This window comes from Balaenoptera ricei, chromosome 5 (assembly GCF_028023285.1).
Source record: "Balaenoptera ricei isolate mBalRic1 chromosome 5, mBalRic1.hap2, whole genome shotgun sequence".
Classification (NCBI taxonomy): Eukaryota; Metazoa; Chordata; class Mammalia; order Artiodactyla; family Balaenopteridae; genus Balaenoptera; species Balaenoptera ricei.
The window spans coordinates 4228997-4301085 of record NC_082643.1 but is presented as its reverse complement, the minus strand read 5'-3'; the positions used below and the strand labels follow the sequence as shown (position 1 = coordinate 4301085).

Genomic DNA, 72089 nt, shown 5'->3' with positions numbered 1-72089 from the left:
TGTGTCAGTGATTTCTACAGTGCATGGTACACAGTTGGCACTCATAATATCTGTGGTAGTAATCATAATATGTGAATAATAAAGGGGAATACTGGAAAAAAATGTGATGTAAAGTTCTACACACTTAATGAGTTTGCAGTAGTTTTTAAATTAATTACTAGTGTTTACAATTATTTTCACCTTTGATTCTATGTTATTATTTTTCTGTCCCCCACTGACTCACATCTTTGAAATCCATTCTGAACTCTGGAAAATTTTACTGGATATCTTCTTTCTTCCATCTGCTTTTTTTTTTTTTTTTTTAAACATCTTTATTGAAGTAAAATTGTGTTACAATGGTGTGTTAGTTTCTGCTTCATAACAAAGTGAATCAGTTATATATATACATATGTTCCCATATCTCTTCCCTCTTGCATCTCCCTCCCTCCCACACTCCCTATCCCACCCCTCTAGGTGGTCACAAAGCACCAAGCTGATCTCCCTGTGCTATGTGGCTGCTTCCCACTAGCTATCTATTTTACATTTGGTAGTGTATATATGTCCATGACACCCTCTCACCCTGTCACATCTCTCCCCTCCCCCTCCCCATATCCTCAAGTCCATTCTCTAGTAGGTCTGTGTCTTTATTCCCGTCTTGCCACTAGGTTCTTCATGGCCTCTTTTTTTTTTTTCCTTAGATTCCATATACATGTGTTAGCATACTGTATTTGTTTTTCTCTTTCTGACTTACTTCACTCTGTATGACAGACTCTAACTCCATCCACCTCATTACAAATACCTCCATTTCATTTCTTTTTATGGCTGAGTAATATTCCATTGTATATATGTGCCACATCTTCTTTATCCATTCATCTGTCGATGTACATTTAGGTTGCTTCCATGTCCTGGCTATTCTAAATAGAGCTGCAATGAACATTTTGGTACATGACACTTTTTGAACTATGGTTTTCTCAGGCTATATGCCCAGTAGTGGGATTGCTGGGTCGTATGGTAGTTTTATTTGTAGTTTTTTAAGGACCCTCTATACTGTTCACCATAGTGGCTGTATCAATTTACATTCCCACCAATGGTGCAAGAGGGTACCCTTTCCTCCACACCCTCTCCAGCATTTATTGTTTCTAGATTTTTTGATGATGGCCATTCTGACCGGTGTGAGATGATATCTCATTGTAGTTTTGATTTGCATTTCTCTAATGATTAAGGATGTTGAGCATTCTTTCATGTGTCTGTTGGCAATCTGTATATCTTCTTTGGAGAAATGTCTATAAGGTCTTCTGCCCATTTATGGATTGGGTTATTCGTTTTTTTGTTATTGAGTTGCATGAGCTGCTTGTAAATCTTGGAGATTAATCCTTTGTCAGTTGCTTCATTTGCAAATATTTTCTCCCGTTCTGAGGGTTGTCTTTTGGTCTTGTTTATGGTTTCCTTTGCTGTGCAAAAGCTTTTAAGTTTCATGAGGTCCCATTTGTTTATTTGTGTTCTTATTTCCATTTCTCTGGGAGCTGGGTCAAAAAGAATCTTGCTGTGATGTATGTCATAGAGTGTTCTGCCTATGTTTTCCTCTAAGAGTTTGATAGTGTCTGGCCTTACACTTAGGTCTTTAATCCATTTTGAGTTTATTTTTGTGCATGGTGTCAGGGAGTGTTCTAATTTCATACTTTTACATGTATCTGTCCAGTTTTCCCAGCACCACTTATTGAAGAGGCTGTCTTTTCTCCACTGTATATGCTTGCTTCTTTTATCAAACATAAGGTGACAATATGTGCGTGAGTTTATCTCTGGGCTTTCTATCCTGTTCCATTGATCTATATTTCTGTTCTTGTGCTAGTACCAAACTCTCTTGATTACTGTAGCTTTGTAATATAGTCTGAAGTCAGGGAGCCTGCTTCCCCCAGCTCCATTTTTCGTTCTCAAGATTGCTTTGGCTATTCGAGGTCGTTTGTGTTTCCATACAAATTGTGAATTTTTTTGTTCTAGTTCTGTGAAAAATGCCAGTGGTAGTTTGATAGGGATTGCATTGAATCTGTAGATTGCTTTGGGTAGTAGAGTCATTTTCACAATGTTGATTCTTCCAATCCAGGAACATGGTATATCTCTCCATCTATTTGTATCATCTTTAATTTCTTTCATCAGTGTCTTATAATTTTCTGCCTACAGGTCTTTTGTCTCCTTAGGTAGGTTTATTCCTAGATATTTTATTCTTTTTGTTGCAATGGTAAACGGGAGTGTTTTCTTAATTTCACTTTCAGATTTTTCATCATTAGTACATAGGAATGCAAGAGATTTCTGTGCATTAATTTTGTATCCTGCTACTTTACCAAATTCATTGATTACCTCTAGTAGTTTTCTGGTAGCATCTTTAGGATTCTCTATGTATAGTATCATGTCATCTGCAAACAGTGACAGCTTTACTTCTTCTTTTCCGATTTGGATTCCTTTTATTTCTTTTTCTTCTCTGATTGTTGTGGCTAACACTTCCAAGACTATGTTGAATAATAGTGGTGAGAGTGGGCAACCTTGTCTTGTTCCTGACCTTAGTGGAGATGGTTTCAGTTTTTCACCATTGAGGACAATGTTGGCTGTGGGTTTGTCATATATGGCCTTTATTATGTTGAGGAAAGTTCCCTCTATGCCTACTTTCTGCAGGGCTTTTATCATAAATGGGTGTTGAATTTTGTCGAAAGCTTTCTCTGCATCTATTGAGATGATCATATGGTTTTTCTCCTTCAATTTGTTAATATGGTGTATCACGTTCATTGATTTGCATATATTGAAGAATCCTTGCATTCCTGGGATAAACCCCACTTGATCATGGTGTATGATCCTTTTAATGTGCTGTTGGATTCTGTTTGCTAGTATTTTGTTGAGGATTTTTGCATCTATGTTCATCAGTGATATTGGCCTGTAGTTTTCTTTCTTTGTGACATCTTTGTCTGGTTTTGGTATCAGGGTGATGGTGGCCTCGTAGAATGAGTTGGGGAGTGTTCCTCCCTCTGCTATATTTTGGAAGAGTTTGAGAAGCATAGATGTTAGCTCTTCTCTAAATGTTTGATAGAATTCACCTGTGAAGCCATCTGGTCCTGGGCTTTTGTTTGTTGGAAGATTTTTAATCACAGTTTCAATTTCAGTGCTTGTGATTGGTCTGTTCATATTTTCTATTTCTTCCTGGTTCAGTCTCGGCAGGTTGTGCATTTCTAAGAATCTGTCCATTTCTTCCAGGTTGTCCATTTTATTGGCATAAAGTTACTTGTAGTAATCTCTCATGATCGTTTGTATTTCTGCAGTGTCAGTGGTTACTTCTCTTTTTTCATTTCTAATTCTATTGATTTGAGTCTTCTACCTTTTTCTCTTGATGAGTCTGGCTAATGGTGTATCAATTTTGTTTATCTTCTCAAAGAACCAGCTTTTAGTTTCATTGATTTTTGCTATTGTTTCCTTCATTTCTTTTTCATTTATTTCTGATCTGATCTTTATGATTTCTTTCCTTCTGCTACCTTTGGGGTTTTTTTGTTCTTCTTTCTCTAATTGCTTCAGGTGCAAGGTTAGGTTGTTTATTCGAGATGTTTCCTGTTTCTTGAGGTAGGCTTGTATTGCTATAAACTTCCCTCTTAGCACTGCTTTTGCTGCATCCCATAGGTTTTGGGTCGTCGTGTCTCCATTGTCATTTGTTTCTAAGTATTTTTTGATTTCCCCTTTGATTTCTTCAGTGATCACTTCGTTATTAAGTAGTGTATTGTGTAGCCTCCATGTGTTTGTATTTTTTACAGATCTTTTCCTGTAATTGATATCTAGTCTCATAGCGTTGTGGTCGGAAAAGATACTTGATATGATTTCAATCTTGTTAAATTTACCAAGGCTTGATTTGTGACCCAAGATATGATCTATCCTGGAGAATGTTCCATGAGCACTTGAGAAAAATGTGTATTCTGTTGTTTTTGGGTGGAATGTCCTATAAATATCAATTAAGTCCATCTTGTTTAATGTATCATTTAAAGCTTGTGTTTCCTTATTTATTTTCATTTTGGATGATCTGTCCATTGGTGAAAGTGGGGTGTTAAAGTCCCCTACTATGATTGTGTTGCTGTCGATTTCCCCTTTTATGGCTGTTAGTATTTGCCTTATGTATTGAGGTGCTCCTATGTTGGGTGCATAAATATTTACAATTGTTATTCCTTTATTTTAGGCAGCCTCTCTGCTAATGGATATGGCTGTGTTCCTGTCTTGCTAGTTGTTTGTCATAGGGTGTCCAGCACTGTAGCTTGCTGGTCATTGAGTGAAGCTGGGACTTGATGTTGAGATGGAGATCTCTGAGAGATTTTCGCTGTTTGCTATTACGTGGAGCTGGGAGGTCTCGTGTGGACCAGTGTCCTGAAGTTGGCTCTCCCACCTCAGAGGCACAGCCCTGATGCCTGGCTGGGGCACCAAGAGCCTTTCATCCACACGGCTCAGAGTAAAAGGGAGAAAAAAATAGAAAGAGAGAGGATATAATATATTGAAGTAAAATAAAGCTATTATAAAGCAAAGCTATACAGAGAAAATCTCACCCAGAAGAATATACATATAAACTCACAAAAAAAGGAAAAGAGGAAAAATTAATATATCCTGCTCCCAAAGTCCACCTCCTGAATTTGGGATGATTCGTTGTCTATTCAGGTATTCAACAGATGCAGGTACATCACGTTGATTGTGGAGCTTTAATCCACTGCTTCTGAGGCTGCTGGGAGACATTTCCCTTTCTCTTCTTTGTTTGCACAGCTCCCGGGGTTCAGCTTTGGATTTGGACCCGCCTCTGCGTGTAGGTCGCCTGGGGGCGTCTGTTCTTCGCTCACACAGGACGGGGTTAAAGGGCAGCTGCTTCGGGGGCTCTGGCTCACTCAGGCGGGGGGAGGGAGCGGTACAGAGGAGGCGGGGCGAGCCTGCGGCGTCAGAGGCGTCGTGACGTTGCAGCAGCCCGAGGCGCGCCGTTCTCCTGGGGAAGTTGTCCCTGGATCATGGGACCCTGGCCGTGGCGGGCTGCACCGGCTCCCGGGAGGGGCGGTGTGGAGAGTGACCTGTGCTCGCACACAGGCTTCTCGGTGGCGGCAGCAGCAGTCTTAGCGTCTCACGCCCGTCTCTGGGGTCCGCGCTGGTAGCCGCGGCTCGCGCCCGTCTCTGGAGCTCGTTTAGGCGGCGCTCTGCATCCCCTCTCCTCACGCACCAGGAAACAAAGAGGTAAGAAAAAGTCTCTTGCCTCTTCGGCAGCTGCAGACCTTTTCCCGGACTCCCTCCCGTCTCGCTGTGGCGCGCTAACCCCTTCAGGCTGTGTTCACGCCGCCAACCCCAGTCCTCTCCCTGCGATCCGACCGCAGCCCGAGCCTCAGCCCCCAGCCCCGCCCGCCCCGGCGGGGGAGCAGACAAGCCTCTCGGGCTGGTGAGCGCTGCTCGGCACCGATCCTCCGTGCGGGAACCTCTCCACTTTGCCCTCCGCACCCCTGTGGCTGCGCTCTCCTCCGTGGCCCCGAAGCTTCCCCCCTCCGCCACCCGCAGTCTCCGCCCGCGAAGGGGCTCCTAGTGTGTGGACACCTTTCCTCCTTCACGGCTCCCTCCCACTGGTGCAGGCCCCGTCCCTATTCTTTTTTCCTTTGGAGGTTTGAAGTGGTCATGTGCAGACCTGGAGAGAGATACTTTTTACAGTTAAGAATAATTTTCAAAGCTAAGCCTTCTGCTATTGATAGTAAAGTTTATTACTTAATGTTATAAATTTGCAACAAAATATATCTTCCTCCATTTCTAAAAATCAATACTAAGTTAAAAAAAATTCAATTAACCATTAATAATGAAAATTCCTCATGCCCAAAGATTAACTTTTGTTAACCACATGATTTTAAATTACTCTTCTGATACATAAATTAATTTTAAAATATATTGCAGAACAAATATCATACTCCATTTACAATTTAGGGAATGTTCTTTTATATATTAAAGCACACAGGCCCAAAATAATTAGAGAACAATGACTATCTCATAAACTATGAGAAATAGGACAGAAGTCAAAGGCCAGTGTGTGGGAATGATCACATACTTTTCTTTCCCTCCATTTAATTTCAATAAACTAATGTTGATAAAGAACACACTGATGTCGAGCACTGCATTAATTAGATATGTAGTCTTTAATAAATCATCATCATGACTACCAGAAGCTTTCACTGTATTTTAAATATGAGAAATTGGCTTACTTTGCTGTACTACAACAAGTCTATAAATAATATTGTATTCTGGAATATATGGCAACTGAGAGTTTGACTACTCTACAAAAATTTTTGACAACATTCAATATTTATTTAATTTAATTTAATTCCTACAATGTGCCAAACAATGTGATAGTCACTAAGGTTAAAGTGATGAGCAAAACAAACACAAGTGCTTCTTTCATGGAAATTAATGTTTACTAAGGAAAATAGGATTAGTCAAATATCATATTAATTCTCTGAATTCGAAACTACCATTGATTATGTATTTTATTTGTCCCTTCTATATCTGGACTCATGTTTTAGTATCCACATTAAATATAGAGAAATAAAGAAAAGAAAAAAAAAACCCCAAATTTTAGATCATTTGTGAATAAATTAAAATTGATTCAATAATTGTGAATGTGTGCGAAACTGTTGTAGATTACACCCATGCAAATACTTAGACATTATCATTCTTAAGGTACACTGTAGATTCTCCACTCCGTGAAGATCTCTGAATCATTTCACCTACATTTTTTCTGAATCACGCATATGATTTTTGTCCTTTTCTCCGTTTTATATACTATCAATTCCTTATTTCTATTTTCTTTATCCTTCTATAATACAAAAACATGTTCTTCCTATATTTCCATGTGCAAAATCAATAACTGATGAGCTGGACTGCTGACACAATCTAAGCTCATTAAGTATTCCTATGGAGAATTTGCATGTCTAAAAGGAATTCTGATACCAGCTAGTAAGTTCATTAAATTTCCATCCTTATAATTACTAGTTGTAGAAAATGCACTGTTCTATGAGATGTGTAATAGAGAAAACTTACTGCTTATGTAGGAAATATTTTAGTTTTCTGAAGGATGATTAGATTTTAGTCAGATGCTGCACACTTATTTGGACATGTATAACTCTCAGGAAACCTTGATGTTATTGTATAAATAATCATTAGCAGAGAACAAACGTGTTTGTACCACATTTCCTCTGACTTGATGAAACCCCAGCTCTCTGGTCTTTCTGAGGCACTGACCACACCTGGAGTATAAGGTTCACTGGAGACAGAAAATAACACACCAGAAGTACGATTGTGGGATTTCTATCAGCTTCAGGCAATTAAAAATCCTTTCAAACCAATGTCTGGCTAGGGTGATTAACAAACAGTTCACTGGTAGCATCCAGGAAGTGAATTAATCTAGGTGCAAATTTCTCAGAACCTTATTACACGGAGGTTTCTTAGTATCATGGTAATTTTTTCACGGAGTTCCTAAGCCAAAATAAATATCTAATAGTTCCAGGTACTAGGTTGTGATGCTTATGCAAGTTAATAAGTATTTATACCCTAACATCTTAACATTTATTTGGCAAATATTAGAATCCAATTAGACACTGACACTCTTATTCCTTGTTCTACATTAATTTCCATGTGATACTGTCTTTTTTACAGCAATTGATGAAAACAAATTTCTAAAGATATGACACAGACATTGCACCTATGAGCTTAAGTTACAGCAGTGAAAAAAGTAATCTGATGGAATTTATGTTCTAATAAGGCTTACATTTTACTGGGTATGAGATAGATGGGAAAGCAGAAAGTAAACTTTTAAAGTAAATACTATGTTTAAAGGAGACAGCTGCCATTAAGAAAGGTAAAGGAGAGGAGGGCATGAGTAGAGTACAGAGTACAATTTTAAATTGGGCTGCCCATAAAGTCTTCTGAGAATGAGTTATTTTGGAAAATACTTAAAGAAAATGAAAGATTGAATTGCTTCAAGAGTGTCCTAGACAGGGAGAAAAATAAGAGACAGACACTGAAGCAGGTATAAATCTGCCTAATGAATTTTAAAAGGTCAAAAAAGTCAGCATGACTGGCGGTGAGTAAGCAAGCACACATGGAAGAATGTGTTGGGGACAAATTATAAAAGGCATTAGACTTATATCTAAGAGGTGTGAAGACTTTGGCTTCCACTCTGATGGCAAAGCAGCCATCGAAGTGTTTTAAGCAGAGAAGTAAGATCAGGTAACCAGTAGTTAACCTGGACCCCATGGCTGCGCTGTTACTAGAGTTTATATGGGGAAGCAGAAAGACCAGTTAAAATATTATTGAAATCCAGGCTAGAGTTGGTGACATCTTGGATCAGGATAAGAGTAGCACAGGTGGAGAGTTGTTTCATCCCTATTTTATTTTCAACTGGAACTAATATGACTTGTTGATGAAATGGATTTGGATGGTGAGAAAAATAAAAGAGTCAAAGATATCTCCCAAGTATTTCTATATGGGATTTAGGAAGGGACTGAGGAAGAATCAGTTAGGAAAAATATAATGAGTTTGGAATAGAATGTATCGAGGTAGAGAGTCTTAGTAAATATCCAAGTGTCCGCTAACTAAGGCTGTCAAGAAATCTATCTCTCACTTCATAGAGGACATTGCTCCAGCAATTCCTCCTTCTACCATGTCATTCTTATCAGCATAAGATCTTCAGACAATCTCAAATGACTTGTCTGTACTCACTGTCTCCAAATTTTCTCCCCACATTCACTAATAAACCCACACCAATTTCAAGTTTACATAAGTCTTTCTCAAAGAATTTACTTCTACATAGCCAAATCCAAGGGTTATTCTAAGCCTTCATCTTGCCTAACCATCAACAGCTATTGAGTGAGTGCTTTCTCCTCCATCAAATATTCTCTTTACTTGACTTACCTTGATTTTTCGCTGGATTCTCATTCTAATTGTCCCCCCTAGTTTCCATTCAACTCCCTTACTGTAAATGTTAGGGTGACCCAGGACTTATGTCTTAGACTCCTTTCTCTTCTTTATTTTCATATATTCCCTGGTGATGAAGTAGTTAAAGTAACGAATAAAATGTTAGAATCGATAGTGATCGTTTAGGAAAAAGTAAACTGTTCAGGTTGGGATACTACAGAAACAATACTGGAAAGACTAAAATTTTTGATAGAATAATGTAATAGTTAAAATTATGTAGGAATTTTTGTCATTGCTAATTATATACTAGAAATGGCCATGAACATGAGGATTGAAGTGGAGTGGAAGACAAGAACTTTAGAGGAGTGAAACTCACGTAAAGGGGAAAATAGGCTTTATTAGAATCACTAAAATAAATATCAAAATTAACCAGTATTAAAAAATAAAAGTTATATAGAGAGCGATAGTGATGCAGGAGATGAAATCTTATGAAAAATGAAGACAAATATCCTGGTGGTCAGTGGTTGATGTCAATGAAAGAATAAGCAGCAGTATAAATCTATGAAACTAAAATAAAAGTGGGAGCTTTTAGAGATAAGGGAGTGAGAATAAATTTCAAATGGCAATGAAAAGCTAGACAATAGTTTACAAATATATTTAACACTGTGAAATCACTCAGAGAGCTTAATAAATGCTACTGTATAAATCCTATCCCTGGCAATTCTGATGAAATTAGCCTGGGTACATCCTGAGCATTGCTGAAGTCCCCCAGATAATGGGTGTGTGAAATCTAGAGCACTTACCTACCCTTAGCTCCAGTGGTAATAAGAAATAGGGAAGAGAAAATATATACCACCTAAGACGTACAGGGGGAAAAAAATAATAATAACCCCAGGGAAAGAGAGGTTTTATTTGGAGGACATAAAGGTTAAGAGATAGGTTGCCTCATTGGATTATTTTTCTGGTGATTAATCATAAGTTTCTAAAGACTGGAAGGAAGGATTTCAAAATTAGAGAAAAGAAGAAGGGAAGGAAAAGGACTGTGCTAGGGTGTATGGGGATTGGGATGGAGTAAACAAGGAGAGTTTGGTTCTTCTTGAGTGAATGAAGATGCTGCTATAAAACACATCAGATTACTATTGTTGGTCTTCAAGGCTGTGAGTTTTAAATTCTTGTCTTTCACTCCACTTCAATCCTCATGTTCATGGCCATTTCTAATATATAATTAGCAATAAGAAAAATTCCTACATAATTTTAACTATTACATTATTCTATCAAAAATTTTAGTCTTTCCAGTGCTGTTTCTGTAGTATCCCAACCTGAACAGTCTACTTTTTCCTAAACGATCTCTATTGATTCTAATATTTTATTCTTTACCTTAACTACTTCATCTCCAGGGAATATATGAAAATAAAGAAGAGAAAGGAGTCCAAGACATGAGTTCTGGGTCACCCTAACATTCTGGTCTTTTCTTAGCACCTACAGATGGAGACTTAAAAATTGCATATCGCAGTCCTAATCTGAGGTTCTCACTTGGCCTCTCTATAGGGGAGACCATATTCCTCTGAAGGCCAAAGTTCAGGGAGCAGCAGATTGTTTTGAAACCTGAGGGGTAGTTTTATCACTGATGTGTCAAAAATTCAAGAATGCCTGCTACTACACTGTTACTTAACATTCATCTGTGAGGTAGATGATGAAAATAAACAGGAAAGCTTCACATGTAACTTTTTAAAAGCAGTCATCATTTTATTTGTAGATGATAACGTTACTAAAAAAAATTGCAAGACAATACATTGAAGTACAACATAGCTAATGAAAGAGATTTTCTAATGGATGGAAACATGATATACTATACAAATTAATAGCTTTTCTACATTCACAAAATACTTTAGTGATTAAAAACTAACTTAATATTAGAAATTCTAAATTCCAAGCTTCATACCCTCAAGCTCAGAGTATAAAATAGAACTGCATTTGTTATAAGAAAAAAGAAAGAAAAAAACACAACTTCGTAAGGGATTTTAGAGTGAGGAGAGGAAAAAGAATAAAGAAAAGTGATGGGATTAAAACAGAGAAAACTTTATAGGTGATAAAGAGATGGTACAATCAATTGTTAAACTGGATTCTCCCCAAATCCCAAAACAAGAAAGAAAAATCTGGTTAAAAATAATTAGATTCCTCGAAGGTCTGATAAAGGTCTTTAGAGGCTCTTCCTAAAATGAGAACTGTCTTTGGCAAAGGGAAGAATAGTTAAATGCGGGATGAAGTTGGAAAAGAATAGAGAGAGAGCGAGAAGAAGGTATTGTTAGAGGAGATCAAGATGGCGGAGTAAGAGGATGCTGGTCTCACCTCCCCTTACCAACACATCAAAATTACAACTACATGTGGAGCAACCCTTGCTGAAAACAATCTGGAGACTGGCAGAAAGGCTCTTTACACCAAGGCTGTAAAGAAAAATTCACACAGAGTCTGACAGGAACAGAGGAGAAGTGATTTGGTCAAGACTTACACCCTTAGGAGGGGACACAGAAGGAGGGGAATATCATGGGCTTGGGGATCCTCCCTAGTGAGCAAGGGGTTTTAAGCCACACATTAGGCACCCCGGCCCTGATGTCCACCAACAGAAAGATGAGTTCACTTAGCTGGTTTGAAAACCACCAGGACATACCAGAGGGCTGTAAGAAACTGAGATTCTGCTCCTGAAGAGCACACACACGTGCTTACCTACTCCTGGAACAATACAAAGAAACAGATGGAAAACTGCTTGGGGCTCTGTCCAGCTTGCCCAAACTGCCCCATTGTGCACCCCAGCCCACACTGGGCACCTGCTTCACCCCTCTTGCTCTGGGGTTGCTCTCCACTAGGGCAGAGACTGTCATTGTCAAGGAGAGGTTGCACACTTAGAGGGAATGGAATCAGCATGTACCCAACCCAGGTTCAGAGAAGGGCTGAAGAAGCCTTGGCCAGTATGCACGTCCCAGCCCACATTTAGGAGGAGCTAAACCAGCTCCAGGGTAGAGAACAACTTTGCCAGCTGGAGTGAAAACACCTCAGTAGGGAGGCACCAAATCCTTTGACCTTGACCCAGCCTCTAACCAAGACACACAGAAGTGTAACCCCTGCCACTACCCCAATCAAAGTGGAGAACGTCATCACACACAGGGAGAGACCCAATTCCCTCAGGACATCTGATCCAGCCCCTTGGGCCTGAACACCACTCCAGATAGGGTGGAGACTCCCACTGAGCACAGGAGAAGCCAGGTGCACACCTGGCCCTAGCTCTAGACCCCTCCAACTACAACACCACCTCCCACCAAGAACACATAAGCAATCTGGAAAAAAGAATAATGGAAATCACCTAATAAGAACAGCAAAAAGAAAAACAAATTAAAACAAGAAAGCTTTGATAGAGATATGAGGAAGGGAACCATTTCCCTCTTTTCCATCTTTGAACAGCATGGCAGAAATATTTACTTTTCTCACAGGAATATGTGGCCCACTTATAATATTGCTTTACCAGGGAATCAAGTTTCTTGCATAGTGCCACAGAATCATAAAATGCTTCTCTCTAATATGCATTGAATTATAGAAAATTATATCTCATTTTCTAAAAAGTAAAATATTTGCATTTGTTAAAAGACCATATTTTTAGTATTTTGTGATAGTTTTATAATTTTGCCACAATTTTTTATCATGCATGGTATATACACATTTCAAAATAGTTATTTTTTTGTTTTGTTGTCTTTGTCACCCCTCTTTTTCTTCTTTAAAATTGGTTTGTAATACATATTTTTTTAAAAAACCAACTGAGAGATTTGGTATATTCGTATTTTGAATATCTCTTTCTCTTTCTAAAAAATCATTATAATAAGCTACAAGGATATATTGTACAACACGAGAAATATAGCCAATATTTTATAATAACTATACATAAAGTGTAACATTTAAAAGTTGTGAATCACTACATTGTACACCTGAAACTTATGTAACATTGTACATCAACTATACCTCAAAAAATTTTTTTGAAAAAAAATTATTATTTTAGTCATAACGATGGTGAATGACTTTTGGTGTAATTTATATCCTCTTGTAAAAAGAACGTGTGGTTTTGTTTATTTATCATATTTTGTAGTCTTCATTATTATTTGATAAATTGTCATCCCATTAATGAAGTATATGTATTATTTAATGAAGAACAAATACTATTCACACCTTAGGGAGAAAGTTTGTTGTGTTTAATTTTTTTTTTTCCTGTTAGTTTTTGTTATATTTTTTAGAAGCAGTTTATATTAATTTAAATTGAATTACAAAGAGTATTTTGCTGTTATGTTTATTATTATAACCACAAAAGGGACTGCAGGGATTGAGAAAATTTAATTGATGTAAATCAAGGTAGTAAAAGTGTTATAAAGGAAAAATCTATAAAATAAAGTTGAAAAAAATAACAATTTGGAAATGGTATTGTAAAGTACATAAAAGCAAAATATTTAGACATTTAAAATAAATTTTAATAAAAGAGAAACACATAATAATAAAAAATACTCGACAATTAATTTAGAGCATGAATCAAAATTTTATATCAAATTTGTCACAAGTGAAAAAACATCCTATGAAAGCTGATTCAAATATTCTCTTTTGGCAAAGATATTTATGGTTAAAAGTAAACAGACTTTATGTAGTCAATTGTTAGGCTGCATTAAGAAAAAAGTCTGGTGAAAGTGAAACCATGTACAAGCCCCTGTGTCCTTGTCTTTTGAAGTAAAAGGCTGGCTCAAGAGTTAATGATTAGGAATGTGAAGATGTAGAATAAAGAATACCTGTTGGGCAAGGAAAGTGGTAATAATTTAGGCTGTAAATCCACCACATGGCAAAATGACCACATTCACAATTCCCTGAAAGATACAGATAAAGGCCTGACACACAGTCCTAAGTTGTTTTTTACAGGAAGCAGACCCACCAGATGAAAACTGCTAGGCACAGTCACATAGACCCTAGACTGTTTGAAACCAGAATGTTGATGATGCTTGAAACTTCATCTTGATGGCGACCAGTTCAAGAATTTTGCACAAGTTGATTATGCACACTGCAGCCCCCTCCCTCACCCTGCCTTTAGAGCCCCTTCCCTGAAAACCATCAGGGTGTTGGGGTCTTTTGAGCATGAACTGCCCATTCTCCTTGCTTGGTGCCTGCAATAAAGGCTGCACTTTCTTTCACCACAACGCAGTGTCAGTAGATTGACTTTATTGCACATGGGCAAGTGGACCCAAGTTTGGTTCAGTGATGAAAGATCATTAGATTCCTTTCAGGTCTGGTTAAAGATCTTTAAAGCTCTTCCTAAGATGGATATTTTGTTGAATGAATTTCCAAGAAGGTCTAATAAACCTCATTAAATTTCCATCAAAAAAAGAAATTACTTAAGCATCCTTTCAGTAATGCTAATTTACTTCCCAGAGGACCAACTAATCACGTTAGACCACAAAGTTACACCTCACTCTAGGACTGGAACAATTTTTGAAGTCCCCCTTTTAATGCAGATAATTTTTAAAGTTTTATCTCTTTTTAAAAAACTATGTGTTCATTTTCTTCTAATGTCATTAATTGAATTTGGACCAGCGTTAATCTGCTTTTCCATGTCTCATATTTAGATTTAGACTGAATTTTAACAGGCCCACAACCCAGAATATCAGCCATATTTGTTCATAAATTGACATTTCTCTTTAAATTGTTTGCTTTATTAATGCATATTTTCTAGGCAAATTCTCATCATCATGAGAATGACTCAGTTTCAGTGGGAGAATTTTTCTTTAAGCTTAGGTTTTTCCTGTGTGCATATTTCATTTGCCATTTTCATTTATATAGATTCTATATTATAGATATAATAACATTCATTAATTAAAACAAAGTCTCATTATTTTATGTTCCAAATAAATACCAAGTGTCTATATAATTATTAAACAGACCAAAGCCAGAGAACTAAATTTTCCTTATGGAAATAGCTTATAATACTTCACGACTGCCTTTTGGATTTCTTCTATCTTCTCAGTATACATTTTTCTTCTTGCTGTCCTTATCACCTGGTCTACTCTAAGACCATAAATCCAGTACCCACCAGATGTTTTCCCAAAGATTTCACCTGCAGTGTTTAAAGATTTGGAATAACCCTCTTTCTCCAAGATTTCAAATTTTGTGAGTGTTCCTGGCTTTACAGGGAATGAAATTTTTACCACACATAGGACAGGTAATCCCCAAGGCACAGAACAGGTACAAGTTTGAATTTGGGGTAGAACTTTACAGAAGATGTTTCCGTATATAAAATACAAACTTTTTTTTTCTTAACAGATGCCTTAAAATACTTAATTGAATGCAATTTATTTTTTACTGTTATGCTTCTATCATCTTCAGTTTTACACACCCAGTTTCTGTAATTATACCCAGGTATGAAGGACAGATGATTCATATTAACCTACACAAGTAGTTATAGCTACATGAAAACAAAGTAACTATAAAATATCTAGCAACAATTCTGAGTATTTTTGCTAACAAAAAAGTAATCTATATCTATATCTATTTCTAAATCTATATCTATATCTATGTCTATGTCTATATCTATGTCTATATCTATATATGTATACATACATCATATTTTCAAATGAATCACTATAAACTCTGGCAGTGGCATTGTCTGCAAATAATAATTTGATTTTTCACAAGTTTGTAGCAGTTAGAATCAGGAAAATTTAACCCAGTGACCTTTATCATAGGGCAGCAGTGGTTTTTCAAAATTTATCCCATTATAAAAAAATTTAAAAAAACAGTTACAAACCGGCGAAATTGAGGATTATACAGATCAAGAAAGAAAGGGAAAGGACCTTTATCATATTCCTATCAGAAAATAGAATATTTTTAAATGATACTTCTTGAAGTTTCTTCTAAAATATCTGGTCTTTGGCTTCTAATTCTCAGCAGGACATTCGAGCTAGTAGTAGAGAAGAGCAAAAGTTATCAGATTATGACAAGACTGAAGTGCTCAGTGAATTTTTCCAGTGACTAACAGTGTTAAGGTGGGGAAGTATGAAATTGCCTATTGATAGAGTAGTACACAAGATGAGGCCTTACCTATAATATTTCATCAACACCTAGAAAGTTTTATGATAGTGCATGCATAAATAAAGTTTTTCTGGAAAACAGCTATGTTTATTTTTTACACAGTAATCAGAAAATAAGAAGGTCATTCATTGGCCAATGAGAAATTGGACCTTCATTGTTTTGCTGAGGGCTGTGTTACAACTCTACAGGTAAGCAAAAAATAATATAAAGTAATAATAATGTACTCTACTTTGGCCATGAAGTTTATTTGTCAATATGTGTAGAATTAACATAACAACAAAATTAGGTAGTATTGCTAAGCTGGTTTATCAGTTTCCTCTCACAAGTAGTTTTAACTTTAGTGATCAAGTTGCTGGCTCATAAAGTGTTTGTAAAATACCTCTAGTTCTATCTCTCCTAGGTTATAGCTATCCATTTTTTATTGGATGATAAATGATCAATCCTAAGTAATAGAGCTTTCAGTTGAGTACTTTCACAGGACTTTTGTAGTTTATAAGGTGGTTCCTATTATCATTTAAAGTAATTTAAGGATAAATTACAGTACCTTCAGATGTGATTACATTCCACTGACCTCTTTCTATTCCTGAGCATCAAAACTGAATTTATACTAGTTTCTCATTTTATCAGGCACCTTAGTCATTTCCTTTTTTCCTGGATAGTTAAGAAAAACTAAATTTTAAGATTTTTTTTCCGTTTTGAAATCTCATTTTCAGCTTTTTAATGAATTATTTATACCTCACATTCTTTGCATATAAGTTGACAACAAGAACACCAGTGATGGTCCCAGCCCAAGAGTCTACATTCAGGGGTAAACTATTTTTCTCTTCCTGAAAATATGGACTGTAATTTTTAAATTTCCAAAGTTAGTTGTTGAACCAATTCATTTATTCACTCTTTAAAAAATTATTTTATGTCTCATACAATAAAATAGCCTCTGGTGATAGAAAAAAGAATACCATACTGAAATTCCTTTCATAATTGGATTCACTTTGTAATGGAAAAGGCATTGCAAAAGAAAGAAAGGAAGAAAGAAAGAAAGAAAGAAAGAAAGAAAGAAAGAAAGGAAGAAAGAAAGGAAAGAAAAAAATGAAAGAAAGAAGGAAAGAAAGAAAGGAAGGAAGGAAGAGAAAGAAAGAAAGAGAAAGAAAGAAAGAAAGAAAAAGAAAGAAAGAAAGAAAGAGAAAGAAAGAAAGAAAGAAAAAAGAAGGAAGGAAGGGAGGAAGGAAGGGAGAAAGGGAGAAAGAAAGGAAGAAAGAGAAAGGACAGAATAAAAATTACGAGTGTGTGAAGAAAATAAAATAATCATGAGCTAGAGAGGGTGAAGAAACAAGGATAGTGTAACAGAGCTGTCTGGGTTGCCCTTCTGAAGATATTACCATTGTCACTTGAGAATGAGGCAGCCCTATAAAAATCCTTGATTTCCGAATCAGGGAGTATGGCACATACTCAGAGGGAGGGTCCTGACTGGAGCCCCCAGAACATAAGATGTTTAATATGATATGAAAATAATTTTGTGATGAATCACTAAGCTGGCATACATATATGTTATCAATTATAATTATATATTATGTAAACAAATATATATATCAAAAAGCATCCTTCAAAACAGGGGGTAACCCTAGGAGGTACGCCAATATCAAAGTGAACTTTGGCATACACAAGTTCCGTTAAAACTTGGAAAATATACTTTCAGGTTCTTCTGGAATGTAGGGAATGGGTGATAAAGAATAGGACCAAATCGAATAGAAATCTGGTATTAAAACCATTATAAATCTAGATCCTCATGGGGCTACACCTTGATCATAGGGGAAAATGGGAAAGAAGTTCATCGCATAGAATGCAGCTTCAAGGAAACTGATTGTTTCAAACTTGGAACTGGAAGGGCCGGGGAATAAAACAGCAACCTCTCTCACTCATAATTCATAGTCATGAGCTACCTCAAGCTTAGGTTTTGAGGATTTATCCATGTTCTCTGTGTGATTTGAAAAGGACAAAGTAGAATCTAATTGAAAGTGGCCTCAGTCTGATAATAGTTTACAAACATTTTGTGAACAAATAACTTGATTAGTAAACTCTAGAAAACTGTCTGGTGATACAAACCCAATAGAAATGTGTGTATACATTCTTCAAACCACATACACAAGATCGTCACTGCAGCGCTATTCATAATATTTAAAAAATTATATTGATTCAAATATCTGTTAAGAGCTGAATGGATAATTATATTGTGGTAAGTTAATGCAAAATGATATTATGTAGCAGTGAAGATTTAGAAATCAATGTCATAAACAATACAATGGATGAAGCTCATGAACATTATGTTAAACAGAAGAAGCCAGACATTGAAATGTCCTGGCTGTATGATTTCTTTGTATATTATTCCTTATAGGCAAAGATAATGTATTATTTCCAACAGCAGAGCAGTGGTCAGGTTTACACAGAGGTGATTGGGCAGCTGCAGGAGAAGCGCTTGGAATGCTGACAATGTTCTCTTTCATGATCTAAGTGTTCATCACATGAATGTGTTCACTCTTTCAAAATGCAGTATGTTGTAGAGTTATGATTTAGGCATTTGAGTATGTATTTTATACTTCAATAAAATGAAAAATAATAACCTTGTATATTGTCATCCTCCAGTTTTACTCCCTCAATACGAAAAATATTACTGATTATTTTTATTGCCTATATAAGGAACATTTATTCTGGTAATACTTTTAGATCTCACTGTTAGATTAATGATAATATTTTATAAAATTTGGTAAAATGCATTGTGGTCTTCAAGCTGTGTGATTAATTTTATGCACAAGTTTAGTAATGGCACTTTTATGGAAATCTAAGGATAAGTATTTTTTCATGTATTTCTAGAAAGATGTACGTTAGAGAAAGCCACTTTCCCAAGTATATGGACATAATACTCTGATATTCATTGCTAAAAGAGGAAGAACATTTGAAAGTGAATTAGAGAAATATAGATAAGTACCAAGAAAAGAAGTTAAATAAAATTATAAAAATCCAATAAAATATGAGAGTAATTTTGAATGTATTAAAATGCTTTTCTTTTAATTTGAACAAATTTATATTAAAAATTCTATACTTTTTTCTACAGATTTTATCAATAATACTTTAGTACTATATGTGTATTTTTTCAAAACCACTAAAGTTCTTTCAGGAATATAATCTAGTTTCATAATCAAAATAATCTATAAATGTAGTTAATAAATAAGCATATATCCCCATTTTACTTTTGAGGAAATTAAGTCTTCTAAACCTAAAATTACTGAGACAAATGTAAATTTTTTTACTTTCATTTTTGTGCCTCATTGTATAATCTGCTTCAAATATTATTGAATCCATAAGCAATCTTGATAAAATACAATATATTTTTTGGTGTACCCTTCCTATGTTATCATGTTAACTTAATGTATTCTTCATTTTCTTGAATCTCTTTCACTTTTATAAAACTGTCCTGAGTAAAATAAACAGGTTAAGAAAAGTATAGGTATAATTTTTACTTACTTCACTATAGAAGTATTGTTGATTTGGTTTGCTTCTTTTTTCTCTCAATACCAATAATTATATGTATACTGATAGAATATAGTTTTCTTGATATATTACATTAAAGGAATCATTTTACACAATATTTCAGGTCATTAACATTGGCAATAGGAATTAATTTGTGAGAATCTTTGAGTTCATCCTCGAGATGAGAAAGGAAACTGGCATTAGAGACTCAGACTCAAATTTCTCATAAGAATGAAAAGCTTTATATGCAACATTTTCCTCACTTAGTGGAAATTGTCATGTTCAATTTTCCTTTCTGTTATCTTTTTCATGTGAAAGATGAGCAAGAAACATCATTCCACACTATTAAAAAGAATAATTGAACTGGATGGATCCTTGAATTTGATTTGTTAATTGTCCTAGATTGTTTCTTTTTTTTTTTTTTTTTTCTGAAAGCGGTACAGGAGAAAAGCACTGAATGAAAATTGCCTTTCACATTCAATCAAATGTAATGCTACAAACAGGTAACAGTAATTTTCCAGGAATAAAGAACTTCATGTGGATATGTTAAGGATTGAAAAACAATGATTAAGCAAAGACTATCATCATATATAAAGTGAATATTGTGTGTTAATATGTGCTCTCCTGTGAAACAAAAATTCTGTTACTGACCCCATTATAATGTTCTGGTTGTTTTAAATTTTCATATATAACATCAACATATTTTATGTGTGTACCTATATCTCAGGTGTATAGATCATGAAGCAAGTGGTGCTTTCAACTAGGCAATTTTGCTATTAAGGCCAGGTTCAGCCATGTTATAGTTACTCCTGATTTTCCACTTTCAGGCAATTAACATAGATATCAAGTGCCTACTATACATTAGACATTATATATGAACTGATTATTAATAGTAGTTAATATTAACAAAAAATAACTGGTCTTTATAGAACTTCTAGTGATATATGTGTACAATACTTGAATGAACTAGTAGACTACAAACATTTAATGTGACATTTGCTTTTCTTTGGAAATAAAATATATTTTGTTTTGTAGGTGCTGAAGACACATTCTACCATTCTACTTGCAGTGTAGATGACTAAGACTGTCCTTGTTATATAATAAGCTGAATTTGAAGCTTTCCTCAATGTTGAGCTAGGACCTGGATGAGTGTCAATAGTTTTTCCCAAGAGCACTCATTTCTGGTTTAGTTGTACCAGGTGTCTTCCTGCTTTCACAAGAATATCATTAAAAACTGTTCTCAATGTAGGACAAAGTGCCTGGGATACAAGACATAAAACACTGTTTAATAACACTTTTCATTAGGAATTTAAGAATTACCTTACTTCCCTAAATTCAGTATTTATCAATATGTATTCCCAATTTACCTTCTAATCTTCTGCCAAATTTATGACTGGCTTAAAACAACCCACATGAAATTTCACTTCTGTTCATAATGGTATCACAGGGAACGGATTTAACCTTTCACCACAAACAATTAAAATCTCCACCTAATATATGAAATGACATTTTTTAGAATTTGGAAAAGAGGCAGGGCAATATCTAGACTAAAGATTTAGGGACCTGGAACACAAAAAGGGCATGAGTCCTCACTGAGTTTAGGAGATGGAGATCAAGAGTTTAGAGGGGAAGGTTTGGGTACAGTCCAGGACAGAAAAGAATTAAGCAGAAAAGAACTTCAGAAACATGACAATAATCGCTTAAAGCAAAAACCAGAAACCAACAAAAAAGTATTCTTCAGTTTATGCATATTTAAATTGTATGGCAATAGCAGCCCAAACAAGAGAGAATATGTGGAAGTACATTGTCGTAAGAGTTTTATATCTGAGATGAAGTGATATAATACCATTTGTGGTAGATAAGGTAAAGACAAACATTTTATACCCTAGAAAAAACAATAAAAATTAAAATAAAATGTAGTTAATAGTGGAGATGAAACAGAATCATAAGAATTGTTAATTAATAAAAGTAAAGAAGAAAATTTAAAAATGTTTGGGATATGTAAAAACCAAAAAGCAATATGTTAGATTTAAATAAAATTGTCCTGAATGTTACATTAAATATAAATTATTCAAAAAAATCAAATTAAAAGACAGAATTTGCCACACTGGATAAATAAGACAATTATTCACTTTATGCTGTTTAAAGGAAACTCACTTTAAGTATAAAGGCATAAATTGGTTAAAAATTAAACAAAGAAGGTATTTACCACAGAAGGGCCAAACACAAGATGAAATGGCTATAGTGGCATCAGATAATGTGTATTTAGAAAAAATAAATATTAACAGGAATAAAACATATTAATAATGATAAAGGTATTAATTCATAGGAAGAAGGAGAAATCCTAAAAGTGTTGTACTCAATGACAGAGCTCAAAATACATGAAGGAAAACCAACAGTTCTAGAAAAGAAACAGACAGCTTGAAAATTACAGTTGAGTATTTCAATACTCTTCTCTCATATTTTTTAAAATTAATTTTTATTAGAGCATAGTTGATTTAAAATGTTGTGTTAGTTTCTGCTGCACAACAAAGTGAACCAGTTACACATATACATATATCCACTCTTTTTAAATTCTTTTCCTATATAGGTCATTACAGAGTATTGAGTAGAGTTCCCTGTGCTCTACAGCAGGTTCTTATTAGTTATCTATTTTATATATTGTAGTGTGTAAATGTCAATCCCAATCTCCCAATTTATCCCTCCTCCTCCCCCCTGTACTCCTGGTAAACATAAGTTTGTTTTCTACATCTGTGACTCTATTTCTGTTTTGTAAATAAGTTCACTTGTACCATTTTTTTGAGATTCCACATATAAGTGATATCATGTATTTTTCTTTCTCTGACTTACTTCACTCTGTAGACCAATCAATGTCACTGAAAATGTCATTATTTCATTCCTTTTTATGGCTGAGTAATATTCCATTGTATATATGTACCACATCTTCTTTATCCATTCATCTGTCAATGGACATTTAGGTTGCTTCCATGCCCTGGCTATTGTAAATAGTGCTGTAATTAATACTAGGGTACATGTGTCTTTTTGAATTATGGTTTTCTCAGGGTATATCCCCAGTAGTGGGATTGATGGGTCATACAGTAGTTCTATTTTTAGTTTTTTAGGGAATCTCCATACTGTTCTCCACAGTGGCTGTATCAATTTACTTTCCCACCAACAGTGCAAGAGGGCTGTCTTTTCTCCACACCCTCTCCAGCATTTGTTGTTTGCTATTCTGACTGGTGTGAGGTGATACCTTATTGTGGTTCTGATTTACATTTCCCTAATAATTAGTGATGTTGAGCATTTTTTCATCTTGAGAAAGAAAAATGGAGCTAGAGGAATCAGGCTCCCTGACTTCAGACTATATTACAAAGCTAAAGTAATCAAGGCAATATGGTACTGGCACAAAAACAGAAATATAGCTCAATGGAACAGGACAGAAAGTTGAGAGATAAACCCATGCACCTATGGTCACCTAATCTATGACAAAGGAGGTAAGAATTTACAATGGAGAAAAGACGGTCTCTTCAATAAGTGGTGCTGGGAAAACTGGACAACTACATGTAAAAGAACGAAATTAGAACATTCTCCAACATCATAGACGAAGATAAACTCCAAAGGGATTAAAGACCTAAATGTGAAACTTGATATTATAAAATTCTTAGAGGAAAACATGGGCAGAACACTCATTGACATAAATTGCAGCAAAATCTTTTTCATCCACCTCCTAGAGTAATGAAAATAAAAAAAAAATAAACAAATGGGACCAAATTAAACTTAAAAGCTTTTGCACAGCAAAAGAAACCATAAACAAAGCAAAAAGAGAACCCACAGAATGGGAAAAAATATTTGCAAATGAAGTGACCGACAAGGGATTAATCTCCAAAATATACAAACAGCCCATGCAGCTCAATATAAAAACAAACAAATGAACAACCCAATCAAAAAATGGGCAGAATGAGAATTCCCTGGCAGTCCAGTGGTTAGGACTCAGTGCTTTTGCTGTTGTGGGCCCTGGGTTCAATTCTTGGTCGGGGAACTAAGATCCCACAAACTGTGCCACATGGCAAAAACAAACAAACAAACTAACAAACAACAACAACAAAAACCAATAGAGCACCTGAGGAACTTAAGGACAAAACCTTTTTAAAAAATGGGTGGAAGATCTAAATAGACATTTCTCCAAAGAAGACATACAGAGGGCCATAAAGCACTCCTCTCTCATTAATTGATAGAACGAGTAGGTAGAAAATTAGTAAGTGTGCAGAATATTTAAACAACACTATCAATTGAGTTGAACTAATAGATATTTAATGAGCATTCTACAAAAAACAGCAGAATACACATTCCTTATAAAGCACATGGTATATTCAGCCTCATAGACCATACGTTAGGTCATAATACAAGTCTCAAGAACTTAAAAGCATATAGAGGATGCTCTCTGATCACAGTGGAATTAAATTAGAAATCAGTAACATAAATTTACCTGGAAAATTGACCTGGAAAATTTACCTGCACGTGAACCACCCATGGCCCAATGATAAAATAATGTCATGAATCAAATAAAGAATAATCCAGTTCTATGACCCCAAGACCTAGAGATTAAAAGCTCACAAACACACGCACACACACACACAAACACATACACATACACACACGGCAAATTCTTTAGGATAATTTTGGAACCTATTTTATATGGTCATAGCTCTCCTATGCAACCTCAATTCTTGCCATTTGATGCATAATGCATATTATACCAAACCAGGCCACTTACATTTTTTAGCAGTATAGAATCCTATTTTCTTTATGTCATGTCTTCAGTGCCTGTACATATAATTTCCTTCTCTTAACCTAGCCCATTTTATTCATCTCTTATAGTCGACTTCAGCTTCTATTTTTAAAAAGAATCCTCTCTGATTTTTCCAGTACTCACAAAGATATCCAACTCTGTGCTTCCATAATACCCTTAGCTGTTTGTACGTGGAGAGTGGAGGTCCCTGATCTAGACCTGAACAATTTAAAATTTGGATATACAGCTGGTTAATCTGTATGCTCCCAAGTAGGTACTATGCCTGGAATGTAAGCAAACATTCAATACATGTCGAATAAACTCAAGAGTAAGTATCGCAAATGAGCCTGTTTATTGAAATCTGTTGAATTATATCCATTCTAACTACTGCTCATTATAAAAGTTACCACCTCTGACAAACTCTAAGCTGTTCAACAATTTCAAGGAGTAGAGCTCCAAGAATTATAAGGCCACAACCACCCTTAGAGATGGACAGAAAAATTTAAGATCGACATATTTACCCCAGCCATCTTTCTCCCAACGGTTTTAACATCTGTTGGAGATCTTTGTTTAAACAATTTTTTACATTGGGCTTTCTCATTTTATTATTCCTTATGTATTTATAAATTGACATTCTTCATTAAAGGAGAACTTTCTTTTTTCCCCCTTCCTTCCTCTTTTATTGAGTATAAGTATAGACTGACAGATTTTTAGTAAAACTATTATTAAATGTGCTAACTTATTATTATTAATTATTATCGTTATTTTGATGCTCATAATGTCCAAACTTAGGATAGTAGGAGCCCTTTCAAACTGGCTTCTTATCTTCTTGGCATGATCCCATTAATTTTTCAGCACATCATATATAGATTTCTAATGATGCTTCAGTGTTAGATAAAGCACTTCAGTTTCATTTCTCCTTTTCTCTTTCTCTCTCAGTAAAAATTGTGGCTTCCAACATTATCAATGTATTTGTTCATTTGCTCTTTCACACAGTACAGAGGAAATGGTTTCAACATTACAAAATGAATACCATCCCAACAACAAGATTACTAAGTAAAGTCCAAGATTGTTTGGTGGTTTTTGTTGCCCTTAGAATATGTTCCATTAAAAGTATACAATCAAAATACAGTTTTCAAAATTATGTGAATTATTTTTTTCTCCATGTTTTTATATAAATTTGATATGAAGTGGATATAAGGTTGGGACAGCATTTGTCTGTATTCAGGTTCAGGATTTGCTTTGGGGGGGGGACACATTTTGGCCTTTTAAATCATTATTCTATTATTTCCCTGTAATACAATTGTTGTCATGTGTTATTAATATGTATGAGGCAATCAAATGTCCATTTTGAAAACTGAATTACCATTAATCGTGACTATCTTGACATTTTGCTTGAAACTCCATTTGCATTTCTATGATTCCCTAGCTTGATGTCTACTTTTCTTTTATGGTTTTCATAATGCAAGTATTTCAGTTTTTCTTTTCTTCTATTGTATTGATTGCTTATTATACTGGGCTGACTTCCTGAAACTCCATGAAATTCCAATATGCATTTAAATTTGAAATGTAAAAATAATGTCTTTCAAGAAATTTAAGTCCCATCCTTATACTGAATATAATCTTCCTTAATTATGTTTTTCTGTGCATATACACATATATAATATAAATAATACATATATGTATGTGCATATTTATGTGTGTATATATAATACAAATATATATGTACGCATTCATGCATTACTTTCTGCTTAGCTCTGTTTACACTAAATATTTTACTTTTGAAGCCATTTATGATATCTAGGTATGTGTTTATTTTTTTAAATCCTATATTCAAAAGCAAAATAAGTTATTTTACTTATTTTAACAGATACAAACTGCCAAGTTGAGCTTTTTCAAACAGTGTTTATTTGCTTTTTTTTTTTCTGTAACTAACTTAATAACTACCTGAAGTACCATATTCTTAATTCATTGTTGACAATGAAATACCAATATTCTCTTTCAAAGCCTCAAATTGTCTATGGGAAAAAATGATTTTATTTATTTTTTAAATCATAAAATTATGCAAAATGAATGTCTTTCAGATTGATGTCAAAATTCACCCCCCATTTTCCTTCTGTTGCTTTCGTTTTAAAGCTCTGGATTGACTTGGTAAAGCACCGTTTGCAAGACTAAAACATAAAATGTACCTTCTTCAGAGAGTAAAAGGACAAAGGTATGTAGGAATGTGGGTTTGGCTGTAATATTTACTTAAACTTTTGGTTGTTTTAGTTTGTCTTTGTCCACTACCTGTCTCCAAAGAAGATCAGTTTTTATATGTGGAAACATCGTTGCCTGGCAGAAATTTTTATTAACAGAAATAAGGCATTTTTATGGCATTATCATTTGAAGTATTTCTTTAAAGTTTCAAAGAGTATTTTAATGCCAATCTAAGTTTGTAAATGTAACTCCATCTCCAAAATAAGTACATACACATGAAAAATATGTCAAATATTGTCAATTCATGCCATATTTAAAACAAAGATTGTTGAATAGAACCCTAAGTTGCATATAACTCCTTTTTTATATATACGTAATGGTCTTTTGATATGTCATCTTGACTAAGTGATAGTCTTCAGTGATTCAATTAAATCCTAATATCTGTATTGCTTTGAAAGTATTTTATAGATGTGATTACAGTTCAGCTGATTTTAAGTAAAGAACATTCACCTGAGTAATATGAGTGGGTCTGATTCAGTTGAAATGCTGTAAAGGCAGAGCTGAGATTTTCCTGAATAAGAAAAAATGCTGCCTGTGTACAGCAGCTTTAGCTCATGTCTGAGAGCTCCAGCCTGCTTATTCTGATGGGCTGTCCTGTGGATTTCAGGCAGCTCCATAATCACATAAGCTGTGTTATTGCAATAAACCTCTTAAAATATATCTCCTACTGGTTCTTCTTTTCTTCTTGAAATCTGACCAATACAGATTTTAGTAGTGGAAGTGATTCTATGTTTCTTTTTTTCCTTTTCATTAGCAGCTGCTTTGAATCACCCACATTACAATTCAACTTCACTATATTTGGTATTTTGGAATCATCATGCATATAGATATTAAAAATTTAATTCTGAATAGACCAACCTTGTGTCATTCCTCTCTTTGCTTGTGCTTCACATTGCAGTCAGATTAATATTTTTCTTATCTAAGCAGTAAATTTTGTGGTTCTTCATGTGTATAGGGTTTACATGATTTGAAGGCTTTTACAAAAAATAAGCTTGAACATTTATTCCATTTCAAGATCAACTTTTCAGGGAGGAGTCAACTAAGGATAAAAAATTACATTGGAAGAACCCTAGGATCACATTATTTTTCATATGTTGAAGTCTGTTTCAGATATCCCACAAGCATTCTGAAGCTGAGTGAATCTCTAGTAGGACTCACATGGGTATAACGGTAGTTATACTCACGGTCAGTGTTTATGACAGCAAAGGATTCAGAGTAAAAGGAAAAAGATATATATTGGCAATGTCCAGAGAGGTTAGGTGCCGGCTTCTGAGTCTATCTTTACCTGGGTCATATAATCTGCCTTGTATCCAGCAGCTAACTACACAGACCCACGTAAAGTGCCCACTACAGTCTCAAGGTTAAATAATTTTATGAAAATGGTATTAAGGAAATTGTGTTGCTATCCTGCAACAACTCAGACTGTGATAACTTTGTACTAATTTCTAGAGCTATATTGAATATCATTGCCTTGAACTATCACTACATATTGTCATGTCCCTTGAATGCCTCGTTTTATCTATTTAGCTAGGTCTTTACTCTCAGGCTTAGCTCTAGTTTCTGCCCCACTCCACCCAGTCACTCTAAAATTAGTTCTACGTCTATCCACAAGTCTGTTAGTTTTCTTTTTTTCCCCCATGTATGTATTTCCCATGATAAGAAAAAGTAAATTTCAAATACATGTCTTCAAAGCTTGCCATTTAAACAGTCATTTTCATTTTGCATAAGAGTATTTTATCTTTTTACAAGGTATCTTCTGCATGTTTTACCACTTCAAACAAGACATTATGAATTTTGTTTTTTTACTTTATCAATGTCAAGTACGTTATGCATACCTCTTTCAAAAGAGTTGCTCATATCATATTCCATGTAATGATTATTTTTCTCTTTATTGCATATACTTCATTCAAAGTGGCTTTCAGATTTCTTTAATAATTTAAGATTTAGTGTATGAATGAATCCATTCCCACAATCAGTAGTACTGAGGAGTGGGATTACCATTTGGGCCACTACAAAAAACTAACTCAACTTATTAAGTACATATATAAGACTGTGATGATAATGATTAATCTAAAACCAGAGAATGAATAGAAAGATTGTATTTTCCAATGAAACACCATGCGGTTTCAAAGTCATTTGTAAGCATTCATAAGAACTTTAAAAAATCAAACATATCAAATTAATATGGCACGATAATGATGGATTAAAAGAAAAATGTGAAGTCTTTTATTGTAAAAAATCCTAGGCAGCAAATCCAGTTGCAAGACACTATATTTGAAGTAACATCGTTATGACCATTTTGAACAAGGATATTCAGAAGAAATGGAGGACCCGATTTATAAAATCGAATCTCATGATAGAATGATCAGACTTTAATTGCAGGTGAGAGGCATGGATGGTTTATTCCCTTATTCAACTAATATTATTAGGGGGCATAATAATTCTTGGTACCTGAGCGGACTCTTACAGAAATGCAAAATGGGGCTGAAGCACTGGGGAGAAAATAATATCATAGTATTTACCTTTCTCTGAGGAATGATCACAGCATTTTACCCTATCTTCATCTGCACTAAGAAGAAGACAGGTTTGCTTGTGACACGATTAAATGTCAGGGGACAGGTCATTTGGGCCCATATCACCTACACTACTGCACAAAGTCCCAGATGGTTGGACACTCTCTTCTAAGGGATACTCAGCCATCATCCCACCCATTGGACCCCGTTTTCCTTTACTAATTGAGAGAAGGAAAAAAAACACATATGCAAAAATCCTAGCACTGATTTTGAAAATTTCTGGTTCATCTCAGTCTTTTCTGCAGTCAGATTATTTCCTTCCATATAGTTGACTGAGGAAACTTGAAATCTGAAGTCAGCAGACCAATTCTACTCTAAGTCTGTTCTCTCCATTGCCTTATATCAGCCAAAAGTCTTTGTATCCCTTGCTAGAAACTGTAGGGGGTTATAGTAATTTTTTAAGAAAAACAATCAATTTGTTTGATGATATCTTTCACTGAACATATATTTTTCCCTAGAATCTCTGGTGCTTAAGCAAAAGCAATTTCAAATTTAGAGTCCTGTGTGCTACCTTATTCCATTTCAAAAATCTATATAAATTCCTAGTTTTTATTAAGATATAATTGACCTATATCATTGTGTAAGTTTAAGGTGTACAACATATTGATTTGATAACTTATATATTGCAATATCATGACCACCATAATATTAACTAACACCTCTATAATGTCATATAATTATCATTTCTTTTTTTTGGTGAGAACAATCAAGATCTAGTCTCTTAGCAACTTTTAAGTTTATAGTATAGTATTGTTGACTATCACCACTGTGCTGTGCATGATATCTCCAAGACTTGTTTATCTACTGGTTTCAAGTCTGTAGCCTTAAACAACATCTCTCCAAGCCCCCTCCCCTCCCAGCGCTGACACACACACCCAGCTTCTGGTATCCACCGTCTAGTCCCTGTTTTTATAAAGTTCTGCTATTTTAGATTCCAAATAGAAGTGATATCAGAAAGTATATGCCTTTCTCTTTTTAATTATCTCACTTAGATTAATGCCCTCAAACTTCATCATGTTGTCTCAAATCGCAGAATTTCTGTATTCTTTGTTTATTCATCTATTGACAAACATACAGTTTTTCCATATCTTGGCCATTGTGAATAATGCTGCAATAAATAGCAGCGTGCATACATCTTTTCAATATCTTGTTTTCACTTCCATTGGATATATACCAAGAAGTGTAATTTCTGTATCATAAGGTCATCGTATTTTTAATTTTTGGAGGAACCTCCACACTGCTTTCTGCAGTGGGTAAACCAATTTACATTCTCACCAACAGTGCACATGTATTCTCTTTTTTCCACACTCTCGCCAGCACTTGATAGCTCATCTTCTTTACGATAGCCATTCTAACAGATGTAAGGAGATATTGTGGTTTTTTGAAAAATTTCCTTGATGATTAGTGATATTGAACATCTTTTCAAGTACCCATTGGCTATTTGCATTTTTTTGGAAAAATGTATATTTAGTTTCTCTGCTTTTTCTTTTTTTTTAAGTTGAGTTATAGTTGATGTACAATATTACACAAGTTTCAAATGTACAACAGTGATTCACAATTTTTAAAGGTTATATTCCATTTATAGTCATTATAAAATATTGGCTTAATTCCCTATGTTGTACAATATATCCTTGTAGCTTATTTATTGTATACATATTAGCTTGTACCTCTTAGTCCCCTACCCTTAATTTGACCCCCGTTCCTTCTCCCCCTGGTAACCACTAGTTTGTTATCTATATCTGTGAGTCTACTTATTTTTTGTTATATTCACTAGTTTGTTTTATTTTTTAGATTCCAATATAAGTGATATCATACAGGATTTGTTTTTGTCTGACTTATTTTACTTAACATAATGTGTTCATGGATTGGAAGAATCAATATTGTTAAAATCACCATACCACCCAAAGCAGTCTACAAATGCAATGCAATCCATATCTAAATAGCAAGGGAAATTTTCACAGAAATAGAACAAAAAATTTTTTAAACTTTGTATGGAAATGCAAAAGACCCCAAATAGTCAAAACAATCTTGAAAAAGAAGAACAGAGTTGGAGGAATCACACTACCTGACTTCAGACTATACTACAAAGCTGCAATATTCAAAGCAGTATGGTACTGGCACAAAAACATACACATAGATCAATGGAACAGAATAGAGAGCCCAGAAATAAGCCCATGCACTTATGTTCAGTTAATCTATGACAAAGGTGGCAAGAATATACAACATAGAAAAGACAATTTCTTCAATAAGTGGTGCTGTGAAAATTGGACAACTACATGTAAAAGAATGAAATCAGAACATTCTCTAACATGACATTAAAAAAATGAACTCAAATGTATTAAAGACCTAAATGTAAGACCAGGAACAAACACCTTTGTTAAAATATGGGCAGGAGAACTGAATAGACATTTTTCCAAGAAGACATAAAAATGGCCAACAGGCACATGAAAAGATGCTGAACATTGTTAATCATCAGGGAAATGCAAATTAATACCACAATGAAATATCACCTCACAATTGTCAGAACGGCTATCATCAAATAGAATACAAATAACAATGTTGGCAAGGATGTGGAGAAAAGGGAACTCTCTTACACTGTTGGTGGGAATAAAAACTGGTGCAGCCACTGCGGCAAACAGTATGGAGATTTCTCAAAAAACTAAAAATAGAACTACCATATGACCTCTGCCTTTTTTACTTGGATTTTTTTATGTATGTTTTTTAAGCTGTATGAGTTATTTATATATGATAGATATTAACCTGTTATCAGATAAATGTTTTACAAACATTTTTGCACATTTTGTAAGTTGCTTTTTCATTTTGTTGATTGTTTCTTTTGCTGTGCAGAAGCTTTTTAGTGTAATGTTGTCCACTTGTTGAATTTTGCTTTGGTTTCCTGTGCTTTCTTAGTCACAGTCAAAAAATTATTGCCAAGACCAATGTCAAGGACTTCTTCCCTATAGTTTTTGTTTTTGTTTTTGTTTTTTTGGAGTTTTATGTTTGTCTTTAATCCATTTTGAATTAATTCTTGTGAGAGGTTTAAGGTAGTGACCCAATTATATTTTTCTGCATATGGTTTTCAACTTTTCCCAGCATCATTTGTTGAAGAGACTATCCTCTCCTCCTTGAGTATTTTTGGATCTCTTGTCAAATATTAAGTTAACTATGTGTGCAGTTGTTTATTCCTGGGCTTTCTATGTGTCTATTATTATGCCATTCCTATTGTTTTGATTACTATAGCTTTGTAGTATTGAAATCACGAAGTATGATGCCTCCAAGTTTGTTCTTCTTTCTGAGATTGCTTTGGCTACAGAGGGTCTTTGTGTTTCCTGACAAATTTTTGATTTTTTTCTGTTTCTGTGAAGAATGCCTTTGGAATTTTCATAGGGATTACTTCGAATCTGTATATGGCTGGGTAGTATGGGTACTTTAAGAAGATTAACTCTTCCAATCCGTGAACACTGGATATCTTTATATTTTTTGTGTCTTCTTCAATTTCTTTCATCAAAATCTTACAGTTTTTATTGAACTGATCTCTCACTTCTTTGGTTAAATTTATTCCTATGTACTTTATTCGTTTTGATTTTTTCATGAATGAGATAGTTTATTTCTTTTTCAGATATATCATTTTTAGGGTACAGAAATACAGCTGATTTCTGTATGTTGATTTTATATCCTGAAAGGTGATAATTGCTCAAGCTAGGACTTCCAGTATTATTTTGAGTAAAAGTGGTGAGAGTGGGCACACTTTTTTTGTTCCTGATCTTAGAGGAAAACCTTTCAATCTTTCACTGTTGAATATATTAGCTGTGCATTTACATGGCCTTTATTATGTTCAGGTATGCTCCTTCTATATGCAACTTGTTGAAGTTATTTATCATAAAAGGATGTTGTGTTTTGTCAAATGCTTTTTCAGAATCTATTGAGATGAACACATGATTTTTACCTTTCATTGTATTAAGGTGGTCTATCACTTTGTTGATTGTGTATGTTTAATCATCCTTGCATCTCAGGTATAGTTCCCATTTGATCATGGCATATGATCATTTTACTATGTTGTTAAATTCAGTTTGCTACAATATTGTTGAGAATTTTTGCATCTATATTCTTTGGGGATGTTGATCTAAAGTTTTCTTTTCTTGTAGTATCATTATCTGGCTTTGATAATGCTGGGCTTGTAAAATGAGTTTAGAAGTGTTACCTTCTCTTCATTTCTTTGGAAGAATTTGAGAAGGGTAGGTATTTAATTCTTCTTTAATTGTTTGGTAGAATTCACCAAAGAAGCCATCTGATCCTGTGTTTTTCTGTGTGGGAGTTTTTTGATTACTGATTCAATCTCCTTACTCATTAATGATACATGCAGATTTTCTACTTCTTTCTGTTTTATTCCTGTTAGGTTGTATGTTTCTAGTAATTTATTCATTTTCTTCTAGATTATCCAATTTGTTGACATGTAATTGTTCACAGTGGTCTCTTATAATCTGATGTATTTTTGTAGGATCAGTTAAACATCTCCTCTTTCATTTCTGATTGTATTTATGAGTTCCCTCCATTTTTTTTTTCTTTATTAGTCTAGCTAAAGTTTTTGAATTTTATTTTTTTAAAAAACGGGTTTTAGTTTTGTTGACATTTTCTATGGCTTTCTTCTTCTATATTTCATTTATTTCTCCTCTTATCTTTATTATTTCTGCTAATACTCAGCTTAGTTTTTTTTTTCTCCTAATTACTTGAGGTGTAAAGTTATGTTATTTTTAATCTCTTTCTATTTTCTTGATATACACATTTAACACTAAAACTTGCCTCTCAGAAAAGATTTTGCAGCATCTCATAGGTTTTAATGGGTTGTGTTTTCATTTTTATTTGTTTCAATACATTTTTAAAATTTCCTTTTTGATCTTTTCAGGAGTATGTTAGTTTCCTCATGCTTAAAAACTTAAAAGTTTTCCAGCTTTCCTCTTGTTGATTTCTAGTTTTATACCATTGTCGTTGGAAAAGATACCTTGTATGACTTCAATATTCATAAGATTTGCTAAAACTTATTTTGTGGTCTATAATATGATCTATTCTGGAGAATGTTACCTGTGTAGCTACTGGGTGAATGTTCTATAAATATCTGTTACATTCATTTGGTCTAATGGATAGTTCAAGTCTGACATTTCCTTTTTGATTTTCTGTCTGGATATCTATCCATTGCTTAAAGTGGTGTATTGAAGTCCTCTACAATTATTGTGTTTTTGTCTGTTTCTCCCTTCAGATCTGTTAGTATCTGTTTAACATATTTAGGTACTCTGATGTTGGGTGCATATTCATTAATTATTGTTGTATTTTCTTGATGAATTGACCACTTTAATCATTATATGATGACCTTCTTTGTCTCTTGTTATTATCTTTGGCTTAAAGTCTATTTTGTCTATTTCCTCTTTCTTTTGGTTTCCACTTGCATTGAATATTTTTTTTCACCTTTTCTCATAGAGCCTATGTGTGTCCTTAAATCTGAAGTGGGTCTCTTTTAGGCAGCAGGTAGTTGAGTCTTATGTGTTTTTGTTTTATTTTTACCATCCAGCCACTCTGTGACTTTTAGTGAATTAATCCATTCACATTTAGAGTAATTATTGATTGGTAAGGACTTACAAATGCCATCTTATTAAATTGCTTTCTGGTTGTTTTTATAGTTCCACTACTTTTTTTTTTCTCCTTCTGTTTCTGCCTACCTTTGTAATTGCATGATTTTGCGTGGTGGTTTGCTCCATTCCTGTTTCTTTAACTTTAGTGAATTATTCTAGCTTTTTCCCTTTGTGGTTGCCATGAAACTTACATAAAACATCGTATAGATAAAATAGTCCCTCTTAACCTGATAACAACTTTAATTGCACACAGAATTCTTCCCTTCCTCCCTTTTATATTTTTGATGTCACAATTTACCTTTTTATATTGTGTATTTTTTAACAAGTTAGAGTAGCTATAGATATTTTAATACTCTTTTTCTTTAACCTTTTTACATAGTTAAATCGTTGACCTACCATCTTATTACAGAACTAGATTTTTCTAAATCTGACTGTATATATACATTTACCAGTGTGTTTTATACTTTCATGTTTTTATGCCACTAAATAGCCTCTTGTCATTTCACCAGGAAGAACTATTTTTATCATTTCTTGTAAGATAGGTCTAGCCATGATGCACCTCCTCAGCTTTTGTTAGTCTGCAAAAATCTTTATTTCTCCTTTACATCTGAAGGACAACTTTTTTGGCTGGCAACTTTTTTTTTCCTTCCATAATTTTAAACATGCCATTCCATTCTCTCCTATCTTGTAGTGTTCCTGCTGAGAAATCTACTGATAAACTACTGGGAAACCCCCTAGTGGGGGTTTCTCTGTAGGGTACATTTTTTTCCTTTGGCTTCTTTAAGATTCTTTCTTTGTTTTTGATTTTTGACTGTTTCATTATAATGTGTCTTGGAAAAGTTGTTGTTGTTGTTTTCTTTGCACTGAAATAATAAGGTGATCTTCTAACTTTATGAACTTGGATGTCCAAGTATCTCCCTAGGTTTGGGAAGTTCTCAGTTTCCCCCTTCTTCCTCTGGAATCCCATTTATTCTAATCCCATTTATTCTAATATTGTGATCCCATTATTAGATTCCCATTTATTCTAAATGGGAATAAATGGAATCCCATTTATTCTAATATTTGAATGTTTGATGGAGGTCCATATATCATATAAGATTTCTTCATTCTTTTTCATTTCTTTTACTTTGTTCTCCTCTGATTGGGTTATTTCAAAGTTTCTATCCTTAAGCTTACAGGTTTTATCTTCTATTTGGTCTATTCTGCTATTGATGTTCTCCACTGCATTTTTCATTTCATTTACTGAATTCTTCAGCTTCAGAATTTCTGTTTGATTATATTTTATAACTTCTATCTCTTTGTTATATTCCTAATTTTTTCATGTATTGTTTTCCTGATTCTGTTGAATTGTCCTCCTGCATTTTCTTGTAGTTGAATTTGTTGAGTTTGTTCAGTTTCCTCAAAACGGGCATTTTGAATTCTTTATCAGCTAGGTTGCAAAATTCCATGACTTTGAGTTATGGTTATTGGAAGATTATTATTATCTTTTAGTGATAACATGTTTCCTTGATCCTTCATGTTCCTTGTTGTTTTGCATTGCTGCTTTTTCATATGAAGTAGCAGACAACTCCTCAAATCTTTACTAGTTGCCTTCAGCTGGGATATACTCTTTGCTTGTCCTGTTACATCTGGTGTTTTATCTGACCCTGTATAGATAAACCTGCTCCACCCTTCTCTCTCTGTCTTATGGTGGAATTCCGAAGCTTTTATGTCTTCTTTGGTTCTTACAACTCACCAGCTGGCTGCTGGAAACTTATCTTTTGTTTTCCAGAAGGTGATGCTACAGCTTAAGTTTGTGGTTTCTCCCTTACCCCTGAGACCCTGAGAGCACTGACCCTGTTTTTCTGAGAGCACTCTATTTATTGGAGCTCACTCTCACTCTGGCACTCGTAAGCATACACAATGAACCAGCTTCAGAGTTGGGGGAGGTGTGAGTTTAGCACTGAGGCACTAAGGATGCCCACAGACTTGGTGGGAGGATCCTCTTGTTAGGTTCTCTCAGAGGCTCATGGGTAGACTTCCTGCTGAAGTCCTGAGTGAAGTCAGCAAAAAAAAATGCATCCTTTTGATACTCTTTGATGTTCTTACCTGCCTCTTTCCCAATCTTCTCTCTCCTCCCAGTCAGGGCAGTTCCATATCAGTATTCTGAATGCTGCTGGAGTACTGAGTCAGTGTCCTGCACAGCTGAGGAAACCCAGCACTTACTCACTGCTTTCCTTTCCCCTGTGAAAGGTTGCCACCAGCTAGGTCAACCCCAAACAATGGCGTCTTGGGAAAGGTGCCCATCAGCAAAGTTCCTCTTACCATCTCCAATGCGTCTAAGCATCCTTTCCCCTCCAAAACAGTGTTGTAATTTCCCCTTTGGAAGTTGGATTTTTACAAAGTCTCTCTCATCCATGGGTTTTGCCCAAGTTAGCATTCTCCAGGTTTTTTTCTGACCATGGCTGAGAGGGAAGTAGGGCAGGTCTTATGGCCCCTGCTCTTTTCACAGCCCATACCAAAGTCTGTCTTCTGATCACCAGAATCACAGGTGTTCAAGACTCCTCCTGGGTTCCTTGATATACGGTGCTGGATTCTACAACTCCCACATAGGCACTTTGGATCATGGATGGAGGCCTAATTAGTTGTTAAGAAAGGTGGACAAAAAAGAGGGAAGTCTTACACTACTATGACACCAATCTCACCCCTCCCCATTTCACATTATTTATATGTATCTCAGTTTTTCTGAATGGAAATCCAAGGTAAGCTTCAAAGGGGTATATATTTCAAAATACAGAATAATTTATTAAAAATAACTTCTCTTCTATTTGTCTGAATATCTTAAACACCAGAGTCACTACTCTATATCTCCTGGTATAATTATAAGAATTTAGTAATTTATTCATTCTTCCTACAATCTCTGTCTCTATAGAAGTGTTACCTGCTCTGACTGGATATGCAAGGTTTTCAGTCCCATTCCCTTCTGGGAATGGGACTGAAATGGGTAAGTTTAAAACTGTTTTCTTATAGATGTAGAGTGTGTATAGCATGACTTGTAATAGTCATCAAATACATCAGAGGAGTAAATTATTCCAGTTTCACCATTATGTGTCTCTCTTCTGGCTCCAAGATGCAGCAAAAATTCAAAGATCTGCATGTGTTAGAATTTGGAGATAATCATGGTAGTCAGGGCAAAACATAAACTGAATGGAATAAATTTGTGCTGAACCGCCAATTTTTTCCTAAGTGATATGTATCTATTCCACATGATTTTATGCAAATCAAAACTGATTCAATAATCATAGTTAAAATTGCATCCAATGTTCTGTGCATTTTGCTGAGCTATTGAAATAATATTACACTTGCAGTCTTCCAAACCATATTTCACCCAGTCAGACTTAAAATATTGCTCCAGTATGCCATTATTCCTCTGAAGTGACAACTTGAAAGTGATGCCTTGCGTGTTATAGAAGATGGGCTAAAAGTAGATTCAATAAACTGTTTAATTTATACCACATACAACATCATCTGGGGACAGTGTGCAATAAGGCAAAAAGGGAAGAAATAAATAGTGCTTCTGGCATTTCAGAGAGTATGTGAGGTTGCCATAGGAACTATATTTGGAAGCCATAGGGACTATATTTTGTTTGCTGTTTGTACCTCAATTCCAAGAATTTGTCAGATTTTAAGTCTCCCTACCCACTTCAATTTGTACTACACCACAAAGTCATCTTGAAAATATTTACTATCAAATTTTGCCTTGTTTTCTTTCCAGTGGTTCATAACTGGGGTAATCTTCAAATGATCTGTGAATTTAGAAAACAACACACAATTTCTTCTTTTAATGTTAAGTTAAAGAGCCAAAGATATGTATTTTTTAATACTTGTGTAAAACACATTATATGGCAATTAGTCACATTTCGTTGATTATTTGAGATGAAAATATGGTAAGGCAATGTGTTATTCAAGTTTGCAAGGCTCACAATACCTTACAATGTATTGTCTCTGTTATATAATGGTTTATTATATCAGTAATTGTTTATTACATCAAAGAGAAACTCCATTTCAATCTGCAACACTATGTCTAATCAATTTCCTAATATATGGAGAAATAACTCAATACTTCCTGAAATATTACATATCCAAGTAGAATTTAAGGGGGTAATAAAACTAAGTGGTTTAATATTTCAATAATTTGAAACATTGAGAATGATTAGTTATATCAACATGCACAATAACAAATAAGAAAGCTGAGTACTAAACTGATGCAGAAAGTATGAAAATGTTATTGTTCATGTGTGTTTTTTGCCAAAATCAGAAGTTATATTTTAAGTACACATAACCTCACCAAAGGCTTTTAATCTTACAATAGTATTGTTTATCTAAGTTAAAAAAATGGCCTATATGTAAGGACTGTATTTCTTGGTATTTCCAACTGATTGAGGATTTACATTGGATCATAAATTCGACCTTCCTTTTTGGATGAGAAATGCTTTATGATTCTCATATTCACCTTCTGACACCTAAGCCATAGCCATAAAATGGAATAAAACAATTGCCCTCAGGTAAATGTCATATTCTATGACCACATTTTTAGAAAGTTATAAAGATGTTACAGAGGCACATTGCAAAAGTTGAGGGATACATTTACTTATAGAATTAGCTTAAATAACAGCTTAATATAATCTATTTTGTAATTGATATAACTAAAGATAATCATACTCCTCAAATATTTTATACATTGTAAATTTTTAAATACTTTAATATATTGTTTTATCATCTTTAGAAATGTTGTTCTCAAAATGAAATTAATTTAGAAATTGTTTTGCAAAATGTGAATTATAATTCCTATTTATTCATTCTTTTTTTTTTAAGATGAGCAAGTGTTTAAGACTATTTAATGGTTAATAGATTAAGAACTCATTATATTTAACAGATGTTATTTTTTATAAACTACTTAGGTTTAGAAGCAAGACTGATTTCTAAAACTATCAAAAGTTATTTTTCACTTTTTTTTTTAAAGAAGTTTTAGGTTCAGAGCAAAATTGAGAGGAAGATCCAGAGATTTCCCATGTACCCTCTGTCTCTACACATCCACAACCACCCCAGTATCAATCCCCCACCAGCTGGTACATTTACTACACTGACACGTCATTATCACCCAAAACCCATTGTTCACATTAAGGTTCAGTCTTGGTGTTGTATATTCTATTGATTTAAACAAATGCATAATGACATGCATCCACAATTATAGTATCATATAGAGTATTTTCACTGCCCTAAAAATCTTTTTTAAATCCCCTAAAATATTTAAAAGACTATTATTTATTACTAAATATGAAATATTTTATATAAGAAAAAATTTGATCAAGTTCTTAATCAATGACTGCCATAGCATTGGTTTGCTTTGATAATATAACATTCTTCCAACCTGGTGCAACTGAGCCAGATTTTCCTGAGATTGCTGGTAAATCTGACACTTAGGTATGTCCAGCTAGAGTGGTTATTGCTAAAGAAGCCAGAGAAAAAGCCTATAGAAAGCTGTTGACTCTTCATAGTTATTGCTTCTTTGTGTTCTGAGGATCTGTCTCTCACCACCTCTAACGGATAAAGCAGAATTTTTGCTGCTTCCCTACACCACCTACATCTTGCTCAACTTCACTTTAAGTGAACTCGAATCCACTGCTATATTCAGAGGAGAATTCTTAGAAACACAGTCCCAGCATAATCAAATTGAAATTGAACAATCTAGCACAAATACATAAGGATATGAATCTCACCATTTAACACTCCGTCTGCCCCCAATTCCTATTTATGGGTCAGTTCCCTCTCCATAATGCAGAGTGAATCTCTCTACACAGAAGCTCTTGACTCAGTGTCCAAGATTCCTGCAAAGATAGAATGTGAGGCTCTGAGTCATCCACCAGCACTTTGAATCAGAACCCAGGGACATGAAGGAATAAAGACTGAGTAAATTATTTCGAGTTGAAGTGGGCAGGGAGGAGGGGTTTGGGTGAAACAGTGGCACCTGAATTACCTTTCTGTATGCAGAAGACACATAGATTATATCAGCAGCTTTTGTTGTCAAGATTGGCTTGCCTCTAGCAGTAGACATGTAATTTGTGGCATCTGTATCACTGCATAATCAACTTTCATTGAAAGAGTAAAGCTCCATCCTATGGACCTCATATATATAATAAGGGCTACACAGTATCTTTTCCTCTGTGATCATTTTTAATCTATTTTAAAATCCTTTTGAACCCCAAACTCTAACATTTTCATTTTTGAAATTTTTTATTGAAGTGCAACATCGATGCAGAAAATTGTACCTATCAAGGGCTCGATTTTTTTCTTATACACAACCAGTACACAGGTCAAGAATAGCACTAGTATTACTAGTACAACCATGGCCCCCGTGTGCCTTTTTAGCCTCTCCTGCTAAACGATAATAGCTATGTGGACTTCTTATAACATAGGTTAGTTCTTCCAGTTTTTTTATTTTTATAATCATACAGTATATGTGCTTCAGTATCTGGCTTCTCTCCCTCAACATCATATTCTCAACTTATCCAAATTGTTGAGTGGCTGTAGTTAATTTATTTTCTTTGTCAAGTAATAATCAATTGGGTAAATATATATTACAATCATTTATCCATTCTACTCTTGATGAACATCGGGTAGTTTCCAGGTTCTTGCTATTATAAATTAGTGAACATTCAAGTGCATGTCTTTGGTGGAAAAAATATACATATTCTGCATAATATGTATATTTGAACCCAAAACTCTAACATATAGATTATTTTCCTAGGAGTGGAGTAGTGAGGTCAAAGGAAATGCATATGTTGAGCTGTAGTACTTACTGCTAAATCGTTTTCAAAATAGATTTGTAGTGTGTTCCACTTATGCAAGTTAGGTAAAGTTGGTTAATCATGTTCTTCAAATGCACTATATTATTACTGATGCTTTTTTTGCTTGTTCTATCAGTTATTAAGAAAAGTATGTTAGGTGGCCCCCACTATCTTTTAAGTTCTGTCAACTTTTCCTTTACATAGATTAGGCCTACAGATTTATGACAGTGATTCCTCCATAGAGGATTAGTATTTTTATCATTATGGCATCTCTTTATTATCTCTAGCATGTTTCTCTTTCTAATGTATATGTCACAAGCCCAGCTATGTTCAGGAGAGCTGAGCTTCCAGGTGTTGGAATATCCCATTAGGACAATAAGCCAACATGAAGGTAAGAGTGAAACCTTTAATTGCTTTCTGTGAGAGTCTGTATAAGCAAGAGGCTAAATCAGAGAGAGCACTGATTCTTTCCCTCCCTCTTCCTTTCTATCTTCCCACAAGGAATAACACAGGTGGATCAGCCCAGATGTGGGGTAGAGGAAGCCCTAAACAAAGTGATTCTGCAGTTTTATGGGCCTGAGTGAGGGCTGGGAGGAGAAGGAGGAGGAAGTTCTAATAGAGGGAAAAGTCTGATTACTGAGTTAAGTGGAGAAGCACCTTCCAGTCTACCATAAAGACATCTCAGCAAAGGCAACCGAGGAAGGCCTCCTACATAGACCTCAAGTAAATAGGCCTCCCAATGAAAACACCTGGGCTGGGATTGCAGCTGTGTGTAAGAGCAGGGCTGGCCAGGGGACCCTGAGTCCTGACTGCAACTCGGACCTGAGATGCACTCATTGTGCAGCAAGGCTGGTGCGGGGAGGGCAGCTCTCGCAGTGGGCCTGCCAGGTAGAGCCTTTGTAAATGCCTACGGTCAGGCCTGGGAACATCACACAGAGGGCTGGACTCCTCGCAGACCCATTGAGTTAATATAACTCTACAATGATGTTTGTTTTTTTGTTTGTTTGGTTTGTTTCGGTTTATATTTGTAACAGAGAAGAACAAACTTGACTCCATATTGAATCTATTCCTTTAGCTCTAAGCCTTGGGCTCTGTTGCCTGTGCTCAGTCCTGCTGACTCTGCACCTTCGTAAAACAATGTTGCCTATAGCCTGAGATATACAGGATAGCCCATTCTCAAGGCTTTAAAGACATAACACTTTGAACAGAGTATAACATTTGTCTTGATGGAGGCTTACAGTAATATCGTGACTTGACCTACGTACACAGCAGCAAGAACAAAGGATTCCTGCACCAAGAAGTTTTCAACAACCAGCAATACCCCCTCCTCTTTTAATATAAAGAAGCCTGAATTCTAACTCGGGGAAGATGGTTCTTTGGGACACGAGTCCACCATCCATCTTCTCGGTCTGCTGGCTTTCCGAATAAAGTCACTATTCCTTGTCCCAGCAACTCATCTCTTGATTTATTGGCCTGTCGTGTGGCACACAGGATGAGCTTAGACTCAGTAACATATTTACATGGTATCTTTTTTCCTCAATTTACTTTCAAGCTTTTTGTGTCCTTATAGTTGAAGTGTATCTCCTTTTCACTTCAAACTTTAGAAACCCAGTCTGACGTTCTCACTCTATTACTTGTAGTATTTAGTTGAATTATATCTTATGTAATAACTGATAAATATATACATATCATATATATGAATTGATGAATATCTGACAGTTAATTTTCTGTCTCTTTTATGCTGTCTTTCATCTATAATTTGTTATTGTTCCATGTTTATTTCTCTGTTAAACATTAGGCTATACAATGTTTGTTCTTCTTTTGAAATTATACCAGAAATTTAATATGCATCCTTGACATATTGTAATCTAATACAATAATTAGTACTGTTAATTATCCCTTGAAGAAAATGGATATTTTCACCCTTACTGCTCTTATTATTTATTCACTTTGTCTTTACTATTCAGCACTCTTACACTGATGTGTCTTTCATGGCACTTTTTGTACTTATTCTTCTAGGCGTTTACTATGCTTCTTGACTCTATTTAAGTTGCACACATTTTGAAAAATCTTTGGTTGCTATTATTTTGAGTATTGTTCCTGCACTTTTCATATTCTCTTCTCCAATTCCAAGAATGTTGGGCTTTTCCACTCTTTTACACACATCTCTCTCTCTCTCACTCCCATTCTCTCTCTCTTTTTAGGATGTGGCACTCTTCATGCCCACACCATAGCACTTTATGTTACATTTTCTAATGGCCTGTCTCCAGTTCAATAACAAATCTTCTGTCATGTCTAACGTGTTTTTAAAATGTTTTAATGGGACCTTAATTTTACATATTGTAATTATAATTTCTAGAACTTCTGTTAAATGCTTTTGTAGATTCCAATTTATTAAATAATTATACAATTATCAAATATGTTTGTAGATTATACTTATTCCAATTATCTAACTTTCTTCAATTCCTCTTCTATTTTCTCTATTATTTTCTACATATATTGATTTTGTAACTCACAGTTCTCTTATAGTCCTAATTAGCTAACTTCAATGTCTGGATTCCTTGTGAATTTCTTTATATTGTCTGTTTATACTCTTAATTTTTTTTTTTTAAATCAGATTTATCTCTCGTTTGGCAAGCCTGGTGGTTTAATTACATGGAAATCATATGTTAATGTTATGGAGGTTCAAATGATAATATCTTTCTCCTTAGTTGGCTGACTCTTCTGTTAGGCAGAAAATGTGGTTTCTGAATATTTTGATAAAATTAGAGATTTTGTCAAGTCAAGTCTAGGCTGCATTTTTGCCAGAATTCAGCAACTGTACTAAGGGAAAAACTAGTAACAGCCTAGAGTCTCCCCATTTTTTTTGGAAACACTTCTGATCTCTCTGTTCCTCTGCATTGTCTATATTTGATTTTGTGCTTAGATCCTTGGCTCCTTGCCCACACTCAAATCAGAACAAGCCCCCAGGGTAAAGTGGATGCAAAAATTACCTCTGTGAGATTCTCCCCTCTTTAATTTTATAGCAGCTAAATGACAGCATTTTCGGATGAATTAAGACCAATATATTCTCTATTTTATTGGGTATTCTTAATTGTTGACTAGACTACTTGAATGCCACAAACCACTTCAGCTCACTTGTAAACTGAAGTTCTCATCTAGGGAAATTTTCGATGTCAATTTTAGAACACCCCCTTCTCCCACTAAAACCCAGGATTTACCTGGATAGTTTGGAGAAGGACGCAAATCACTACCTGTTTATTTTTATTGTAACATCTTTATTAGAGTATAATTGCTTTACAATGGTGTGTTAGTTTCTGCTTTATAACAAAGTGAATCAGTTATACATATACATATGTCCCCATATCTCCTCCCTCTCGCTTCTCCCTCCCACCCTCCCTATCCCACCTCTCTAGGTGGTCACAAATCATCCAGTTGATCTCCCTGTGCTATGCGGCTGCTTCCCACTAGCTATCTATTTTACAATTGGTAGTGTATATATGTCCATGCCATTCTCTCACTTTGTCCCAGTTTAACCTTCCCCCTCCCTGTATCCTCAAGTCCATTCTGTAGTAGGTCTGCATCTTTATTCCCGTCTTGCCCCTAGGTTCTTCATGACCATTTTTTTTTTTTTTTTTAGATTCCATATATATGTGTTAGCATACTGTATTTGTTTTTCTCTTTCTGACTTACTTCACTCTGTATGACAGACTCTAGGTCCATCCGCCTCACTACAAATAACTCAATTTCGTTTCTTTTTATGGCTGAGTAATATTCCATTGTGTATATGTGTCACATCTTCTTTAACCATTCATCTGTTGATGGACACTTAGGTTGCTTCCATGTCCTGGCTATTGTAAATAGTGCTGCAATGAACACTGTGGTACATGTCTCTTTCTGAAATATGGATTTCTCAGGGTATATGCCAAGTAGTGGGATTGCTGGGTCATATAGTAGTTCTATTTTTAGATTTTTAAGGAACCTCTGTACTTGTCTCCATAGTGGCTGTATCAATTTACATTCCCACCAACAGTGCAGGAGGGTTCCCTTTTCTCCACACCCTCTCCAGCATTTATTGTTTGTAGATTTTTTCATGATGGCCATTCTGACCAGTGTGAGGTGATACCTCACTGTAGTTTTGATTTGCATTTCTCTAATGATTAATGATGTTGAGCATTCTTTCATGTGCCTGTTGGCAATCTGTATATCTTCTTTGGAGAAATGTCTATTTAGGTTTTCTGCCCATTTTTGGATTGGGTAATTTGCTTTTTTTTATATTGAGCTGCATGAGCTGCTTGTAAATCTTGGAGATTAATCCTTTGTCAGTTGCTTCATTTGCAAATATTTTCTCCCATTCTGAGGGTTGTCTTTTCATCTTATTAATGGTTTCCTTTGCTGTGCAAAAGCTTTTAAGTTTCATTAGGTCCCATTTGTTTATTTTTGGTTTTATTTCCATTTGTCTAGGAGGTGGGTCAAAAAGGATCATGCTGTGATTTATGTCAGAGATTGTTCTGCCTATGTTTTCCTCTAAGAGTTTTATAGTGTCTGGCCCTACATTTAGATCTTTAATCCATTTTGAGTTTATTTTTGTGTATGACGTTAGGGATGTTCTAATTTCATTCTTTTACATGTAGCTGTCCAGTTTCCCCAGCACCACTTATTGAAGAGGATGTCTTTTCTCTATTGTATATTCTGGCCTCCTTTATCAAAGATAAGGTGACCATATGTTTATGGGTTTATCTATGCACTTTCTATCCTGTTCCATTGATCTATATTTCAGTTTTTGTGCCAGTACCATACTTTCTGGATTACTGTAGCTTTGTAATATAGTCTGAAGTCAGGGAGCCTGATTCCTCCAGCTCCATTTTTCTTTCTCAAGATTGCTTTGGCTATTCGGGGTCTTTTGCATTTCCATACAAATTGTGAAATTTTTTGTTCTAGTTCTGTGAAAAATGCCATTGGTAGTTGATAGGAATTGCATTGAATCTGTAGATTGCTTTGGGTAGTAGAGTCATTTTCACAATGTTGATTCTTGCAATCCAAGAACATGGTATATCTCTCCATCTGTTTGTATCATTTTTAATTTTTTTCATCAGTGTCTTATAGTTTTCTGCATACAGGTCTTTTGTCTCCTTAGGTAGGTTTACTCCTAGGTATTTTATTCTTTTTCTGGCAGTGGTGAATGGGAGTGTTTCCTTAATTTCTCTTTCAGCTTTTTCATCATTTGTGTATAGAAATGCAAGATTTTTGTGCATTAAATTTGTAACCTGATACTTTACCAAATTTATTGATTAGTTCTTACAGTTATCTGGTAGCATCTTTAGGATTCTCTATGTATAGTATCATGTCATCTGCAAATAGTGACAGTTTTACTTCTTCTTTTCTGATTTGGATTCCTTTTATTTCTTTTTCTTCTCTGATTGCTGTGTCTAAAACTACCAAAACTATGTTGAATAATAGTGGTGAGACTGGGCAAACTTGTCTTGTTCCTGATCTTAGTGGAAATGCTTTCAGTTTTTCACCATTGAGAATGATGCTGGCTGTGGGTTTTTCATATACAGCCTTTATTATGTTGAGGTAAGTTCCCTCTATGCCTACTTTCTGGAGGGCTTTTATTTAAAATGGGTGTTGAATTTTTCAATAGCTTTTTTGGCATCTACTGAGATTATCATATGGTTTTTAGCCTTCAATTTACTAATATGGTGTATCACATTGATTGATTTGCGTATATTTAAGAATCCTTGCATTCCTGGGATAAACTCCACTTGATCATGGTGTATGATGCTTTTAATGCGTTGTTGGATTCTGTTTGCTAGTATTTTGTTGAGGATTTTTGCGTCTTTGTTCATCAGTGATATTGGCCTGTAGTTTTCTTATTTTGTGACATCTTTGTCTGGTTTTGGTATCAGGCTGATGGTGGCCTCATAGAATGAGTTTGGGAGTGGTCTTCCCTCTGCTATATTTTGGAAGAGTTTCAGAAGGATAGGTGTTAACTCTTCTCTAAATGTTTGATAAAATTCACCTGTGAAGCCATCTGGTCCTGGACTGTTTTATGTTGGAAGGTTTTTAATCACAATTTCAATTTCAGTGCTTGTGATTGGTCTGTTTATATTTTCTATTTCTTCCTGGTTCAGTCACGGAAGGTTGTGCTTTTCTAAGAATGTGGTCATTTCTTCCAGGTTGTCCATCTTATTGGCATAGAGTTGCTTGTAGTAATCTCTCATGATCCTTTGTATTTCTGCAGTGTCAGTTGTTACTTCTCCTTTTTCATTTCTAATTCTATTGATTTGAGTCTTCACCCTTTTTTTTTAATGAGTCTGGCTAATGGTTTATCAATTTTGTTTTTCTTCTCAAAGAACCAGCTTATAGTTTTATTGATGTCTGCTATTGTTTCCTTCATTTCTTTTTCATTTATTTCTGATCTGATCTTTATGATTTCTTTCCTTCTGCTAACTTTGGGGGTTTTTTATAGCTACTTTTATTTTTATTTATTTATTTATTTTTGGCTGTGCTGGGTCTTCGGTTCGTGCGAGGGCTTTCTCCAGTTGCGGCAAGCGGGGGCCACTCCTCATGGCGGTGCGGGGACCGCTCTTCATCGCAGTGCGCGGGCCTTTCACTATCACGGCCCCTCCCGTTGCGGGGCACAGGCTCCAGACGCGCAGGCTCAGTAGTTGTGGCTCACGGGCCCAGCAGCTCCGTGGCATGTGGGATCTTCCCAGACCAGGGCTCGAACCCGTGTCCCCTGCATTAGCAGGCAGACTCTCAACCACTGCGCCACCAGGGAAGCCCTGGGGGTTTTTTGTTCTTTTTTCTCTGATCACTTGAAGTATAAGTTTACGTTGTTTATTTGAGATGTTTCTTGTTTCTTGAGGTATGATTGTATTGCTATAAACTTCCCTCTTGTAACTACTTTTCCTTCATCTCATAGGTTTTGGGTCATTGTGTTTTCATTGTCATTTTTTTCTAGGTGTTTTTTGTTTTCCTCTTTGATTTCCTCGGTGATCTCTTGGTTATTTAGTAGTGTATTGTTTACCTCCATGTGTTTGTATTTTTTACATATTTTTTTCCTGTAATTGATATCTAGCCTCATAGTGTTGTGTTCGGAAAAGATGCTTGATATGATTTCAATTTTCTTAAATTTCTTAAATTTCTTAAATTTACTGAGGCATTTATTGCGTTTTTCATCGTTTTTTACTTGCTCTTTCGTTCTTCTAGATACTTGTTGAACGTTTTTTGTATTTTCTCCATTCTATTTCCAAGATTTTGGATCTTCTTTATTATCATTACTCTGAATTCTTTTTCAGGTAGACTGCCTTTTCCTCTTCATTTGTTTGGTCTGGTGGGTTTTTACTTTGCTCCTTCATTTGCTGTGTATTTGTCTGTCTTCTCATTTTTCGAACTTACTGTGTTTGATGTCTCCTTTTTGCAGGCTGCAGGTTCATAGTTCCTGTTGTTTTTGGTGTCTGCCCCCAGTGGGTAAGTTTGGTTCAGTGAATTGTGTAGGCTTCTTGGTGGAGGGGACTGGTGCCTGTGTTCTGGTGGATGAGGCTGGATCTTTTCTTTCTGGGGGCAGGACCATGTCCAATGGTGTGTTTTCGGGTGTCTTATTATGATTTTAGGCAGCCTCTCTGCTAATGAGTGGGTTTGTGTTCCTGTCTTGCCGTTTGTTTGGCATAGGTTGTCCAATGCTGTAGCTTGCTGGTTGTTGAGTGGAGCTGGGTCTTAGCGTTGAGATGGAGATCTCAGGGAGCACTTTCACCATTTGAAATTATGTGGGGCTGGGAGTTCTCTGGTGGAAAATGTCCTAAACTCAGCTCTCCCACCTCAGAGGCTCTGGCCTGATATGGGGCCAGAGCACAGAGTCCCTGTCAGCCACTCAGCTCTTTTGGGAGGTCTGAGGTCTTCTGCCAGCGTTCAGTAGGTGTTCTGTAGGAGTTGTTTCACATGTAGATGTATTTTTGATGTATTTGTTGAGGGGGAAGGTGATCTCCACACCTTACTCCTCCACCATCTTGAAGGTCCCCCTGGTGGCATCTTTAGGATTATCTATGTATAGTATCATTTCATCTGCAAACAGTGACAGTTTTACTTCTTCTTTTCCAATATGTATCCCTTTTATTTCTTTTTCTTCTCTGATTGCTGTGGGTAGAACTTCTAAAATTATGTTTAATAATAGTGATGAGGGTGGACATCCTTGTCTTGTTTCTGATCTTAGAGGATATGTTTTCACTGTTTCACAATTGAGAATGATGTTTGCTGTGAGTTTGTCATATATGGCCTTTATTATATTAAGGTAGGTTTCCTCTATGCCCACTTTCTGGAGAGTTTTTATTATAAATCAATGTTGAATTTTGTCAAAAGCCTTTTCTGCATCTATTGATATGATTGTATGTTTTTTATTCTTCAATTTGTTAATATGGTGTATCACATTCATTGATTTGCATATATTGAAGAATCATCCCTGGGATAAATTCCACTTGATCATGATTTATGATCCTTTTAATATGTTGTTGGATTTTGTTTGCTGGTGTTTTGTTGAGGATTTTTGTATCTAAATTTATCAGTGATATTGGTCTGTAATTTTCTTTAATTGTAGTATCTTTGTCTGGTTTTGGTATCTGGGTGATGGTGGCCTTGTAGAATGAGTTTGGGAGTGTTCCTTCCTCTGCAATTTTTGGAACAGTTTGAGAAGGATGAGTGTTAGCTCCTCACTAAATATTTGATAGAATTCACCTTTGAAGCCATTTGGTCATGGACTTTTGTTTGTTGGAAGATTTTTAATCACAGTTTCAATTTCATTACTTGTGATTGGTCTGTTCATATTTTCTGCTTCTTCCCAGTTCAGACTTAGCAGGTTATACCTTTCTAAGAATTTGTCCATTTCTTCTAGGTTGTCCATTTTATTGGCATAGAGTTGCTTGTAGTAGTCTTATATGATGCTTTGTATTTCTGCAGTGTCTGTTGAAACTTCTCCTTTTTCCTTTCTAATTTTATTGATTTGAGTCCTCTCCCTCTTTTTCTTGATGAGTCTGGCTAAAGGTTTATCAATTTTGTTTATTTTCTGAAAGAACCAGCTTTTAGTTTTTTAGATCTTTGCTATTGTTTTCTTTGTTTCTATTTCATTTATTTCTGCTCTGATCTTTATGATTTCTATCCTTCTACTAACTTTGGGTTTTGTTTGTTCTTTTTTCACCAGTTCCTTTAGGTGTAACGTTAGAATTTTATTTGAGATTTTTCTTGTTTTTTGTTGTAGGATTGTATTGCTCTAAACTTCCCTCATAGAACTGCTTTTGCTGCATCGCATAGGTTTTAGATCATGTTTTCATTGTCATTTGTCTCTAGGTATTTTTTTATTTCCTTTTGATTTCTTTGACGATCTGTTAATTATTTAGTAATGTATTATTTAGCCTCTATGTGTTTGTGTTTTTTTACAGATTTTTTTCCCTGTAATTGATTTCTAATCTCATAGCATTGTGGTCAGAAGAGATCCTTGATATGATTTCAACTTTCTTAAATTTACCAAGGCTTGATTTGTGACCCAAGATATGATCAATCCTGGAGAATATTCTGTGTGCACCTGAGAAGAAAATGTAATTTGCTGTTTTGGGATGGAATGTCCTATAAATATTAATTAAATCTATCTGGTTTATTGTGTCATTTAAATCTTGTGTTTCCTTATTAATTTTCTGTGTGGATGATCTGTCCATTGATGTTAGTGAGGTGTTATAGTCCCCCACTATTATTTTTACTGTCGATTTCCTCTTTTATAGCTGTTAGCATTTCTCTTATGTATTGATGTGCCCTGTGTTGGATGCATAGATATTTATTATTGTTATATCCTCTTATTTGTTTGATCCCTTGATCATTATGTAGTGTCATTCCTTGTCTCTTGTAACACTCTTTATTATAAAGTCCATTTTATCTCTTATGAGTATTGCTACTCCAGCTTTCTTTTGATTTCCATTTGCATGGAATATCTTTTTCCATACCCTCACTTTCAGTCTGTATGTGTCCCTAGGTCTGAAATAGGTCTCTTTTAGACAGCATATACATGGGTCCTGTTTGTGTACCCATTCAACCAGTTTATGTCTTTTGGTTGGAGCATTTAATCCATCTACTTTTAAGGTAATTATCTATAGCTACGTTCTTATTACCATTTTCTTAATTGTTTTGGGTTTGTTTTTGTAAGCCCTTTTCTTATCTTTTTTTTCCCACTTAGAGAAGTTCCTTTAGCATTTGTTGCAGAGCTGGTTTGGTGATGTTGATTTCTCTTAGCTTTTGCTTGTCTGTAAAGCTTTTGATTTCTTCATTGAATATGAATGAGATTCTTTCTGGGCAGAGTAATCTTTGTTGTAGGTTCTTCCCTTTCATCACTTTAAATATATCATGCCACTCTCTTCTGGCTTGTAGAGTTTCTGCTGAGAAATGAGCTGTTAACCTGATGGGAGTTCTGTTGCATGTTATTTGTTGTTTTTCCCGTGTTGCTCTTAAAGATTTTGCTTTGTCTTTAATTTTTGCCAATTTCATTACTATGTGTCTCGGTCTTCTTGGATTTATCCTGCCTGGGACTCTCTGCTCTTCCTGGACTGGGTGGCTATTTCCCTTCCCATGTTAGGGAAGTTTTCAACTATAATCTCTTCAAATATTTTCTCAGGTCCTTTCTCTCTCTTTTCTCCTCTGGGACCCCTATAATGCAAATGGTGGTGTGTTTAATGTTGTTCTAGCGGTCTCTTAGGCTGTCTTCATTTCTTTTCATTTTTTTTCTTTATTCTATTGTGCCACAGTGAATTCCACTATTCTGTCCTCAGGTCACTTATCTGTTCTTCTGCCTCAGTTATTCTGTTATTGATTCCTTCTAGTGTATTTTTCATTTCAATTATTGTATTGTTCATCTCTGTTTGTTTGTTCTTTAATTCTTCTAGGTCTTTTTAAAACATCTCTTGCATCTTCTTGATTTTTGCCTCCATTCTTTTTCTGAGTTCCTGGATCATCTTCACTATCATTATTCTGAATTCTTTTTCTGACAGTTTGCCTATCTGCACTTCATTTGTTTATTTTTTTCTGGGGTTTTATCTTGTTCCTTCATCTGGTACATAGTCCTCTGCCTTTTCATTTTGTCTATTTTTCTGTGAATGTGGTTTTTGTACCACAGTCTGTGGGATTGTAGTTCTTGCTTCTGCTCTCTGCCCTCTGGTGGATGAGGCTATTTCTAGTATAACTTATTCTTATGTTATGAAATTTCTTGGAGAAAGATGACAATGTGAACATATATTGTGAGCTAATTTGTTTAACTCTTTTACTTTTAAATATCTTTTACTCTCACATATCTCTTGAAATAATAAGTGGGACATAAAAATATGAAGACCAGAAACATCTATCACTGCTGTGAACTTAGAATTGACCCAATTCAGAAATATCAAATACATTCTCCTTGATACAGCAGAAGTGTCCCAAATAATATCCTAAAGTCCAATTCATAGCTGCCTTTTAATAAGAGCTTACAGTGACTCAAAAAAAAAAAAAAAAATAGAGTAGCTATACAGAACCCACCCAATAAGTTGTTCTGCATTGACGTGGCATCTTTTGGGTGAAAAAAAATAGCAGATTATATCTTCACTAAAAGAAGAAACGTCTCCTTATGCACATATGTATTTAGATCCATTTTCTCATAGTTTGGACAAAGAAGAGAGATTATTTTTATGCTAGATTTCTGAAGATTTTAAAATAAGTATGACAATATTTTACCATTATTGCTTAAGATTTTCTCACAGGAATCCTGGACAATGTGAATATAAAAAGGTTAAGTTCCACTCCATTTTGTATGTTCTGTAGCATTATATACATTTGGTTGTATAATTGGTTGCTTCATCACACTTGTAGGTGTTAACTATAGATGATTAGGGAACAAAACTCATGCCTGTGTGTGTTCTTGGTGCTAGAATAACAAGTCTGAATCCATCAGAAGCCAGAGTTATGTTGCCTCTTAACATAAAATCCTTCACTGTCTTCCCACCTCATTCAGACTTAAAATTCAGCACCCTTACCTTGTCCTACAAGTTTCTCACAATCAGAATCCTCCAACACACATCATTACTTGGACCTCACCTCCCTTATCCCCCTTGCTCACTTCATTCAGCATCACTTGCCTTCTTTCTGTTCTTCCCTCACTACAGGCACAATTCTGACTCATTTACCTATAAAGGGCCTTCTTCAAATAGCCGTCTGCTTGGTTTCTGTCCTCAATTCCATTACTTCTTTGATAAACTGTCAAGTGCCCAGTGAAGCATCCTCTGACCACTCTATTTAAGATTGAAAGTGGGCCCCAACTTTCAGTGTCCTCCTTCTTAGCTTGATTTTTATTCTTAGCACCCATTGTTGTATATATACTGTATATTTTATTATTTATTACACACATGTCCATCTTGCCATATTAGAGTATAAGCAACATGAATACAGGGTTTACTAATTTACTGCTTTATTCTCTATTTATTATCTATCTCTTGACCATGTCCAACACCACGTGGTGTTCAACAAACTTCAATGAATAGTTTACAATAAATATTCCCTCTAATGTAGGAAAAAAATGCATTTGTGTACCCAAAATAACTTTATAGATGCTTGAACACCTATAATATAAATTTACTTTAAATTAATTATTAAGATTTTTTTCCTTAATTCACTGAGTAACCTATTAGTAATAGTATAAAAATGTGTGAATAAAACACACACACACATGTATGAATTACCTCAGTATTTAAATACATATGAAATAACTCATTATTTAATTGAATCCCCAAAGTACATATTTCAGAAAACCTTTAAAACTAATTTCAAATATGAAATAAGAATTAGTATTAATATGACTATTTTACCAATGTAAAAAAATACCAGCAACATGATATTTTTAAGCACCAATACATGTTCAGATAAAGACCAACTTTATAGAATAAAATCTATGAATTCTTTGATGCATTTATGGGTTTTATGGTATCAAACAGAGACATCACAAAATAGATTGGAAAGATTGACTTTAACAGGTGCTGAGGTGAAACTAACGCAATCCATATAAATATCACATTCACTATTAAATATCTATTAAAAAAGAAAGAAAAATATAATAAAACTTGAGGAATTGGTAGATCACATTATCTTTTCATTAATTGGTTAATAGTTTAATTTTCCTCATTATTTTTTTATTGGTCTATCATGCATCCAGGTCAATTTGGGTATTCCTAGTTGACTATTTCTTAGGGATATACTTATTAAACCAATTTGCATTTTTGAAAAGTAATTTCCATAAATCTATCTCATTAAAAACTAACACACAAACATATTAGTACTTGCAATCCGTTTCTCACCACTGATACTCTTCACAAATTCTAGGCAGAGAACATTCTACCTCTAACGATCATAGACCAAGAATGTCTTTCTCTTAATGTTGTTGAAAAGCCAAAACAAATTTAAATGCAAAATTTAATAAGGTTTCTCTAAGACACTTATACAATAATTATGGATGTACATTTGAAAGTGGCCAAAGTAGATTTTCCTTAAGATTCTAAAATATTGGTATAAAATTGTCTTTGAATTTTTTTTAACATTTCAACTTTTGATAACATTTTTCTTTTAGGACTTGTTTACCACTTATTTATTTATTTCTGCCTTTTTTATTTGTGATCGAAACAGAAAATTATATTTCTTTAAGCGATAGCAATGAGGATATATTTTTATGCTATTGTTTTAAAACTTTTTCAAATACTTTTTTTAAATTAGTAATTTCTAAAATAAATTCTGTATATTTTAATTCTATTCTTCCCATGGATTTTTGGTTTTAGGAAAATTATGCTTAATTATGGAGAAGTGTGTCTCATGTTTCTTTTCTATTTCCTCATTCACATTAAAACTTTAACACTAATTTTGGTTCCTAATTGGAGAAGAAAATTCTCAGCCAATTGAAGCAGCAGTGGCAGAAATAGGAAGATGTTTTGGATATGAGTATTTCCATTAGTAAATTAAAAATAAAATAAAATAAATAGTTTCTGTGGAAAAATACAAACTAATTCAGAGTGAAAATAATGCTGGCAGTCTTGAGGACTGTGCAGGTCTTTGATTAGAGGTAGCTGTTTTTAACTGGGATAGACCATATCAAATAAACCTCCTATAATTGTTTATTCTTTCAATCATAGGTGGTGAATTTTTACAAAGCAAATTATTTTTCCTTATCCAAAATGAATTTCCTATGGCATTTAGCAAATTCTGATCAGTTTATCTTCTGAAATGTTGATGTGTATTTGTTGTGAATTCAAAGCATTATTTGAATATTTCTTCATAGTCATCCTTAAGGTTCAAAGGCTGCCATATACATCAAATATTCTTTGAATAAAGAATGATGTGATAATGAGGGGTAAATCTCCTTAGCAAATGCACAGGATATAATAGGTATTTGCTCCTTGACCTGCTTCAAACAAAAAATGAGGACAAAAGGAAGAATGAAGAGAGACTCTCAGGCATTAGATCAAGCAAGTTGGTTTCCTTGCTAAGTAAACAATTTAAAGCTTCTCATTACTTCTCAGTGTATGTTCTTAAGTCATTTCCCAAGAGTTCAAAGCTGATTTCTCTGACTAGGTATCAAAGTATCAGACAGTATCTTTTTTAAAAAAAATTACTTAGACTATGAATAAAACTGTTGGGCATAAACCATGCTACAGCTTTTTAAATTTGTGATGCAGAGGTTTTATCAGACCTACACATCTCATATACACATCCCCAAAATTATATATTACAGAGTTACAGAACAAATCATTTTCCCAATTTCAATGTCTGATTCAATAACTAAGTAAACCTTCTCATTATTCTGGAAGTTAAACAACTTTCCTTCCAAGCATGATGTACATAGAAAACAGATTGGTTGGAATTTTTATTCTTTTATATATTTTGTTCATGAACTTCTATTTGGTCTCTTGATCTTACCCAATTACCATCCTTATTTTTCTGAATTTTGTTGTGAAATGTTCATTTGCAGCAGCTGTTTTATTCTGGATTATCATTGCAAATTGCCATTATTTATACCTATTTCCATCTTCAGATTTATCTGCCAACTTTAACCAGAATCACTATTTCTAAGAAAGTTTTAATTAAAATAATTAAGAAAAATACACACCTGTTCAGATTTTTAGCATTCTACATATGCTTAAATAGATGAAAATGCTTTCAAATATTCAAGCCTATATAACTCTTTGGGTTCCTGGTCCCCCAGGCTTTTATATTCACCTTTTCCTCTTAATCCAAATAAAATGATTACAGTTTTCATCCCAGGTCCTATTGAAAATCTCCCATTACCATTAACAATACTTCTGATGATGCCTGAAGAATTGGTTATGGTTTTCTATGACTTCTCACACCTAATACCTGTTCCTAGGCCTAGTTTCAATTATCACCTTCCAGAGCTGTCTTCTTTCCCTTCTGTTCTGCCCATATATTTTTTTCTCCTTACCTGTAATTCCTAAAATAAATAAATAAATAATGCAAGTTTATAGCGGTGACACTTTGAACATTTGAGAGTAACAAGAATGTAGTGGGAAAGTAGAGATTAAATCTGAAATCAGAAAAAGGACCAGATTAAATACTAGCCATCAGTATTTTTCCCAGTTTCTCCTTCATCTGTCATCTTTGACAATTTGTGTTTCTTACCATTTATAATTCTCCCCAATCTAACCTTTCCACTATGTCCTGGGTATTTCTTCCTCTCAACAGCCATTTCCAAATTCCCAAACATGCCTTTTCTGCAGCATTTGGAGATGCCAATTAATACATTCTTTATTGTATTATATAAGGTGACATAAATCTTAACCTGCTTTACTTCTTTTAGTATACCTTCTTTCCCTACCCAGATAAACAACAACAACCAAAACAAAAAACAAAAAACGAAAAAAAACAAGCAAGTAAAAACCATTAACAGTGTTTATCTAAATTACTCCTAGAGGGACTTGCCTGGTGTTCCAGTGGTTAAGACGCTGTGCTTCCACAGCAGGGGGTATGGGTTCAACCCCTGGTCTGGGAACTAAGATCCCATCATCCCACATGCTGTGTGGTGCAGTCAAAAGATGAAAAAAAAATTAAAAAAAATAAAATGCAAAGATAGTCATAGCAATCCTTTAAAACAAACAAATAAATAAGTCCTAGACATGAATCACCCTTATCATAATCACTTAAAGGTTTAAAATGCAACTTATCCTAGACTTTATTTGAGATCTTTAAGATGTTGGCACAGCAATCTGCCTTTCAATGAGTTGGCAAGGTGATGATCAAAACCGCCTAACATTTGACAGTCACCTATGTGAAAACAAGAGCATTTCTCTCTCTTCTAAGAATTAACGGTATCCTCTTTAATTCTCTTCTTCAAACAGTAGATAGCCTTATGTCTTTTTATCTCTTAAACAGTTTCCACTCGTTTGAAGCACGGAACTCTAGAAAATGTTTCTTTTAGTATTTTGAAAAATAATGATAATAAATGGTATAAAATTTTTGATAATCACAATTATATAAGTGAAATTTTGCAATAAAAATGACACAATGAGATCTTCATTATTTGTAATTTACCACATGATACCTATTCATCACTTATACCAAAACACTTAAAGTGTTTACTCTATACAAATCATTGTACTAGACTTTATGAGAATTCAAAACTGCCCTCCTGAACCTTACAGTACAAGGGTGAAGACCCAGTACAAATGTGCAAATTGTTATCAAACCAAATACAATCTGATAACTATTATTGAAATAGCCTACAATGACAATTTTATAAATAGAGAAAATGTTTCAGTGGTATTAAGGATGCATAATTATTTTTTAAGTTATTTTTAAACTAAAGTGTTTGGACGTTTGCAGATGGTGATGAAAAACAAAAGATGGAGACAGGAAAAGAGCATGCTTGAGGAACAATCGGTTAGGAAACAAACATCATTGTTTGAGGATTAAATGAAAATGTATATAAGAGTTTAACAAATTAAGTGATTCTTAAGCAAATATTATTCTATAATATTAAAGTAAGTAAATATTATTTTAAATTACCTGATAGATAAGTATGGGGCTATAGTGAAGCAAGTGAGTTATTGATTGCTGTTTTAATACCAAAAAATCTATATAATCAATAAAATTTTAAATATAAATTATAAATATAATATAATTTTAATAAATCAAATGTTGAAAATATATAAATGCTAATGTCAAAATTATTGAAGTGTTTGCAAAATTCAACAACCACAAGTGATTTGATAAAAAATATTAAGGTGTAAAGATATTTGACATGTGAAATATTTACCATAAATTACAGATAAAAATTCTGTCAATTCTGAGTACAATGCACAATTTTTCTTGTAAGTAGAAACGTCTCAAAATGATAGTCACATTGGATAAATCTTTCAATAAAGCTCTTTATTCAGTTTTTTAAATGACAAATTATATAACTAGGTAAATTTAACAGAGTAGCTACTGCAATTGATAATTTGGGAACTGTTTGCAATTATTTATGATTTGCAAGAAACTATAATCACCTGTAAAAACTAACTATAATCCCAGAAGTGCTTAGCATACCATTTCTCATTGCATGAGTTTTTAAGATGCAAGGAGTCTATCCTCCCCAGAGATGACAAAGTGAGAATAAAAAAAAAACAAAAAACAGATGATTTCCAGCATCGCGGATGATCTCTAAAGGGTGTCAGTAAAACTGAGTGTTTTCTGAGCACTGTCACCAATGTAGCACATTGGAAGATGAAACCAAGGAGCTGACAGTCAACTAGACATGCAAGGACAATATGAGAGGCAAGATCCACTGATTAGAGGGGGTTTAGCCTGATGTAGAGTAAGTGGTTGATACATAAACATGATGGGATGACAACTGTTGGAAAGAAATTTTCAGGTCAGTCTTTAATTTGTGTCAGTACAGTCAGAAAAAGAGATACTAAGAATTCTTTAAACGATAGCGCCTTCTAGGACATACATTAACTACATGATTGCAGAAAGTAGAAAATTCAGCACCTCCAACGGTACCAGGTCTCTCTGCACAAAGCAAATTTTACTCATAGCTTTTTTTTAATGCATTATAAAAGCTTATAATTAAGATGAATATAGTGATCTATCAAAAAAAGTGACTATTAAATTAACTTATTTGAAGACAGTGGAGGCGTTAGGAAGAAAAAAATGAAGGCAACATTTTAACTGTAATACCATAGAAGACACAAACAGTCTCCTAAAAGGACAGGACATATTACTTGATGAATGATTCAAAGGTGCTTTTAAAAAAACAAATGGAAAATATTATTGCCTCAATGATCATATTTGTTTACTTCCTAAGGTAACATATTTTTTATTCCTACATAATATGTTCCATTTACAGTTGCAAGTGATAATATATGAGCTGGTACTTAAAGTAGGACAGCCGACATACAATGGTGATAAATTTAGGGAATTCTAGGCAGAGGAAACAGCATTTACAAAGGTAAGAAGGTATAGAAAACTGTGCATATTTTGGAATAGTTGGAAGGTGGAATGAGAGAATCAGTGACCAAATTAAGGTAGAAATACAGGCATTGTAGTCGAGGAACTGATCTAAATAGATTTTGTTTGTATGTATCAGATATGATATAATTTTCCTTAAAAAGTATCAGAAAAAAATTAATTTTATAAGATATTTTACACAATAATGACTGCAAAATAGAATTATGTTTCTAAAGATTTATACTGAAATTAAGACACCCTGCAAATAAAAAGAGCAGTTAAGGAGAGATTAAATTATCTAGGCTATAGCCAAATATGTGCTCGGTGAAGGCTATAAATAGAAATAAAAGTGATACATTTATGAAAGAGGATGATTTATTAGTCAATTGATGATGTATTAAGAGAAAGTCATAACTACAATATTTTTTTCAAATTTGTATGATTTTGTGGTAATATGACTGAATACAATAAATACAAGAAAAATAAACATTTAAAAGAAGGAAAATTATTTCAGTATTGAAAAGGTTTAAGTTGCCAGTGGGGTATCCACTTGGAGATAATAAGTAAATAACAAGAATTTTAGGAGAAAGCTTATAAGAGAAGAAAGGTCTTGACAGTCATTATTATATTTGTGTATTTTGAAGTTTCTTATTTTAGTTAACGTTTGCTGTGTAACAAACTGTCTTAAACTTAGTGACTTAAAGCAATTGAAGCAGTTGATTAATTCATGTATTTACAGGTTGGCAGACATCTGGGTGATTCTTCTGGACCGGATCGTTCCTATCCAGTATCACTGTGCCCACTCAGTATCTTCAGGCAGCTGGTGGGCTGGCTGTGGCTGGCTCACTCATAAATGTCATTCATAAAGGATACCTTGGAAAGCTTGGGTTACTGTTTATGTGGTCTCACCCTCCAGCATGCTGGCCTAGATTTGTTCACATGGTTTTGAATTGTAAGAGAGAGAGTAGAAACACACAAAGCCTATTGCAGTCAATGCTAAGAAGGAGTATACCACCACTTCCACTGCATTTTGTTTGCCAAAGTCCAGTCCAAACTCAAAAATAGGTAAACATACTCTACTTCTTGGTGGCTTGGAACTGTTGCAAAGAGGGAAGGGAAGACTACAGGGCCATATTGGATACTTTCTCATAGAAAAATTCAAGTTCACTAATTTTTAAAAAGGTGCCAAAAAAAACACAAAAACCAATGAAAGACATTTTTGACGTTATGTAAAAGGTTGAAACAATGAAGGAAACTGAAGAAAAAGCCAAAAAGGTCAGATGTGTAGTGGGAAGACTACAAAAAATTGTTTACAGAGTTATGTATCATTCTGATACATAACCAAGGTAATCTAACAATTCTTATTTCAGTATTTAATTTGTTTCCATTATCTACATATTAGTGGTGGGAAAAGTAAAAATTTTGAGTAAACTTAAATGTGTCTTTTTTGAACATATTCTGTGTACTAGAACTCAGCCTTGTGTAATGCATCACTTATTCATGTTGTCTCCTTTCTTTGCTTTTTTTTTTTTTTTTTTCATTAAAGTGGTGTGATAAACAGTCTGCTTCATTGAACTCTTGGCAGTTGTCTGATGGAATTAATTTTATTTCCAATTTTATAAGCTTCTCATTAAATCCTTTTTTCTGTATTAAAAGAAATCTAATTTAATAGATTTTACATTTTAGATCATTTTTAGGTTTACAGGAAAATAGTGAATGGAATGTGCTGAGACTTCTCATATAGCCCCTCTCCTCCCTCACACAGTTTCTTTTTATTAATGTCTTATATTAGTGTGGTATGCTTTTTACAATTAATGAACCAATATTGATACATTATTATAAACCAAAGTCCATAGTTTACATTAGGATTCACTCTTTGTGTTGTACATTCCATGATTTTTCTGGACAAATATGTACTATATTTGTCCACCATTGCAGTATCCTACAGGATATTCTCACTGCCCTAAAAATCTCCTGTGCTCCACTAATTCATCCTTCTCTCTCTCCCCCTGAATTCCCGGCCAATAGCTGATCTTTTTATTGTCTCGTTAATTTTGCCTTTTCTGGAATGTCATATAGTTGGAATCATAGAGTACATAGCCTTTTCAAATTGAATTCTTTCACTTGGCAATATGCATTTAAGGATCCTCTGTGTGTTTTTGTGCCTTGATAGCTCAATGCTGAATAATATTCAATTGTCTGAATGGACCATAGTTCATTTATTCAATTACCTACTGAAGGATTTCTTGGTTGTATTACTCAAGTATTAAAACTTATGAGTAAAGCTGCTACAGATATTTGTGTGTAGGTTTTTGTGTAGACATAAGTTTTCAGTTCATTTGAGCAAAGATGGAGGAGTGTAATACTCGGTCATACACAGGACTATATCTAGTTTTAAAAGAAACTGCCAGTCTGTGTTCAACAGTGGCTGTACCATTCTTCAATCCCTCCAGCAATGAGTGAGAAGCTCCATATCCTCACCAGCACTCAGTGTTGTCAGTGTTTTGAATTCTAGCCATTCTAATAGATCTGCTGTAGTATCTAATTGTTTTTATTTACAATTCCTTAAAATCTTTTGATGTTGAGCATCTTTTCATATGCTTATTTTCTATCCGTATATCTTCTTTGGTGAAAAGTCTCTTAAGTTATTTTGCCCATTTATTAACTGAGTTGTTTGATCTCTTACTGTTGAGTTTCAATGGTTTTTATATAGTTTGAAAACAAATCCTCTATCAGATGTGATTTGCAAATATTTCTCCTGTTCTGTGTTTTGCCTTTCATTCTCCTAACAGAACATTTCGCTAGGCAGAAATTTTAACTCTAATGAAATCAAACATCAATTTTTTCTTTCATGAATTATGTTTTTGGTATTCTTTTTTTTTTTTTTTTTTTTTGGGCTGCGTTGGGTCTTCGTTGTTGCACGCAGGCTTTCTCTAGTTGCATCGAGCAGGGGCTGCTCTTTGTTGTGGTGCGCGGGCTTCTCATCGCGGTGCTTCTTTTGTTGCAGAGCATGGGTCTAGGAACGTGGGCTTCAGTAGTTGCGGCACATGGGCTCAGTAGTTGTGGCTCGCAGGCTCTAGAGCGCAGGCTCTGTAGTTGTGGCACACAGGCTTAGTCGCTCCACGGCATGTGGGATCTTCCGGGACCAGGGATCAAACCCGCATTCCCTGCATTGGCAGGTGGATTCTTAACCACGACACCACCAGGAAAGTTCCTGTTTTTGGTATTCTATCTTAAATGTTATCACCAAACCAAAGGAAGGTTACCTAGCTTTCCTTTTACATTATATTCTAGGAGTTTTATAGCTTTTGTGTTTTACATTTAGGTCTATGATCCATTTTGAGTTAATTTTTGTGAAAGATATAATATTAAGTTTTTGTGTGTGTGGCTGTCCAGTTATTTAAGCACCACTTCTTATTTTTCCACTGAGTTGCCTTTGCTCTGTCATCAAATATCACTTGGCTATATTTGTGTGGGTCAATTTCAGGTCTCTTTTCTGTTCCACTGATCGACTTGTGTAATATTTCCTAATACCACACACACTGTTTTGATTACTGCAACTTGAAGTCTGGTTGTATCAGTACACCTACTTAGTTCTCTTCAATATTGGGTTAACTACACTGATTGTTTTGATTGGGATGCTCTGGCACCTGTACATCAAATTGGGAAAACTGACATCTTGACAATATTTATTTATTTATAATCATGAATATGTTTATTATTATTATTTGCCTTCATTTAGATAATCTCTGATTCTTCATTAGAGTTTTGTGGTTTTCCTCACACATATCTTGTGTATGTTCTCTTAGATTTATATCTCAGTGTTTCAGTTTTTTTTTTTTTTAACATCTTTATTGGAGTATAATTGCTTTACAACAGTGAGTTAGTTTCTGCTTTATAACAAAGTGAATCAGCTATACATATACATATATCCCCATATCTCCTCAGATTTTTTATGTTAATGTCAATGGTATTGTTTTCATAATTTTAAAATCTAATTGTCCATTGATGGTATATAAAAGAGCAATGGACTATACCATAAAAACCTTGTATCCTGCAAACTTTCTATAATTGCTTATTGTCTCCAGAAGTTTTTGGTTGATGTTGATTTTTAATGATTTAATTACTAATGCTGATTTTTCTTAGATAATTGCTTAATCTGCCAAAAGAAAGAGAGTTTTATTTCCTTCTTCCTAATCAATAAATGTTTATACCTTTTTCTTGTCTTCTTGTACTAGCTAAAACTTCCAGTATGATGAGTAATATTCCATTGTATATATGTGCCATATCTTCTTTATCCATTCATCTGTCAATGAACACTTAGGTTGCTTCCAGGTCCGGGCTATTGTAAATAGAGCTGCAATGAAAATTGTGGTACATGTATCTTTTGGAATTATAGTTTTCTCAGGGTATATGCCCAGTAGTGGGATTGCTGGGTCGTATGGTAGTTATATTTTTAGTTTTTTAAGGAACTTCCATACTGTTCTTCATAGTGGCTGTATCAATTTACATTCCCACCAACAGTGTAGGAGGGTTCCCTTTACTCCACACCCTCTCCAGCATTTATTGTTTGTAGATTTTTTGATGATGGCCATTCTGACCATGTGAAGTGATACCTCATTGTAGTTTTGATTTGCATTTCTCTAATGATTAGTGATGTTGAGTATCCTTTCATGTGTTTGTTGGCAACCTGTATATGTTCTTGGGAGAAATGTCTTTTGAGACCTTCTGCCCATTTTTGGATTGGATTGTTTGTTTTTATGATATTGAGCTGCATAAACTGCTTATATATTTTGGAGATTAATTGTCAGTTGTTTCATTTGCAAATATTTTCTCCAGTTCTATGGGTTGTCTTTTCATCTTGTTTATGGTTTCCTTGCTGTGCAAAAGCTTTTAAGTTTCATTAGTTCCCATTTGTTTATTTTTGTTTTCATTTCCATTTCTCTAGGAGGTGGGTCAAAATGGATCTTGCTGTGATTTATGTCAGAGAGTATTCTGCCTATGTTTTCCTTTATGAGTTTTATAGTGTCTGGCCTTACATTTAGGTCTGTAATCCATTTTGTGTTTATTTTTGTGTATGGTATTAGGGAGTGTTCTATTTCATTCTTTTACATGTAGCTGTCCAGTTTTCCTAGCAACATTTATTGAAGAGACTATCTTTTCTCCATTGTATACTCTTGCCTCCTTTATTAAAGATAAGATGACCATAGGTGTGAGGGTTTATCTCTGGGATTTCGATCTTGTTCCATTGATCTATACTACAGTTTTTGTGCCAGTACCATACTATCTTGATTACTGTATCTTTGTAGTATAGTCTGAAGTCAGGGGGCCTGATTCCTCTAGCTCCATTTTTCTTTCTCAATATTACTTTGGCTATTCAGAGTCTTTTGTGTTTCCATACAAATGTATCCATATATAAAAAATGGATAACTAGTAAGAACCTACTGTATAAATAAATAAATAAAATTCTAAAATTCAAAAAATCAAAAAGATTACTTTGGCTATTCCAGGATTTTTTGTGTTTCCATACAAATTGTGAAATCTTTTGTTCTAGTTCTGTGAAACATGCCATTGGTTGTTTGATAAGGATTGCATTGAATCTACAGATTGTTTTGGATAGTATAGTCATTTTCACAAATGTTGATTCTTCCAGTCGAAGAATATGGTATATCTCTCCATCTGTTTGTATCATCTTTAATTTCTTTCATCGGTGTCTTAGAGTTTTCTGCATACAGGCCTTTTGTCTCTTTAGGTACGTTTATTTCTAGGTATTTTATTATTTTTATTGTAATGGTAAATGGGAGTGTTTCCTTAATTTCTCTTTCAGATATTTCATCATTAGTGTATAAGAATGCAAGAAATTTCTGTGCATTAATTTTGTATCCTGCTACTTTAGCAAATTCTAGTAGTTTTCTGGTAGCATCTTTAGGACTCTCTATGTATAGTATCATGTCATCTGAAGACAGTGACAGTTTTACTTCTTTTCTGGTTTGGATTCGTTTTATTTCTTTTTCTTCTCTGATTGCTGTGGCTAAAACTACCAAAACTATGTTGAATGAGAGGGGTGAGAGTAAGCAACCTTGTCTTGTTCCTGACCTTAGTGGAAATGCTTTCAGTTTTTCACCATTGAGAACAACGTTGGCTGTGGATTTGTCATATATAGCCTTTATTATGTTGAGGTAAGTTCCCTCTATGCCTACTTTCTGGAGAGTTTTTATCAAAAATTGGTGTTGAATTTTGTTAAAAGCTTTTTCTGCATCTATTGAGATTATCATATTGTTTTTATCCTTCAGTTTTTTAATATGGTGTATCACATTGATTGATTTGCATATACTGAAGAATCCTTGCATTCCTGGGATAAACCCCACTTAATCATGGTGTATGATCCTTTTAGTGTGCTGTGGATTCTGTTTGCTAGTATTTTGTTGAGAATTTTTACATCTATGTTCATCAGTGATATTGGCCTGTAGTTTTTATTTTTTTGTGTGACATCTTTGTCTGGTTTTGGTATCAGGGTGATGGTGGCCTCATAAAATGAGTTTGGAGTGTTCCTCCCTCTGCTATATTTTGGAAGAGTTTGACGGATAGGTGTTAGCTCTTCTTTAAATGTTTGATAGAATTTGCCTGTGAAACCACCTGGTCTTGGGCTTTTGTTTGTTGGAAGATTTTAAATCACAGTTTCAATTTCAGTGCTTGTGATTGGCCTGTTTATATTTTCTATTTCTTCCTGGTTCAGTCTCAGAAGGTTGTGTTTTTCTAAGAATCTGTCCATTTCTTAAAAGTTGTCCATTTTATTGGCATATAGTTGCTTGTAGTCATCTCTCATGATCCTTTGTATTTCTGCAGTATCAGTTGTTACTTCTCCTTTCTTATGTCTAATTCTTTTGATTTGAGTCTTCTCCTTTTTTTCTTGATGCGTCTGGCTAATGGTTTATAAATGTTATCTTCTCAAAGAAGCAGCTTTTAGTTTTATTGATCTTTGCTATTGTTTCCTTCATTTATTTTTCACTTATTTTAATCTGATCTTTTTGATTTCTTTCCTTATGCTAACTTTGGGATTTTTTGTACTTCTTTCTCTAGTTCCTTTAGGTGTAAGGTTAGATTGTTTATTTGAGATTTTTCTTGTTCATTGAGGTAGGATTGTATTACTATAAACTTCCCTCTTAGAACTTTTGTTGCATTCTGTGGGTTTTGGGCCATCGTGTTTTCATTGTCATTTGTTTCTAGGTATTTTTTTATTTCCTCTTTGATTTCTTCAGTGATCTTTTGGTTATTTAGTAGCGTATTGTTTAGCCTCCATGTGTTTGTATTTTTTACAGTTTTTTTCCTGCAACTTTTATCTAGTCTCATAGCATTGTGGTCGGAAAAGATACTTGATATGATTTCAATTTTCCTAAATTTACCAAGGCTTGATTTGTGACCCAAGATATTCAGGTTTTCCACAGATTCAGGTTACATCAAGTTGACTGTGGAGATTTAATCTGCTGCTACTGAGGCTTTATGGAGAAATTTCCATTTCTCTTCTTTGTTTGCCCAGCTCCTGGGTTTCAGCTTTGGATTTGGTCCTGCCTCTGCATGTAGGTAGACCTCTGGCATCTGTTCTTTGCCCAGACAGAAAGGAGTAAGGAGTTTAAGGAGTGGTTGTTTAGGGGGCTTTGGTTCACTCAGGCTGGGGGTGGGTGGCAGGGAGTGGTATGTTAGTTATAATTGTAATGCCGGACGACCCTGCTGCAGTAGAGGCTGGCTCACGTGACGTTGCAGCAGCCCGAGGCGCGCCGTGCGTTCTCCCGGGGAAGTTGTCCCCGGATCACGGGAGCCTGGCCGTGGCGGGCTGCACAGGCTCCCGGGAGGGGCGGTGTGGAGAGTGACCTGTGCTCGCACACAGGCTTCTTGGTGGCGGCAGCAGCAGCCTTAGCGTCTCATGCCCGTCTCTGGGGTCCGCGCTGAGAGCTGCGGCTCGCGCCCATCTCTGGAGCTCGTTTAGGCGGCGCTCTGAATCCCTCTCCTCGCACACCAGGAAACAAAGAGGCAAGAAAAAGTCTCTTGTCTCTTCGGCAGCTGCAGACCTTTTCCCGGACTCCCTCCTGGCTCGCCGTGGCGCACTAGCCCCTTCAGGTTATGTTCACGCCGCCAACCGCAGTCCTCTCCCTGCGATCCGACCGCAGCCCGAGCCTCAGCTCCCAGCCCCGCCCGCCCCAGCGGGGGAGCAGACAAGCCTCTCGGGCTGGTGAGTGCTGCTCGGCGCCGAGCCTCCGTGCGAGAATCTCTCCGCTGTGCCCTCCGCACCCCTGTGGCTGCGCTCTCCTCCGTGTCTCCGAAGCTCTCCCCTCCACCACCCACAGTCTCCACCCGCGAAGGGGCTCCTAGTGTGTGGACATCTTTCCTCCTTCACGGCTCCCTCCCACTGGTGCAGGCCCCGTCCCTATTCTTTTGTCTCTGTTTTTCCTTTTTTCTTTTGCCCTCCGGAGGTCTCTGGGGAGTTTCTTGCCTTTTGGGAGGTCTGAGGTCTCTGCCAGCATTCAGTAGGTGTTCTGTTGGAGTTGGTCCACGTGTAGATGTATTTCTGATGCATTTGTGGGGAGGAAGATGATCTCCACGTCTTACTCTTCTGCCATCTTGAAGGTCTTATGCTTACCATTTTTAATTAAAATAAAAATGCTATTGCTTCCAAGAGGAATCATTATTTTGTGAGTATGTAGAAAAAATATTTTAAAAAAACATACAATGAATTTGTGGTGTATCACCAATTATAAAATCGTTTTAATTTTACAGATGATAAAATGGGAAAGTGTGACTCCTAAAATTGTGTTACAATTTTAATCTGTTTAGTATAAAAGCAAAAAATTAGAGGCTATACGTCCAGAACTTTAAAGAAATGTTTACTTACTTTCTCTAGTGGTATGATTTAATAACCTTCATATAAACATCTTCACATTTATAAGAATGGAAGTTTTTCGTTGAACATTTGGATATGGATAAAATTCTGGTAATTGCTTTATGAACAGTTTGTATTTCTTATGGAGAAATTTTATATTTAACACATGCTTGATATTTTATTTAGAGTTTAAAGAACATAGAGTTCACCATTTAATAGTAATTACCTGTATTTACCATGTTCACAAAATGGAAAATCTGATATTTTCAGCCTGATGCTTTGTTTGACTGGGTTTAATAACTGATTGTTGAACTTTGTTATACTCTCTTTTGAGAAAATGACACCACCTGGTTTTTCCTATCCTACTCACTTCCAATTTAATTAAATTTAATGAAATAAAGTAGTTCTCAAAAAAACAGAACATCCTTGAATAATGATACTATTTTATTCTACTTATTATAGGCATAGAATTCCCTTGAAGCTGATAGCAAAAGATTGTATGTCTGATGTTCTTTTTAGTTGGAAATTACTGAATCATTGAATAAATCTTATTATAACTGGTTGCTGAGAGAAAATGGAAATATAATGAGGAATTGGAACAAAAATAGTATTTGATCATCCGTCTGCATGTCAGTAAGACAATTTTTTTACTGAAGACTCTTTCTTGGCATCTACGTTGCAGTTAATATCCATACAGAGATAAAAATACATCGAAGTTTACATCTCAGCCAGTTCCAGGGAAAAGATAAATAAGTGTTTTTGTCTTCATGCAGTGCAGACTTGTGTTTACATTCCTTAATAAATCTATCACTTAGTAAGGTGACCCACTTAATGTTCTTCGGTTAAATGTTCAAATAAACACATTTTTTGTTACTGAAGTTAGAGTGAAGGAAGGCAGAGTAGATGGAATGTGAACTTTCTTTAGAGCTATTTTTTTCCCAAAAACACAAGCCCCTCCAGTGTATATCAACCTATAAAAATTCAGCACGTTTATCCAGTGGCATTCCGTGTAGTCAGTTTATAATAATTTACCTTACACTTTTTTAGTTATACATTAATAAACGTCCACAGGGAAAGTTGCTTTCATATCACATAGTTTCTCTTGGTAATCTTCCAGAGGATTCACTATTAATATTGGCATTTAGTTCCTAGAAAAAATTAAGTCTGCTGGGAAATAATGAAGATAAATCAGTAGTTAGTTAGGTAGATGATAGAAAGATAGATAGATGATAGATAGAAAAAAAAGCAAAGACAAGGGAACTTCAGCCATTGGGTGCCTTTTTCCATCTCTCACGTGTGGAGGAACACAAACCTTGATCTCAGCAGCCCCTAAAGCCACAACAGAGCAAGACTGGTGGAAGTCTACCTCAATTGTGCAACAAATAGCATATGTTTCTATTTAAATTAATTTATTTTTAAATTTCCTTCTTTATTTTGGAAAAATACAAAAATGGACCCTACTTATAAAAATAGACAAACATAAGGCAAACTCTTATTTTTAGCTGTCTCACATAAATGCATAAATAATTTATTCATTTTTTCTTCTTTAAAATATAGTCATGGAATATGAAAATTAACTTTTAAAAATAATGTAAGCCCTATAAAGTAACCACAGGTTTCACTAAAGCTACTTCTATTGCCAAATTCTAATGCCAAAATGATCTTAACAAATCTACCATTTTATGAATTATGCTTGGGAAGGAGACGAAAGAAAGAGCTAAAATAGTAACTGAGAATCAAGCATCTGATAAGATTATGGTAAAGTTAATCTAATTTGTTTATTAAGTTCACTTCTCTGCAAAGAAAGAAAATTCAAAAGCCACTGGTTGTTATGGCCACCTTACTATTAAGTTAATCAGATCAATTGCATGGAACTTCTATCACCTATTAGTCAGCCATTATGAATGATAAAACCCAAACAAACCAAAAGACTTAACTGCAAAGTCATCAGTTCAGCCTTGCTATACAGACACCACCGAAGTATTTCAGGGATGCATAAATATTTTGAAATATGTTTAAATAATATGTCTTGACTGCCAGTAACATATTTCCAGGCAAATGTTATTGAAAATATTTGGACTGTTTACAAAATTCTTTAGACACCTTTTTATTGTATAGAAATATTATAAGATCTTTTTTCTCCAGTTACCTGATCAAGAATGGGCTCACTAACCTAATCTATAGCTCAGGGAACCCTACTCAGTGCTCTGCAGTGACCTAGATGGGAAGGAAATCCAAAAAAGAGGGAATATATGTATACATAGAGCTGATTCACTTTGCTGTACAGTAGAAATTAACACAACACTGTAAAGCAACTATACTGCAATAAAAATTAAAAAGAAAAATAGAGTGGGCTCACTGGTTAATTATTTAAATACAGACTCACACATGTACAGTCTCTTTGCCTCAATGGTTGTTTTATATTTGTCATCTCCTTTTGCCATTTTCCATAATAGCAATGAATATTTGTTTCTCATAAAAACACAAATTTTGCTTAAAGCAATAAATACATGTATGTGTAGATATTTTACTACATATATTACATATATTAATACAAAAATCTAAAGAGTTCCTCTCTAAGGGAGCCACCAAGACATACTGCGTGGTCTAAGAGTTTGCCTGAGGAGGAACACCTCTTCAATTAAAATGGTATAGATGCAGAAAGATTGTGTGCAGATAATTAACTTTTTAGCTGCAGTGACAGGGCATTTGGTGGAGGGGTTCCCACTAGTTTTATCAGTTTGTTAGATTCTTGCTGCCTCTCCCTATGTCTTCCAGTACTTCATAGCCTGTGTCTGTTGGATGGATTCTGTGGGAGGTGGCCAGCAACATGTGCTACTTTGACATTAATAAAATGTCACGTTAACAAAAATCACAGTGTTTTCAGGCAGGGTTGAGGACCCAGTTACTGAGCACAATATTCAGATTTATGAATTATAATCACAATGAGATACATTTTGTACATCCACTAAGATACCTAAAATTATAAACACTGAAAACACCAAATATTTTCACGAATGTGTAGCAACTCTGACTCTTGTCTATTGTTAGTGGTAATGTAAAATGCTACAGTCTCTTTGAAGAAGATGTAGA

General features: G+C 34.8%; 1 long non-coding RNA gene across 1 annotated transcript; it reads left to right on the top strand.

Annotated features, from left to right (window-relative positions):
• Nucleotides 1–16136: 16136 nt before the first annotated feature.
• Nucleotides 16137–61369, top strand: LOC132366319 (uncharacterized). The gene is made up of 3 exons (XR_009503419.1): nucleotides 16137–16220; nucleotides 26480–26558; nucleotides 60861–61369. It is a non-coding gene; the product is annotated as an uncharacterized LOC132366319 (long non-coding RNA).
• The last annotated feature ends 10720 nt before the right edge of the window (nucleotides 61370–72089 follow it).